Source organism: Trichechus manatus, unplaced genomic scaffold (genome assembly GCF_000243295.1).
Source record: "Trichechus manatus latirostris isolate Lorelei unplaced genomic scaffold, TriManLat1.0 scaffold00097, whole genome shotgun sequence".
Taxonomy (NCBI): Eukaryota; Metazoa; Chordata; class Mammalia; order Sirenia; family Trichechidae; genus Trichechus; species Trichechus manatus.
In genome coordinates, this window is record NW_004444033.1 from 8,863,274 (window position 1) to 8,935,362 (window position 72,089).

The 72,089-nt window shown below is 43.3% G+C and overlaps 1 protein-coding gene across 2 annotated transcripts; it reads right to left on the reverse strand.

Annotated features, from left to right (window-relative positions):
* Positions 1–21,179: 21,179 nt before the first annotated feature.
* SLC35B4 (solute carrier family 35 member B4) lies at positions 21,180–54,376 on the reverse strand. Of its 2 annotated transcripts, XM_004382688.2 has the most exons (10): positions 54,004–54,376; positions 43,637–43,750; positions 39,573–39,675; positions 38,338–38,387; positions 35,876–35,957; positions 35,596–35,656; positions 33,971–34,080; positions 31,988–32,063; positions 28,161–28,236; positions 21,180–26,926 (listed from the first exon to the last, which is right to left on the reverse strand). In XM_004382688.2, the coding sequence occupies exons 1-10, from the start codon at positions 54,078–54,080 to the stop codon at positions 26,680–26,682; spliced, it is 996 nt and encodes a 331-aa protein (XP_004382745.1). In that variant the 5' UTR covers positions 54,081–54,376; the 3' UTR covers positions 21,180–26,679. The 2 variants fall into 2 exon arrangements, with proteins under 2 accessions (XP_004382745.1, XP_023592899.1); XM_023737131.1 differs by lacking the exon at positions 43,637–43,750 and having other exon boundaries at positions 54,004–54,248.
* Between the last annotated feature and the right edge of the window lie 17,713 nt (positions 54,377–72,089).

The following is a 72,089-nucleotide window of genomic DNA, read 5'->3' on the forward strand; positions in this document are numbered from 1 at the left end:
AGCAACTGTTTTTTTGTTGTTGTTTGTGGCTCACGAAGAGAACCAAAGTTGACTCAAAAAGAGGGTTGACATGTCTTGAGCGGTCAGCATGACGGGATGCAGCACCAGTGCAGGCGTGGCCCCCGGAGAAGGCGAGGCCCAGGCTTCCTAACTAGTGCAGGATCCTGATCCAAACGATGCAGCCATTTGCTAGGAGTCCCCTTGCTGCCTTGATGCTCCGCAACCCCGTGGAAGTCGGATACAAGCCCAGAGAAAAAGCAAGAGAGAAGAAACTCTGAATTGACTGAGAATAAGATGAACTCTCTTGCACTTTGGATTTGAGCGTAACATAAAAGTTTGTGGTCTGAGATCTTTGTACTCACTGCACATGCGTTGTCTAGCTTGATCAGCACAAGAACCCTTCCAGGCAGCCAGGGTTACCGATGGTAGTGCTGTGGTTCAGATGGGAAAGAATTTAAACTTCAGACACTTTTTGCTTTATAGACTTTGACATTCTGTTATGCAGCTCAGAAGGGTTTAGGACTGTTATGTATTAGTAATGGGATACACCGGGTTTAATGTAAAAAGTGGGGTTTTATGTCTCAGTTAATGATTTTTGCCTTGACCTCTACTTCATATGATTATAATATGGCTACATTAGCTTGCTTTTTGTTTGTGTGATATTTAGTCTTGATGTTTCTTTAGCTATGTCTTTCTCCCTACCCCCCACCCCGCCCCACTCTAGATATTGGTGGCTCTCCCCACCCTTTCCAGTTCTTAGCACCTCCAGCTTCTTTTTACTGAAACCACAGAACAGCTTTCTCTTAGATCGTTAATTCACACTGAAGTATAAATGACTGCTAATAGGCATGTGTTTATGTACCACCAACTTTTCTATCATCAGCATGCAATCCAGGAAGGAAGAAGGGAAGGAGGAAGCAAGAGTGGGAGGGAGGGAGGAAGGAAGAGGGAGAGGAAGGGAGGTGGGAGGTACAGGGGAAGAGGAAGGGAGGGAGGAAGGAAGGATGCTTAGTTCCACAGTTTTAAGATTCGTGGTGTCCATAAGATAAAGCCAAGCCAAGCCACCCAGAAGCAGCACAGCTTTTCTTGATTCTGAGACTTCAGAGACGTTTCTTTCCCAGTTCTCCCAAAGGGGGCGCTATTTGAATGTGTGGTCCACATTCTGAATACTGTTGTTTTGTTGCTGTTGCTAGTTGCCCTTGAGTTGACTCTGACACATGGCGACCCCATGTATTACAGAGTAGAACTGCTCCATAGGGTTTTCAGGGCTGTGACATTTTGGAAGCAGATCGCCAGGCCTGTCTTCCAAGATGCCTCTGGGTGGATTTGAACTGCCAACCTTTCAGCTAGTAGTCACGTACTTTACAGTTGGTGCCACTCAGGGAGTCCCTGAATACTATATTGACATTAGATATAGTCTTGAGTTTGACACAGCCATTTCTTATTATGTTCTTTAATGCACACTATATAATGGAAAAATCACAATTCAAGAAGAAAAAAAAAAAAGGAATTATTTGAGAGGCCCTGTCTAAATATGTAGGTTGGTGATATACCATAGTGGTTAACTGAGTGAGCCTGCTGTCATAATTCCTGAGTTTAAATCCTGGTTCCACCCTTTGCTAGGAGTCTGATTTAGGCAATTTACTTACTCAACTTCTTCGATTTTTGGAGATATTGTTTCACAGAACTGGGCGGGGAGGAGGGTGGGAATGTAACGAACCAAATTGAACAACAGCAGGCAGTTCCCCAACCCCAGTTGGGTCTTGGAAGGGAATTAATAATCAAGTGGTGGAAAATCGAAGGAAAAAAAAAAAAATATATTCTCTCGATTCTAAGAGACATATGTCTCACATTTTAATATCTCTGAAAGGTGCCCTGGTGGTGGAATGGTTAAGCACTTGACTGTTAACAGAAAAGCTGATAGTTCAAACCCACCCAGCACCTCCATGGCTCCACAGGAGAATGACCTAGCCATCTGGTTAACCTGTTCTGAGTTGATTCTGACTCCTAGCGCCCCTTTAGGACAGAGTAGAACTGACCCACAGGGTTTCCAATGCTGTAATCTTTATGGAAGCAGATTGCCACACACATCTTTCTCCTGTGGAGAGCCCAGTGGATTTGAACTGCTGACCTTTCAGTTAGCAGCCGAGCCGTTAACCACTGCACCACCAGGGCTCCTTCCATAAAGATTACAGCTTAGAAAATCCTATGGGCTGTTCTACTCTGTCACACGGAGTTACTGTCAGTTGGAATCGGCTCAACGGCACCTAACAGCAACAACAACAAAATCAGGGCACATTTTAAAGTTGATTGTTTCTTCTTTCTTGATGGAATATAAAATGATGGTGTATATTACAATTTGCAACATCTTAGATTCATGAAAAGATTGTAGTGATAATTACTGTAAGACACCAGCTGCTACTCAGGAGCCACTAAGGCCCGTTTGTGGCCGTAGCGTGGACCCTCGGAAGGTCTGGCAGTCTCAGAGGGCCATGGCTATTCAGTTAAGGTCCTGTCCGACGAGGGAAAGGCATTCCGCAGAAGCAGGTTCTCCCATTTAAAACAGAAGCCCTGTTTGGGCTAAGCCTCCCGTCAACCACCTTCTCTAGGTCCTCATCGCGAGAGAAAGGAGCAAAGAACCGCATACACCAGGAAACGCCTTGTGTCAACAAGGAACGGGCAAACCACAAATACACATGCTCTTGTCAGTTATGGTCCAGTCAGCTCTGACTCTTGGTGACCTGTATACAACAGAACAAAACGTTTCCCAATCTTGCATCATCTTCACGATCGTTGGTATCTTCGAGTCCCTTGTCATGGCCACTGTGTATTTTGAGTGCCTTCCAACATAGGGGGCTCATCTTCCAGCAGTATATCGAACAATAGTCTGTTGTGATCCCCAGGGTTTTCATTAGCTAATTTTCTGAAGTAGCTCGCCAGGCCTTTCTTCCTAGTCTTAGTCTGGAAGCTCCACTGAAATCTGCCCACCATGGGTGACCCTACTGATATTTGAAATACCAGTGGCATAGTTTCCAGAATCACAGCAACATGCAAGCTACCACAGCATGACAAACTGACAGATGGGTGGCGGATAAATAAGCTTACAAATGGCATTTTAGAAAAAGGTGGAGACCAAGCTGCCACCTTCCCAGGGTCCCTCCGCGGCCACTCCCTATGATAGTGGATTTTCCACCAAGTCAGCCCTGACTGTTGAGAAACCACTCCCTCTGATCTTTTCCTCCTGTCTGATGGCACGTTGGCAAGGCTGGCCCGAAATCCAACAAGAAGGATATCCGTGCACACAGGAACCCATGTAAGCATGAGAGGGGCCCGCTGTGACAAATGGCACCACCCCAGTCCCGCGGAGTCTACACCCCTTCGGGGAAATTCACACTCCATTTTCCCCAGAATTGTGCATGTAAAGCGTTTGTCAAGTGATAAAGGCTCGATGCACATTTGTTGTTGTTACGTGCCCTTGAGTCACCTCTGACTCCTGATGACCCCGTGTGTTACAGAACAAACAGTGCCTGGGCCTGGGCCATCTTCATGATCTTTGGTATGTCTGAGCCCGCTGTCGAGGCCACTTTGTCATTCAGGGCTCAGTGCATACTAGCGCTTCTTATTTTTATAAGTATTTTTGGCAAGTTGAGTTTAGAAGATACGAAGGCTGTCTTAGGGGAAACCAGAAAGGCTGCTGCGTTTCATGGGATGTGAGCGTGGTGGAGGAGGGGAAGACGTAACCCCCCACTGCGGGTCTAGCGCTCAGGTGTGCTGGTTTGCCTGACGCTGTCCCAGTCATGCCTGTTGTCCCAATGCCCCCTTTTCCTTCTCAATAGTCTGCTGGTGTAGGTAATAATTGAGCCCATTCCCCTCGGCATGGGTCATGTGGGGTCACTCATTCCATTGCTTCTATTCATACAAAGTGAGAAGTAATATAACAGGAAGGATAAAAAAAAAATGAAAGCGTGAGATAATTAAGAGCTTAAGAGCAAGAACTTCAAAACCAATCAAGAATAAATAAAAGCTCAAATTACAAATAATACCCAGTGTCAAAAGTTTCCATATTGGACTTGTTACATGAAAGATGTTTGTGAAGTTAATAAAGAACTATTTTAAACTAAAAGTTCAAAATAAATACCTTAAAGTGTTACATTTAAAACATGCAATAGTAAATAGTCAAAGACAAAACAAAGAACCCAAATATTAAAGAGATACATTGTAAAAGAGGATTCGAATACAAATAGAAAACAAAATAATGAAAATAAAGCCAGAAAAACTCACTAAAGTAATCCATTTAGCTGTATAAAATGCTCACATACTTCTGAAAACCCCATGGAGCACAGTTCTACTCTGACACCCATGGGGTTGCCGTAAGTCAGATCGACTAAATGGCAACGGGTAAATTGGTACTGGTTTCCCCCAAACCACAGCAAACCCCTTATACCAAGACTTCTTATAATGGTGTTGGGAGACACGCGTCCTTGTCTCTTAGATTTCCTAATGCATAAGCATGTGTATTTTATTGTTTTCATACTATTTTGAAAAGTGGCCATGTGTGAAAATGCTTCACTGAAGTGTTTGATGAATGTAGACATCCCAGTCCCAAACTCTTCTTGATACTGCACAGGGCATTGTTTACACAGATGATGGAACCAACATACAAAGAGCAGCTCCTCAGTATAATAATCACCCCAGTCCAAGACACAATCTAGGGTTTCATCGTTTTAAAAAAAAGCATATGCAGCAAATTTTGTTGAACAAGAACTATGAAAAATGAGAGGATTTGATCCACTAATTGTAATGTCTCGATCAACTTCAAAGCAGTTCAGCTAAGGTCACCTACTACTTGCTTGCATTTAAAGAAGGAGAAACATCTGCAGTTTTATATTTTCTCTTATTTATTAACATTCAAAACGCTCCAAGTTTTTTATTAACCCTGGCAATTGTTGGCATGAGAGATTAGTTTAGCAATTCGATGAGGTGGGTTCCACAGCATGCTAAATTAGAATCCCTGACACTTTTAAAGACCCGAATCTAATTTTCGCCCTAGTTTAGAAGCTTCTCTCGAAAATTCTGTTATCCTAACACATGCTTCTAATTCTCTAACTTCTCTAAGAAACAGTACTCCCCACCAACTGTAAAGTCAAAAATATTCTGAATTGCCACTGCGGAATGTTTAAATTTTATATTTACTGGATCACTGAGCTTAGATACAGAGAGCCAATCTATTTCCCCGGAAATTGCAGTACTTGTAAATTGGAGCACAATTCTTGCTCTAACTATGAATTCTGCAAAATAAAGATTTTGCTTTGGTCTCTAAGTTTACATGAATAATAACTACATTTGCTTGTTCTTGGGGTATGTCTTTAAAAACCCAGTCAGTCTATGATTCAGAAAGCCAGATGAACAAAGGAAAGAAAAACAGCAAAGGCAAAGCAACTTGCAGGCGACAGGCTGGTTGTTTCCATTGCACCGGCATTAATAAACTGACCTTCATATAGGAGATTAAGCTATGGATGAGAGTATCTGCACTTCCTGTCACCTCTGTCCTGGATGCTTTCCCCAGATAGCCAGTAGGGTCATTCCCTCACTTTTCCCACCCCCACTCCACCCAACGCTCTTTATCCCGTTTTCCTGCTTCCTTTTTATTCAGAGCACTTTTCACTAGCTAACGTTTAAAAACAAATTATTTATCTTGTTTATTGTGTGTTTCCCTTAATAAATGTAAGTCCCAGGAGGGCAGAGAGAGCCACAATTGTGAATCTTCAGTGTGCTATTACCCTGTATTTTTTAATATATGTATACAGAGAGAGAGATGATGGATGGATAGATGATGGATGGATGGACGGATGGACGGATGGATGGATAGCTATAGATAGAGATGGTTTGATGTTGCCAATTTCTGAGCTTTACGAGAATGTTACCATTCTGTTTGTTTTCTTCTAAGTCTTGCTTTTTATATTCAGCATTACGTTTTTGAGATTTATCTTTGTTGATGGATAAAGCTACAGTTCATTCATTATTTTTCCATTTTCCATTCTCTTGTCAAGGGCTATTTTGGTTGTTTACAGTGTTTTACAAGCAGGCAGGACTGTTATGAACAATTATGTATATGCCCAATCGTGCACATGTGTAAGGGTTTCTCTATGGTTCTAGTCAAGAGTGGAATTTCTGGTTGCAGGATGGGCATGCTTTCAGCTTTAAAAGATAATATCAAATTGTTTTCCAAGATGGCTGTGCCAGTGCATACTCTACAGCCGTGATTGAAAAGGTTCCATTGATAGAATCTTTGCCAACACTTCATGTTTTCTGATTTTTTATTTTGGTCAGACTGGTGAATGTAACATGATGTATCGCTCTGGGTTAAGGATGCCTTTTCCCCAGTTATTAATGAGGTTGAGCATCTGTCATGTTTAGTGACCATGGCTGTTTTTTACTCTGAAATGTCATTCATGTCTTTTTTGCCTATTCTTCTATCGGGGTGTGTCTGAGGCTGGGTTCTCTAGAGAAGCAAAACCAGAGAAAAGTGTGTGTGTGTGTGTGCATGTATATATATACATATATATATATATATAGAGAGAGAGAGATTTATCTCAAGGAAATGGCTCATGCAATTGCAGAGGCTGGAAAGTCCCAAGTCAGTAGGTCAGGTATCATGCTGGAGGCTTCTCCTGACTTATGTACCTACAAGGTCTAATGAACCAAAGATTGGCAGGTCAGACAGCAGGCTGCTGGCTCGTGGCCTGCAGAGGCTAACAAATCTCAAGATCAGCAGGCAATACTGCAGGCTGCTGGCTGAAATCCCAAGAACCAGAGGTTAGATGATGACAAGCTGGATGCAGGATCCAGAGAAAGGAAGCAAGCTTTGCCAGAATGTGCACATATATATACATAGGATGCAGGCCACACCCCCAAGGAAACTCCCCTTGCAACTGACTGGCTGATAACATGAGGTCACATCATGGAGGGTGACTACATCATTACATAGCTGCCTAACTACATCATTACATAACTGCCAAACCACTGAGAATCATGGCCCAGCCAAGCTGACACATAACCTTAACCATCACAGGTTGATTGTCTTTTTCTTGATTTTAGGAGTTCTTTATAAATGTTCGATATTAATCCTTCATCATATGTGTTACAAATATGTTCTCCCAGTTAGTGGCTCAATTTTTCTCCTTTTGTTTTCCCTTCTTTCCTCTGTCCCATTTCCCCTCCCTCCCCCTTTCTTTTTTCCCTTCTTTCCTCGTTAACTTTTCCCTACAGTCTCTATCAGTCTGGAACAAAAGCGGACCCACCCACGTCAGCTCAACCCACTACATTACATGGACATCTCCAATAGATTCTCTCTTTCTCTTAAATCTTCCCATTTCTAACGTTGCTGGCACTTTTTCCTGGATAACTTTTTGTAAAAATAAATGGAAAGCCCCTTTTAAATGTGAATTGTTCCTTTTTATTTTTAAATTGTGGATTGTAAAATAATTATTTTCTATTTCCCCCTTTGAGGACCATTTGGAGTTAAACCAATTTCTTATATTCCTCCATAACTTTAATTAACTGAACACAATGCATAATTTATGGGTAATTTGACATCTGCTATAATGCTTAGCAAATTTTGATACCATTTGTTTGTAAGAATTGGCATAAATGGCATTCTGAGAATCAAAGCTTTCTTTTTATTGTTTTTTTTTTTTTCTCCTCTTCCCCTAAGATCTTAACTCTGTATGAAATTTAACCTTAAATTTACAAAGGTTCTTGTTCTCAGGTTAGAGCTAAGCTCTCTCTCAGTGGATTATAACTTATGCAAGGACAGGGACCTTGTTGATTTGGCTTATCCATGAATTCCTTAGCACCATAGCTGGTACAGAGTAGTTGCTCAATAAATACTTGCCTAATGAATTATGAGGAACCCCGGTGGTCCAGTCATTAAAGTGCTTGGCTGCTAACCGAAGGGTTGGCAGTTCAAACCCACCAGCCGCTCCACGGGAGAAAGATGTGGCAGTCTGCTTCCATAAAGATTTACAGCCTTGGAAACCCTATGGGGGCAGTTCTACTCTGTCCCATAGGATCGCTATGTATCAGAATCGACTTGACGGCAATGGGTTTGGTTTTTTGGTTTTTAATGAATTATGTAAACTATAGAGCCACAAGGAGCCCTGGTGGTGCAGTAGTTAAGAGCTTGGCTGGTAACCAAAAGGTCAGCAGTTTGAATCCACCAGTAGTTCTACTCTGGGGCAGTTCTACTCTGTCTATAGGGTCACTATGAGTTGGAATTGACTCAATGGCAGCAGGTATAGAGCCACAAAAATTCAGCCATATATCTTTAAGAATCTTAAAATTTTCACATCCTATGGCTCAGAAGTCTACTTCTAGGAATGTATCCTAAGAAGGAAATCTAATCAATGCAGATTTATATACAAGGATGTTATGGGACCATTTTTTATAGTAAAAATAAGTTTGGAAACAAATTCAATGTTCAACAATAATGAATTTGTTTAAACAATTATGGAACACGCATATGACAGAATGTTGTGAAATCATTAAAACTCGCATTTTCCAAAAATATAAGAGATGCATACAAAACAGTGTTAAGTGAATAAAAGACAACAAAGAACTGTACATTTAGTATGATCCTAATTTGGCATACGTTATGTAGACATAGAAAAAACTGGAAAGAAATATGCCGGTATTTTTCATTAGTTGTCTCTGGGTGGTGGAATCACCGACACACATTATTATCACATCAGATTGCAAGCTCCTTGGAATTATTAGTACCAGTTGCAGTTGCCATCAAACTGATTCTGACTCATGGCCACCCCATATGTGCAGAGAACTGTGCTCCATAGGGCTTTCAGTGGTTAATTTTTCAGAAGTAGATTGCCAGGCTTTTCTTCTAAGGTGCCTCTAGGTGAGCTAGAACCTCCAACCTTTCCAACAGCAGCTGAGCGTGTTAACTGTTGACACCACCCAGGGACTCCTTGAAATTAGTATCCAAGTTTTGCCAGTTTAGCACCAAAACCAAAGCCAAACCTGTTGTCATCGAGTTGAGTATCTGACTCATAGCGACCCTACAGGACAGAGTAGAACCACCCCATAGAGTTTCCAAGGAACGACTGGTGGATTCGAACTACCGACCTTTAGGTAAGCAGCTGAACGCTTAACCACTGTGCCACCAGTGTTTGTGAACTGTGGTACTCAACAACTAATTAGAGTAACACATTTAAAAAATGGTAAGAATTCTTGATCCCTCATAGCCCATTACCAATGGCTCGTCATTGATCGTGTATTCTAAAACCTCATTTATCACCGTTTATTCCCGCCTGCAGAACAGGTGGTAGGATGCCACTGCCAGCCACACCCACCGAGGGCTTTCTGGGTGTTAGAATGTAAGTGGCAGATAGCACACTTTCACCAGCGCATTGGCAGGCCTGCAGCCACTCATGATTCAGAGCGTGTGTGGCATCTACGTCTTACCAAAACCCACTGCTACGGAGTCAATTCCAACTCACAGTGACCTTACTGCTCTGAGCTCCGGGAAACGACCTCGGCATGCAGCATCCAAATCGAGTGCACGCACTGTTTGCTTGATTTGAAACAGGCTTATTTTCACTCACTCCTCGTGGGAGATTGTCAAGAACAACACAGTAAGCATACTGAACTCTGCAATACTGTCTTGCATAAATCATCTACCTTGGTTACATTTTGGTAGTCAAGGGTGATTTCAGGATTCGGGGCATCTGCTTTGGTGCAGTGGTTAAGCACTAGGCTGTTAACTGAAAGGTCAGCAGTTAGAACCCACCAGCCGCTCCATGGGAGAAAGATGTGGCAGTCTGCGTCCATAAAGACTACAGCCTTGGAAACATTATGTGGCAGTTCTACTTTGTCCTATAGGGTCGCTACGAGTTGGAATCGAATCGATGGCACTCGGTGGGTTTTCATTAAGAAATATTCTAACTTTGCCGTATGACCAGTTGATGGCCAAGCTCTGATCCTGCACAGATGTGTGTGACTCAGCAGTGGTTACTGGCGCCTAATCTTCGTGCATCCCTGGGTGGTGCAAATGGTTAAGCATTCGGCTACCAACTGAAAGGTTGGCAGTTCAAGTCAACCCAGAGGTGCTTCGAAAGAAAGTCCTGGCAATCCTCTTCTGAAAGATCAGTCATTGAAAACCCTATGGAGCACAGCTCTACTCTGACACATATAGGGTCGCCATGAGTCAGAATAGACTTCAGGCAACTGGTAACCTTCATGCCTTCCTGGGATATTCAGTTCTCCTGGCAGGAAGGGCCCTGGAAGAAGTGGTGAGGAGGTATTTGGGGAAGTAAGAAATGTATTCCAGATTCCTTGTAGAGGAGGTTGGAAAGAGGTATGATAGCTCTCAAATAAGACCTTCAAAGATGAGCTGAAATTCCTGTGGCCACCAGGGAGGAGAAACTCTCTTTCAGAGTCTAGAGTCTGAAAACAGGCTTAGATACAGCAGTAGCAAGGGTGAGGCAAGAGGTCCCCGCAAACCGCGCTGGGAAGAAGGACACCCTCCCCGTGGTGGTGGTGGGGTGAGGAGTCCTTCTGGAAGCTAGGAGAATCATGCTGGTGGAGAGGAGCCTCCAGACCAATTCCCTCCTCCCTGGGCTGGAGAAACAAGGCCCACAATTTTACACAGCATTTCTTCCAGCAGTAATCTGCCTCTGCCTTGCTATTCTTTTTCTTCATTAGAAGCCCTTTTCTTGGCTTTAATTCTCCCATTCCAAGAATGTTACCAGTTGCTGTCGAGTCCATTTTGACTCGTGGCGACCCCATGTGTGTCAGAGTAGAACTGTGCTCCATGGGGTTTTCAATGGCTGATCTTCTCAGAAGTAGCTCACCCGGCCTTTCTTCTGAGGTGCCTCTGGGTGGATTCAAACTTCCAATCTTTCAGTTAGCAGCTGAGCTTGTTAACCGTTTGCACCACCCAGGGACTCCTCCAAGAAGGTAGCCAGGTCCTTCATGCTCCCTCGCCTGAGGTAAGCCAGGGTTTGGACCAGGGAGATGCTAAGGGTGGGACATCCAGGGGATGCCAAGGCAACGGTCCTGGAACCAGGCAGGCACTGGAGCTATAGGTCACCAGGCTCCAAGGACCCCAATAATCACGAATGAACAGAATTTCAGGTGTTCCTTTTCTAAATACCATACAGCCTTCTGGATTTTTTATACCCTAGAGAGGCGCGGGTGCCCTGGCAAAGACTGGGCTTGCGTGCCCCACCAGCCTACTTCCAACACAATGGGGGCTGGGCTTGGGACTTGTTAAATTTCTTTATATCAGTTATATGTGACATCCTTTCACACTCCAGTTTGCGGACTAAAATTCATACCTTTTACACTCACACCCTCGGGGGGGGGGGCGGGGACTGTGGTTCTTGCACACTGAGAACAAAGCTGGGCTTCACCCAAGACGTTAGGGGAAAAATCCCAAGTCATATCAACAAATATCTGACCCCCATAAGGCAAGAAACTTGTCTTCCAGCACATGGCAGCCAAGTGTCCGTTTCAGCATTGTGAAATCACTTCTGTGGCTCCTAAATGCCGGCCATGGTTGTATATTCTACTGAGTGTGCCTCTCTTTACATAATTAACACCCCTCCACTCCATCATGGTTAACAGATGAGGACAAAGCTCTCTAAGGAGCCTATCTGAATTCATCCCACGTCTCCTACTGCAAGACATGAGCTTCTGTGCTAAATTTAGACATGCCCTGGAAGGGGGGTTTACACAGGGCCTTTATGGAGGAATTTACTGGCAAGCTTGGTGCGTGTTATTATCAACTGCTGCATCCGATGTGATTATAAGATTAAGAAAGGAGTGCATTGCTAATCTTGTCAGTCCAACTGCTTTCTTGCTGGATAACATTTGTGTTAGTACACTTTGGATGATGAAAGATTGTAATTGGCTGTTGACGCTGATTGAAGGAAGGAGACGCGGCTTTAAAAAAAAAAAAAAAAGAATGAATTAGCTCAGAGAGGGAGGTAACACCATTGAAATCCACAGTTCTCACAGCTGCAAAACAGACGTGAACTGTCAAAGAGCGTTTTCATCTCTTTCTTCCCCACCTGTTTTTCTCTTTTGGATGACATCTTTTCCTAGATTTAACACATTTAAAGTGGGCCCACCAAAGAGAGAGAGTTGGGGGTGGGGGGGAGGTGGGGAGCCTTCAAAAGAAAAAGGAAAAGAAATGTAGCTTTCAGGATTCACACCAGAAAAGCCGAAAAGGTGTTTCCTTTGCATGGATTTAAGCAATGTTTAAGGAAGACGCCATAGGCAGACAGATTAAGAGCCAGGCGAAATCTCTCTGTGTCACTGCAAGGTGTTCCAAGCTAGAACCAACACCTGAGACCCGGCTTCTGTGTGGCGGCCAGAACAAAAGATGTAGTTAAGTCGCCACATCCTGGTTTGCCCGTTTCATTCTCAACATAGGCCTGTTGTTGCTGATGTTGTTGGGGTGGCTCCGATTCATGGCGACCTTACGTATAACGGAATGAAACGTTGCCTGGTTCTGTACCATCTTCATGATCATTGGTTTGAGCCCACTGTTGTGGCCACTGCGTCAATCCATCTCATTGAGGGTTTCCCTCAGTTTTGCGGACCCTCTGCTTTACCAAGGAGTCCCTGGGTGGTGCAAACAGTTAAGTGTGTGGCTGCTAATGGAAAGGCTGGTGGTTCGAACCCACCCAGAGGTGCCTTGGAAGAAAGTCCTGCTGATCTGCTTCTGAAAGGTCACAACCTTGAAAACCCTATGGAGTGCAGTTCTACTTGCGAGATGTGGGTTTGCCCTGAGTCGGAATCAACTCAAAGGCAACTGGTCTGGTCTGATCTACGTTACCAAACATGACAGGCCTATTGTAAGATCAGTTAAAACTGATGATTATTTCCAGCAGCCCTCACTCTCAAAGTGTTCCTCTCTGGGCGATGTGTTATACAGTCACACTGGAGACAGTGCATGATGGCCTCAAGGCAGATAGTGTTGCTAAGGCTGGGAGTGTGAGGGGTGGGTGGGATGTCATATGGGGAGTCTTACCAGGGGCACCCAGCATTATGGGGCCCCCACCTTGACTCCTGCAAATGGAGGTGTAGTAGGGGAGGGGGAAGGTGGTCTCTAGTTAACAACCTGAGTTACTTCGAGGACAGTACATATGGAAAGCCTTATGATGCTCCCTGAAGGGGTGAGAAGGAGGGCTGAAGAAGCAACAAGTGTGTATGGGAGGGAGCATTGGTTAACATTGTACGCTAAAATATTATTCGGCTACATCTCCAACCCTCCATTCAACATTAATTTCACAACTGCAGGCTTACTCCTTGAGTCTGAGAAGCTCCTATCCCTTAATGACAATAATAATGATCACAGCAGCTAACATTTACTGAGCATGGCATCCCAGGCATTGCTCTAGCTTCTCTACATGTATGGTTTTGTTCATCTTTATAAGAACCCTATGAGGCAGACAGTATTACTAGCCCCATTTTATAGATGTGGAGGTACACAGAGGTTAAATGATTTACTTAAGGTCATACAGTAGTAAGTGCTAGAGCCAGAATTTGAAACCAGAGAATATGACCCTAGAGACCAAGCCCTGAACAGCGACGCCCCTTGAGTGTCCCATTAAGAATGCAACTCAATAAATATTTGCTGGGTAAAAACACAGCCACCACAGTAACAAGGTCACACCCAAACCATTATGAGTTAGCATTTTAGCGCCATTGAACAGAAATGAAACCTAGCACTGGGCGTGGATGTGAAGGCTGGGGTGGAGGGATGAGGCTGTGGTGGACGCAAGGAGAAGAAATGAGAAGTTGTCTGGTGAGAGGAAACGGAGGGGCCTTAGGACAAAGATCTCCCTCCAGCCTCTAATCAGACAAACATTTTCGAATACTCCATTTCCCTCTTACAAAAACTCTTGCCCGTCCATCTAGCTATCGTGTCCTCTTGATCTCCTTGCAACAGTTGTCCATGAAACTCCTAGTCACCTTCTTCATGATTACAGACTTTAGTCCCGGCTCAGAGTCTTTCTCTCTTTTTCAACTCCTGCCATCAGCTGCTGACATCAATGTCTATGTGAATAATCCATCTAATATCTTGGCCTCCATGTTTCTCTTTCTCCTTGTCTCCATTCACCTTTAGTCTTCATTTGAGAACTAGCTCCTGGCTTATTACAGACCTTGGTAGAGCATAAATGCCTCACCATGAGATACCAAATGACTCATGCAACCTGAGATGTCCACCATGAATTGGGTATAATCTGACCCACTGTCTTAGTCATCTGTGCTGCTATAACAGAAATACCACAAATGGATGGCTTTAACAAAAATAAACTTATTCTCTCACAGTCTAGTAGGCTACAAGTCCAAATTCAGGGCGTCAGCTCCAGGGAAATGCTTTCTCTCTGTCAGCTCTAGAGGAAAGTCTCTGTGATGCATCAGTCTTCCCTTGGTCTGGAAGTATCTTAGCACAGGAACCTCAGGTCCAAAGGATGTGCTCTACTCCCAGTGCTGCTTTCTTGGTGGTATGAGGTCCTCATGTCTCTCTGCTCACTTGTCTCTTTTATATCTCAAAAGAGATTGGCTTAAGACACTATCTAATCTTATAGACCTCATCAATATAACTGCTGCTAATCCATCGTATTACCTCATAGTGATAGCATTTACAATACACAGGGAAATCACATCAGATGATAAAATGGTAGACAATCATACAATACTGGGAATCATGACCTAGCCAAGCTGATATTTTGGGGGGACACAATTCAATCCATGACACCCACCAAGACTTAAGGTTCTGCATGTGCACCAGAACTTCATCAAGTGGAAGTTTACGTACAAGATCAGGCTTGTCAGGTCCTGAAGGCAACAAGGTAAATGAACAGTTGACTTGAACTCCCATGGTATTTCTCTTTCTTCCTCAATCCAAACCAGTGGCCTCATGAGGAACTTCCTATGACCAGTTGACTAAGAAAGAAGAAAAATCTGGGCCTGATTTACAGACAGTTCATCTGAATATGCTGGAATCATCTGGAAGTGGGCTGTTGCAGAATTATAGTCTCCTCGGGGGTGCCCTGAAGGACAGTGGGGAAGAGAAATCCTCCCAGTGGGCAGAATGTCAAGCAGTTTATCTGGTCCAGAGGGATGAATTTACACTAATTTATAGGAAGTGATTAATTATTTGGCTGGATGTCAGGGACTTGGAAGGAACATGGTTGGAGGATTAGTGATCAAGGGGTCTAGAGAAGTGATAAGTGGATAGACCTCTGAGAATGGGCACAGGGCGTGATGACAGTTGGTTCCATATGAAAGTACATCAAAGAGCACCCCTGCATAGGAGGCTCCCTTTGATCAGATTAACAAGATGACTTATATTTAGACTCTTGTTACCTGTGAAAAATAAACTATTTGGTTAATCTCCTGTAATTGAGTTTTACCCAGAGCTTACTCAATGGGCCCATGAAGTACATGGCCCTAGTGGCAGGGATGGAGTTAGGTGCAGTTTTCAAAACATAAACTTCTCCTTGCCAAGGCTGATTTGGCTCTCACTATTACTGAGTGTTCAACCTGCCAGCAGCGACACCCACATTCAGCCCCCAATATGGCACCATCACGGGGGGTGGGCAGCCAGTCATCTAGTGGCAGGTTAATTACATTTCACCTCTTCCATTAGAGAGAGAACAGTAATGTGTTCACATAAGACACTTACTCTACATATGGATCTGTCTTCCCAGCTTGCCAGTGCCATTGATGGATTTATTAGATGCCTTACTTACCATCTTTTATCCTACACAGTATTGCTGTCGACCAATAAACTCCTTTTACAGAAAAGAAGTGATGCAATAGACTTGTGTCCTTGGGAGTCACGTTCTTGCCGCTTATCCCAATGCCCAACACAGCTAGCCTAATAGAATGGTGAAATGGCCATTGAAGATTCAGTTATGACACCAGCTTGGCCAACTCCTTGTGGGTTCGGATGCTACCATACAGATGCCGTATACAGCTGACCCAGCAACCAATATTACCTTTCACCCATAAATTGAAAACATAGGCCTGGGAAGTAGGAGATGAAATTGAGGTGGCTTCTCGCACTATTACCCCTAATAACCCACTTGCAAAACTTTTGTTTCTTGTTCGCACAACTTTGAGTGCAGCTGGTCAAGAAATTTTAGTTCCCAAGGGATGCAACAAATGTTCAGGTGAGGAGGAAGTTGAGACTGTCACCTAGCCATGTTGGTCATCATGCTACTGGAACTATAGGCAAAGAAGAGGATTACTGTGCTTGCTGGGGAATTGGTCCTGATTATCAAGAGAAAACAGGGTTCCTGCTACAACTTGGGGATAAGGAATGTTTGAAACTCAAGGCATTCCATGGAGAGCTTTCTTAGTACTTACATGTCCAGAGGCAAAGTTAATGGAAGACACCACCACCAGCATAGGCAGGGTCACCCTCTCAGGAATGAGACCCTTAACCATCTGAAGAGCTGGCTGGAGGCAAAGGGAACATGGGATGGGGAGTGGACTAAGAAAGTCAATAAATACCAACCATGGCACAGTGGTTAAGAGTTTGGCTGCTAACCAAAAGGTCAGCAGTTCAAATCCATCCTTGAAATCCCTGGAAACCTATGGGGCAGTTCTACTCTGTCCTATAGGGTCACTATAAGTCGGAATTGACTTGACGGCACAGGTTTGGTTTGGTTTGGATTATGCTTCATGAACGAGTGCTAAAATGAGAACCCTAACAAGTATGCGTACTTTACCCCTTGTGTTGTTATGAATGTATATTAACGTTAGCAAATTAGTTTTATTATCAGCAACCAATTTTCCCCCTTCCATTTTGTATAAAATATGTTGATGATTGTGGTTAACATTTTAAGTCTTTAGGTTACAGGCTATAAAGGGCAATTGTGACTGACCTGGAAATGGATATGGTAACTTAAGGGACTTTGGGTCTCTGCTTTTTGGGGAAAGAACGAGAGCCTGTTCATTTGTATGAGGACAGTCACACCATGTCAGGCAAAAGCCTGCCTTTGTTACTATCCTTGTTTGTCTCGAAGTCGAATATTATTGTTTAATAGCCGAAGGGGTGGACTGTGCTGGATTTCCTCTTGACAGTTCAGCGCTATTTTCCCCATCTAAGCTCTCTCCTGTACCACAGCAGTTGGGAGTCTTGGAATCTAGGTTTCCCCTAATCTTTACCAGCAGGGCTCTGGGATAGATTCCTCTAATGCCAGGCACTCATGTGAGATCTGGAAGGCAGAAGTGAAGCAGAAGCTATATAATTGTTCCCCTGGCAACAGTGGGCAGACATACGGGTTTTTGTAGATGAGTCATTTTACAGTAGCATCTACCCATTTTCCTTGACAACTTCCTTGAGTCCCTGAACCAGCCCCAAACTGCCTAACCCCTTTGGGAAATAAACTCTCAGGTTAAGTCACTGTAGTTGGACTTTCTAGTACATGCAGTTCAGCATAAGCCTGGTAGAATGCCTGTAAAAGGGATGACACTCAGTTACAGTTTTCATTTTCAAACAAAATTAAATATGCAAACACATCTGCAGAGACAAAGGTTTTCTAGGACTAAAATCTGAGCAATAACAGAATATTCTTGTTTGAAAGAGGGATATTAAGCAATCCGGTGGGTAATGGATAATGCATTAAACTCCATTTGTGCCAAAGACACTGAATCATTGATATGAAAGCTCTTGTAATGATCCTTGTATAATGGCTGAAGGTTTATCATCAAAGTATAATTCAGGGATGGCATTTATGCAGGTAAATGAGATAACATGATTCAAGTACTTCGCTTTCAGTGATAGAACATTGTAAGAATGGTTAACACGTGCATCGAACATTCAGTAAATTACAGCTACTTAAGCAAATTGTTGATAAAGGCTTTGTGATTTCATTACCTACTGTCTTAGGCTGGGTTCTCTAGAGAAGCAAAACCAGTAAAGTGTATAAATATATATATAGAGAGAGATTGTATCAAGGAAACAGCTCAAGTGATTGTAGAGGCTAGAACGTCCCAAGTCCGTGGATCAGGGTAGAGGTCTCTCCCAAGTCACACAGCTGCAGAAGCTGGCAAGCCCAAGATCGGAAGGTTGGAGAGCAGGGCTCCCACTCACAGGCTGTGCAGATCGACGAATCCCAGGTTCGGCAGATAAGCTGACAGCTCAAGTCCCAAGAACGGGAGATGAGACGACAAGAAGCAGCCGCAGGATCCAGAGAGAGCAAAAAGCCAGAACGTCTGCTTATATACAGATGCGGGCCACACGCCCAAGGAGACTCCCTTTCATCTGATTGGCTACTCACAGTATATTCAATCATGGGAGTGATTACATTAAAACATGGAGAATCATGGCCCAGCCAAGTTGACACACAATCTCAACCATCACACCTACGTTTCTGTAGTGCATCTTTGATATTGTTGATTAACCTGAAAGCCATGTGTTTCAGATACCAGGAATACTGGGCACATTTCTGATGTGCACGTTTAAATAACCACGACCGTTTCAGAGTCTTTTTTGTGCTACTAACTTCCTGGGTATTTCTTGCTTGTTCTGCAGAACAGATCATAAGCTCTTAGAGAGGGAAGGAAGAGAATAGGACATGAATGCAAAGGCAAGCACTGACGTGGTAAGAAAACAGATTCAATGCTTATTGATGACATTTAACATATAGAGATCTCCACCAGAAAGGGAGACGTAGGGCGAGGGAAGATTGTCTAATCTCTTACTGAGATTTTTGAGGTAGCATAATGCAATGGTTAAGAAAGCACAGACTCCTCAGTCTTCTTGGGTTCAAATCCCAGCTCCAACACTTATGGTAACCGAGGCAAGTTAGTTAGACCCTCTGTGCCTCAGTTTCCTTATCTGGAAAAGGAGGATAATTTTCTTACTTCAATCATTTGTCATGATAATTAGGAAAATTAAGATAAGTAGAGCAAAGTAAATCTTCACTTACATGGTAAACCTATGTTTACTATTACTACTTGTTGCTGTTAGCTGCTGTCGAGTTGGCCCCTGACTCATGGCGACCCCATACGCAACAGAATGAAATGCTGCCCAGTCCTGCACCATCCCCATGACTGGTTGAGGAACAGACCATTAAGATCCATGGGGTTTTCATTGGTTGATTTTTGGAAGTAGATCACCAGGCCTTTCTTCCTAGTCCATCTTACTCTGGAAGCTCTGCTGAAACCTGTTCAGCATCATAGCAACACGCAAGCCTCCTCTAACAGAGGGGTGGTGGCTGCGCATGAGGTGCTTTGGCAATCTACTTCATTGCCGGAATGAAACCCATTATTTTAACAATGTTGAAGATTCTCAAAAATTGCTACAGACGTATGATCTTCATGAAAGGAATGCCTTCATGCAGTAAGCTGCATTCAAAACTATAATAGGAAATAATAAAACCCAATAATCGTGATCATAAGCTCACTTAGCTTTAAATCACATTTGTGATCACCATGAAGCCTCAGGTAATAATGGAACCATATGCTACATCCTTGAGGTGCTGAAGAAACAAGCAAACATTGAAATAATTTTAATGCTGGAGCAATTTTAAAAAAGAAGTTAATTTCCAGATAAAGAACATCGCTGAAAAGCTTTGACTATTAACAAATCTCTACACAGCCAGATGAGCTCCTGTTTTTTTCTTTTAAAGAGTATTGCTGATGTAAAAAACAAACAAACAAACCCGGTTCTGTCGAGTCGATTCCGACTCAGAGCAATCCTATAGGACAAAGTATAACCGCCCCATAGGGCTTCCAAGGCTGTAATCTTTACGGAAGCAGACTGCCACCTTTCTCCCACGGAGAGGCTGGTGGGTTCGAACCTCTGGCCTTTCAGTTAGCAGCCGAGCGCTTTAACCACTGCACCCGTGGGGCACCTGTTGTTGACAGGCACACACATTTAATTCACTGGTTTCCGATAGCTGCTTGAACGCTGATCCTAAGACACAGACAAAGGGATCAGCCTTTCCTGACATTCACCTCCGTGCCTGGGGCCCTTGTTACCGAGGGCATCCCGGCAGGGACACCCCGCTGCTATCTGCACTTGTCTCTCACTGCTGGCATGAGAAACACCGGGGAACATGGACAACGTTGCTCCACTGATGTGATTATACAGTCTGCCCGAACTAAACCATGGCTTATTCTTCCCCGGAGTCCTTTAATTTTCCAGGCTTGTGGTTTCAAATCCTGTGAATGTAAACATTCAGAGTTCCACACGCCCTGCGCCTGCAAGGAGCTAACCAGAGGGTGAGGGGGCTTTGGAAGGAGCCGGCACCACCCCTGCTCGCAGTGACAGGCTCGGGACTGTTCAAGAACATCAAGCCCTGTCCTTTTGACAAAATTGTGATGTGACTTTTAAATAGATTTTCATGATGCTTTCAGTGCAAAATCTCTCATTTTTTTTTTTTAGTGTTCTGTACCCGGGTGATGCAAGCAGTTAAAGCGCTCTGCTGATAACTGGAAGGTTGGAGGTTCAAGTTCACCCAGAGGCACCTCAGAAGAAAGGCCTGGCGATCTAATTCTGAAAAATCTGCCACTGAAAATCCTATGGAGCACAGTTCTGCTCTGACACACGTAAGGCCACCATGAGTCAGAATCGACTCTATGGCAAGTAGACCCGACGGCTCCATAAACTTCGGTAACATGACTGCCAACAGACTGGGTCTCCTAAACCGCTCTGAGTTGCTTCCTGTTTCCATTTACTTAAAAGCAACAAGTGCAGAAGACAAAGAAAGGGGGCAGGCCGCTGCAGCACTACAAGTCCATGCATTTCTGTTAAGGCGAAGAGGTTCTGAAAGACTTCCTGCAGAAACTTACCGCCATGAAGCTATACCATCTCCCCAGACCGGCAGACCCTGTCAATTTCTGAAGCAGAAACAGACCCGGAGCCTGGAGCCTGAGAAGCGGTTTCTGACTGATCCGGCTGCCAGGCTGCTTATACTCGTCTGCGGAAAATACACCACCACCATGTGGTGGATCCTGGCGAGCTTCAGAAACGGCACTCAAGCCCTCGAAAGGCAATGGTGAGTGGAAACACCTGCAAGAAATGCATCCCTTTATTCAGAAACAAGGATTGTACAATTCAAGATCAAAACCAGATGTCTGATGAGTTGTTTCAGAAGGTAAAAACTTGCTCTTCATAAGAAATAATGGTTAAAAAAAAAAAAAAGACTCATTCAGCTTGTTTGGCAAAACACTTTATTCATAAAAACTTCCACTCCGCCTTCACTCTGCTCCAATGCCTCAGAAGGCTGGAAGTTGACGCTGTATATCTGCACAGCTCAAAATCTGAATACCCACTAACGTCTTCGAGCTGTGTTACAATTCTCCACCACTCTCCGCCCCTGCCACCCCTAATCTTTGTGCTTAAAACTAAATACTGACTGAAGAGCTCAGAGGCTGGATAAATCAAACCCCTGCTGTCCTTCCCCACCCCTGCTCCACATAATGGCAGCAAATCCTGCTTGCAAAATTAGCCTTTTTGAAGAGGACGCCATTCTCTGGAATGAAAGCGACTGGCACCAAAATGACTTGTGCTATCAAGTGACCCACGGCCGTGTTTATTGCACTGGGAAAAATTGTTGCTTCCCTCTGTGGTTCCAAGTCTTCTTTACATCTCAAGAAACAGAAAGAATTCAGCGTGCCCGGAAATTCTTGTAACTCTTTTTCTAAGGAAGTATGGGTTTTATTTCTTCTAAGTGAAGGCTTATTTTCTCACCTCTCTCTGGTTCCCTTGCAGCTTGCCTCACCTGATCAAAAATGAGGACTTTGGGTAGGATGGTTAGCAGTTTAAGTAGGTAAAGCTCAGGGGAGATGTCTCAGTGTGACCCCGAGAACAGACAAATGGACAATGAGCTCCACACATCAGCCAACGCAAACCCGCTCTGCTGGTCTTGGAGATGTGAGGTGGGGCTGGCCACCCGATACAGCCTACTGCAAAACCTTCTCAGGATCTTCAGTGCTGCCCCAGTCGGCATCTCCAAGCACTTCCTTCCTGGGCATCAATGATGCCAGGTGCTAAATATATAACAGGGCTTCAAACCCGGTTCATTTCTGTTCGAACTCCTGCTCAGAATTTGCATTTCTAACAAGTTCCCAGGTGATGCTAATGATTCCACCCGATATACTGAATCAGAATCTGCATTTTAACAAGATCCCCAGGTGATTCTTATGTATAATAAATTTTGAGAACCACTGCTCTACTTGTGGTTCTTGGAATTGGTCCCTAACCAGCAGCATTAGCATCGCCTGGGAACCTGTTGGAATTGCAAATTCTCATCAAGGGTTCAAACAGAAAAGAACACTGATATATAACGCTCTTCCCTCCTCCTATCAGGCAATCCAGTGAGCACAAGCTGGGGGCAGGCTGCATACTGACAACAGCTCGTGGGGCGTCCTCAGTGCTCCTCCACTCCTCCCCTTGCCTGGAATCTTTGGAAGTTTCCTCTTCACTGCCTTGCCAACCAGCTCGTGAAGAGTGGGGGTAGGTACCAGAAAGCATTAGAAGGTTTCTCAGAAACTTGAGGGAATAAGAGATCTTGGCAAGCATTCATTTAACACAAGTCAGACACTGTGCCTGGGGCCAGCAACACAGAAATGAGTCTAAGACACGATCCCTGGCCTCTTCCTTCCCTGGAAACTGCTGGAAAGAGAGAACACACTACAAAGCCAGGAGAGCCAGTCTCCTGCCCTCACTCAGTTCACACTGAACATATTCTAATGCTTACGACTAGTTCTTTTACTTACAAATACCACTGATACTTTCAAAGGTCGTACCAATCAACAATAATAATGAATGGATTATATCTATATTGACGGTTCTACCTCAGAATGGACTGCAACCAGGTAAGACTCAACCCCATTTTTCAGGAGAAAGCTATTGAGTCCAAAATGCTTTGGTTATCTCATGAGGGCAGAATTCCTCATGGGTCTATTTATTCCAAGCCCAAGAGAAACAAACTACAGCAAATGTAGGGTCTGAGTTTCCGATCACTACGCTGCGGGTCTTCACGATGCGGATTTGTGCACCTGCTCAGTTCTTTGCTACATTCTCTAACATGCCAACTGGTCCCCTGACGAACGTGCCCCCCAGTCCAGTGCTGAGGCACTGGTTTGAATTCTTCCTGACCTAATGTCTTCCCCCTGCCTTCTCCATAGGCACCTGGCACTGTGGGGTGAAGCAGCTCGAGGGCCGGGTAGAAAGAAAGAGCAAAATGAGAAAACTGTTTCCCAGACACTGAAGCCAACGGTGGTGAAGGTTCTCACCCCCGCTGTGAGTTAGAGCGCGCGCGCACACACACACAGACACACAGTTTACCTTAACCCTTCATGTTCAGACTCATCCTCGCATTCAACACTCTGCTATACGCCCTCACCCTTACAGATGCACACCCCTAGTATCAGTGCTCATAGGGATGTAGGACTAACACACGCTGCACACAGATAGAAATCCACAAAAACCACCTGAAGGCCCGAGAGAGAGGGGCTTAGCCGTGAGGTTCTACGTCTTGCTCAGCAATGAACAGAAGCTGCAATGAAGAAACTGGGGCTGGGGGTTAAGAAGGGAAAGAAAATAGGGCAGAAGAGAGGAAAGGTGCTCGGGAAATGGCTACAGGATATTTATTAGAATTCTCAAAAAACTATCGCGTCGTCTTCCAGAAGAACAGAAGACGTTGTGGGTGGCACAGGCCAACTCCGTGGTCCCGGGCTTTCGTCACTTAGAGCACTGACCACACTGGAGTCCTGCAGTGTTTCGTTTTGGCGAGCAGGCAGGAAGACGGGGAAAAACTACCTGGACCGAGTCTAAACACTTCAAAGTGGGACATAAACTTATCAAGTATATATGTACATAATGGTTGTTTTAGTTGGATGCAAAAGAAAATAAAGGATAAAAATTGTCTTACTAATTAAAAAATGAAAAAAGCATTGAAAACATGACAATAGAATTTTGGTAGAGGATAAGTAGACATTACATTAGTATCATTTGAATAGCCACTGTCATTTACTTTAACCTTGTCTATTGTCTTATCAAGCTGTTAGGTGGCCACACACACACACACACACACACACACACACACATCTTCTGGTTGGTGTCATCCGCTATTTGATCAATGCTCTAAGGGTAGAGTCTTGGACGCCACACCCTTTTGTAAACAGACTATATCCTCTATCTCTGAAGCACAAGATTACCTGGTCTTGACCCAGAGAAAGATGAGAGGCATTTAAGGCATTTCTCATTCCGTTTAGTAAAGTCTGACTCTCTACAAAATAGTTTATTTGCCCTTTTAAAAAGAATTGGGAAAAAATTTCCACTTGGATTGCAAAATTAGTGAACAAAGGTGAACACATGGTTAAAAAAAAAAAAAAAAAGAAGACTGGCAAACAAAGTATTGACTAAATGTTGGTTAGACCTAGTTCCTGCTATCCAACTACTAAAGAGGAACATCAGTCCACAGGGCATCTCAGCATCCTGCTGCCCACGACTTGTTTCGTGTGTGAGCATGTGAATCTATTACCTGTCCCCTTCACTAACGGGACTGGCAGAGGTATTCAGACTGAGAGAAACAGACACTCTCCAAAATAAGACTCTGAAATGGAACGGACCCAGTTAAATGGTACTTGTGTACATTGGTACTGCTTTCGATGATGAAAAGTGGCAACATTCCCACCAGCATGAAAGAGTTGATACCATGCTAGGTAAGGCAGTAACGATGGACGGTTACCCAGAGACGCCAGCTAGGTGGCACTCAAGCAGTCCCTAGGGACAGGTCCTTCTATTAAGTGGATAAGAAAAGGAGCTTTCATTGTCTTTGTTTTTAAGAGGATCTTTAACACTTGGTATTTATGGCGCTGTCAATCTGATGAACTCCACGTATTTTAAACAAAGTGCTTTTTGGTTCCACGATAGACTCAGCCTGCTTTGGAGTAGACCCTTATAGGCACGCAGCAGTTGTCGACATCCAGAACAACAGACCAGCCTGAACCCTGCGGCTTAGGTGGAGAAACAGTATCCGTACTTTATAGAAAAACTGGGGCGCCTTAAGGGACTTGACCAAGGCCACCCAGAGGTGCCAGGACACATCTGCACCACTGCTGCCAGACCCGTCTACAGCTCTGCTACAGATGGTGGGCCGCACACCACTCATGGAGGGAGCCCAGGGACCTGGGGCCACACCTTGCCTGGAGAACACTATCTGCACCCAGCAGGAAGCAAAAGGCCTTTTCCATATGCAGCGAGAGAAGGGGACAGTAAGCTCCCCTGGCTACACTACTTGTGTGAGGTTAATGAAGTCAGGGGCAAAGAGAAGAAAGAGGGAATCAACACTGAGTCTGCGCTCTTCTCTCCTCCAGATGCTCACACACACCCCCGCCACGGGAGCACACGCAGACCCACGGCGCCCCTCCTTCCAAACCAGCCTTTAAAATGATTGCTACAAGATGCATGTTTCTCCATACAATAAATGCACACAAACCCTCCCAGATGCCCACCAAGGACATCAAGACACTTCACAGGAAAAGAGAAAAAGGAACAATTCTAGTTGTGATTTGACCTGACATATACGCCACACCCCCCTCAAGTATCCATACTAGATATACAGCACGCATATACATGTCCGCCATGTATGTAACACACACACATTCACTGATTCGCCTGACTGGTTGGGATTCTATCAGAGCTGTCAGGCTGCGCTGAATCTCCCCCATTAAGAAGCCTTTCAAAGCCTCTGCCCACCCATGGAGACGCAGCCCAGGAGTGATGCTGTGCCTCTAGGGGGCGCCGTGGCTGTCTGGTGCCGCCAGGGTCAGCTTTCCTGGGCCAGAGTGGCGGTGTCACCTCAACTGCAGGCTCAAGGGCTTCATACGAAAGACAGAGGGAAAGAATGAGTCTCTCTTTTTCAAATTCACACACACAACCCTTCTTTCTTATTAACACTGTGCCATAAGATATGCTGCAGATTTGTTCTAAGTTTAGAAAGCAGTAGATGTGAAAGCGTCTGACTTTTTATAGAAAAAAAAAAAAAAAGCAAATGTGGGAGAGACAGTTCCCATGGTCCTGCTCCAGTGTCACGGGGCCCGGCTCACAGGCCCGCTGCGCCTTTCCCAGCTGGAGGAAGTCCGGCCCCAATGCTCCTGGTGCCATCACAGTTCACTTGGCCACCAGCTGTTCCTGACAGTGACAGCTGGAGCATGTCAGGGTGAGGAGTGCTGCTGAGGATGGAAGGATGGCGGAAGACAGAAGGAACAAGGCCGCAGAAGAAGAATAACTGCTATGGCGTAGCGTCATCAGACAGCAACGGAAGGGTTGATCTTGTCCGAGGCCAAAGATGTAAATCGAGTACCTCTGAGGACTCAGAAGTCAACAGGCAAGTGTAGTCCTGAATATTTTGGTAAACAAAACAAAAAGAACAAATAAACAGGCTGTGCAATTGTACAGAACTATTCTTTTTCTATTTCAGGGTAGAGGGGTTTCTATCACGAGTCTACAATGTCGGTCTGTAGAGCTGTGAGAACTCTGAGAAGGCTCCTCCTTCCAAGGACTCTCCGGTACACGTTTGGTTCAACGCTGGGGTCGTTCAGCACTGATGACAGTGACACGGTGGCTGGACCTTCGCCAGCCCCCTCTCACTGGAACGCTTATCTGCATGCTCCAGGCAGACGTCAGTTCTCCTTGTCCTCCTTGGGAGGTGGGCTTTTTGTGGCTCCTAGGTGGTTCCACACCTCTGTATACATTAGGGTCCCAGTGAAGACAAACAAAGTGCCCAGCCAGTGCCACAGAGTGAACGGGTTCTGGAAGTACAAGATGGAGAAGATGAGGCTCACAAACTTGCGCAGCGTCACAACGAGCGTGACGGTGAGGGAGGTGCATTCTGTGGTCAGGATGAACACGCCCCGGATGCACACGTACCTGGAGGAGGGAGTTAAGGTAGTTTTCTGAAGACTGTACTCGAGAGATCAGTTGGGAGAACATTCTGGCATGGTGGCTTAAATGTTCATATTCAGAGAATCTGAGGGCTGGCTAGGGCTCCTCTGGACTCTTCCCTGGTAGAACACCCTACAGAACTCCTGTGCTGCCATTCCAGTGGTGGACCTCAATTAGAAACTGCCTTAAAACCTCCCATTGTCCGTGTTCTGGATTTTCCCCACAGTTTACAATGAAGGTTGTCTCCAGCAACATGACAGAGGGTGACACTCTCAGTAAAGGTGAAAACACACCACCTTCATTTGTTCTTGTCCCCAGTGCTTCCACCTCCTCCTCCAAAGAGGAACTCTGTATGGCAAATCTATGAGGTGACTATAGAAGAATAAGGCTAATCTCAATCCATTTCATTATTTTAAAGATTCAATGATTTCTATGATAAACTAAAGGTAGTTCAAAATAGCCATTTAAAAAAAATTAACTTTTGATTAATTTGAAATATCTTTCAGAATTTTGCGGCAGCTTGTGATAACCTGAAATATCCTAGAATACCAGAAACACCCAGGTAGAAATCACAGATTGTTCATGTCATATACTAATTCTTAAGGAGCCCTGATGGTGCAGTAGTTAAGTGCTTAGCTGCTAACTGAAAGGTCAGCAGTGTGAACCCACCAGTCGCTCCTTGGGAGAAAGATGTGGCAGTCTGCTTCTGAAAAGATCACAGCCTTGAAACCCCTGTGGGGCAGCTCTACTCTGTCCTGTAGGGTTGCTATGAGTTGGAATTGACTTGACAGCAATGAGCTATACTAATTTTAACTATTCATGGGACTTCTAAATTCCCACAAGCATTCCTTTGGGGACACTTACTCCCCTCCATGGGACCTGCTGCTCCATCAGCATCTCTTTTGCCCCCAGCAAAGGAGCTCACTGAATAGCTATCTCTGTCACCTACTTAAAAAACAAACAAAAACCAAACCCGCTGTCATCAAGTTGATTCCGACTCATAGCAACCCTCTAGGACAGAGTAGAACTTCGCCACAGGGCTTCCAAGGAGCAGCTGGTGGACTCAAACTCCCGACCTTTTGGTTAGCAACCGAGCTTACTGCAGAACAAATCAAGGCAAAATCAAAACTCATGTCACTGCACTGCTAGAAGCAAAGAATAAACATTTCCTGTCAAAACAAGACAAGGAGACAATATGGCGGAGGGGTCCAAAGGATACTGAGTGATGACATTCATGAGGAGGTAGAACCACATGATGGGCACCGTCACACCGATGACTGGAACTTGATATAATTCTGCAAACGGTAGAAGAGAGTACAGTCATATTCCTCTCAGACAGCTAAACCTCTCATCTTTGTGAACAAGATAACACAGACTGACCAGAACAGGGGCGGCAACATTATTTCCTTACAGAGCATTACATGTGGATTTGGACCATACATCATTTTGCTTGCCTTGGTTCCAGGGTACATCAGTCTCAAAAGTCATGAGGTGGTTTTTTAAGACAAATAATAATTTATTTTAACTTTTAAATAAATGGTTTAACTGAACAGGGCTCCACTTTACAAAGACAGATGGTGAAGCACAGTGAAGTTCCAGATGGCATGGTCTTAACTGACCATCGACACAAAAGGGAAGACATTTAGAAATATGTACAGTCCTACTAGTAATCAAGGAATTTCAAACTTTAACGAAGATTGTATCATTTCATACCTATTAGCAATTTAAAAATGTATAAATAATGTCCTAATTCTGGCAAGGTGGAAGTGGACTGGCTGGCAGTTGGTGGTAGTGGAATTTGGTGTCTTTCTTTTACAAATCAACTTCCCAATACTTATTAAAAACCAAAACCAAACCTGTTGCCATCGAGTCAATTCCAACTCATAGCAACCCTATAGGACAGAGCAGAACTGCCTCACAGGGCTTCCAAGGAGCGGCCGGTGGATTTGAACTGCCAGCCGGTTCGGTTAGCAGCCGGACACTTAACCGCTGTGCCACCAGGGCTCCTAATACTTATTATGGGCCATGAAAGTGTTCATATCCATTCTTAGGAGTTAATCCTAGAGAATTCAAAAGAAGGAAAAAGTTCTGCGCTCTTTGCAGAAAAGACTTTGAATCAATCTAAATGCCCAATGATGGGGCAAGGGCTACTTAAGCGAAGGTACTTTAAATGAGGTGTTATAATTTGATAAAAAGAGAAATCATAACGATTATATAGTCACATGAAGAAACTCAGAATGAAAGACAATATAAAATTACATCTACACAAGGATTACACCTACGTACAGATATTTACAAGTAGACAATGCCCGGAAGGACACTGTTAAAGATGAAATTAGTTGATGAGAAGGACAATGAAACTGTACCTTTTTTCCCCATCAGATACCTTGTTACATTACTTTTATATAATGAGACTTGCGCAGTAAATATTTGAGAGGAAATAAAATACCCAAGATCAAAGAGAATAAGGGCCTAGCCATCCTCAAAGGGCCAGTTTTCTTTGTACTGCTGAACTGCTTTTGGGGTTTGAATTACACAGCATAATTTAAGAAATTCTGATTAAAGTGAAGCTGAGATCTGATTAGTCAAAGCACATTAATTTTCTTTTGCAAAATGGTAAAAATCCATATGTATGATTAAAAACAATTTGTTATCACTGTGTTCTGGGCTCGTGAGCAACCCCAGAAATCTGGTACTCTTGTCTTCAATACATTTAGCAAGTACTGAAAAGAAGAGGAAGTTAACAGATGTGATTATTGTTTAATAATTTCAGAGATCCACCATATAAATCCGCTGAGGAAAGAGATAATCCATATGACTTAAAATATTTAGATGGGTATTTAGTTGTCTTGGAAAATTTAAGGGATATCAGATTCATCTGAGACACTTAATCTTAAGACAAGCAAGAGAAAGAAAATGTATAATTGAGGATGATCCTGAAGAAGTTGAAGGCAGACTCTAAAATATTTTTTCATAATAAATACCCAGCACTGCGACTTTTAGAACACCCATTCTAGTAACTAAATCAGTTCCAAGGAACTTGATAAAATTTTTATTTCAACAGCTCTTAGCTATGAGAGGAATCTCAGAGACCTTAAAACAGCATAGGTCAAAAATCAGAAATAATTCTAGATGTAATTCAGAGCGTTACAGAGTTTCTTGCACTCCACCATCATCACAAATGCTTTTTTGCCTGAATGGGAGAGGCAACATTACAAATTCAAGCAGAACAGCTGAGCATCACCACTCCCTTCAAAGAGCAAGCAAATATTCACCAGACACCTACTATAGTTCAAAACAAACTCACTACTGTAGAATCAAATTTATATTAAAAATAGGTATTTTACTTTTATTTCAACAGGCCTTTTCTCATCCATGATCTTAAAAATTGCTGACCCAAAATTAATCCACTAGGGTTTTTTTTTTCTCTCTCACTCAAAGTGGCTAATAGACTTTTACTTCCTGTTCCAAAGAGCAGACCATATCAAAACCACTGAACTGTGATTAAATTTCTAGAAGTCCCAGGACTGCAGGTGGGTAGAGGGACAAATCTTCCTGAAGTTACCTTTTTTTTTTTCCATTTATTATCATTATTTTTAACTGTACTTTAGATGAAGGTTTACAGAACAAATGGTTTCTCATTAAACAGTACACATTGTTTTAAGACATTGGTTAACAAACCTCATGACATGTCAACACTCTCCCTTCTTGGCCTTGGGTTCCCTATTACCAGCTTTCCTGTCCCCTCCTGCCTTCTAGTCCTTGTCTCTGGGCTGGTGTGCCCCTTTAGTCTCGTTTTGTTTTATGGGGCTGTCTAATCTTTGGCTGAAGGGTGAACCTCGGGAGGGACTTCATTACTGAGCTGAAAGGGTGTCTGGGGGCCATATTCTCAAGGTTTCTCCAGTCTCTGTCAGGCCAGTAAGTCTGGTCTTTTTATGTGAGTTAGAATTTTGTTCTACATTTCTTAAGTTACCTTTTTAACATTAACTCAGTAGCCATTAAGTCCTTCATCACCATGGAAACCTGTGTTCTTTAAGCAAAAGTCATTTAAGGCTCTGTGAATCCTCCATTCTCTGGAGGAGGTCTCCTCTTGCACGAGGGAACGTTTTCTCCAATGTGCAAATTGTTTGTTAAACACAGAGCAATCAAATGTGGCGTTATTCTTTTGAATAAATGTCTACATTAATTTCAAATGGCTACAATGTAAGTTAGGTATTACTTAGGTATATGCAATGTAAAGCCTTGATTTAAAAATGGTTATTCCTCGTGTGTCCATTTGTCTGTACAGCATTCTATGTCTATTAGTAGATAATCCCATCATATCAGTAACTGCTTGCAGGTTAACTGACAATAGACAGCTAATTTATTAAATAGTCACGTTAGCAAGTAATCCAAAAACCAAACCCATTGCCATTGAGTCGATTCTGACTCATAGCGACCCTACAGGACAGAGTAGAACTATCCCACAGGGTTTCTAAGGAACAGCTGGTGGATTTGAACTGCCGAACTTTTGGTTAGCAGCCGAGCTCTTAACCACTGTGCCACCAGGGCTCCTAGTAAGTAATACCTAACTTACATGGCAGACATTTGAAATTAAAGTCGGCATTTGCTGCCCATCTACCCGGTAACGAATGTGATCTGGGCACAGGAGCCACTGGTGGCAGAGAAGGACGAAGGGAGCAGAGAGCTGGCCTGCTGCCCTACTCCCCCACCTCTCATCTCTGCAGTGTGTTATTCTGTTTGTTTGTGTTTTCCAAACATCAAACATTCCGCGTTCAAATGCAAACACCCAAATTACAAAGCCAAAGAGAAAATGTGAAGATACTCTCTTCCTTTCATTGCAAATAACGGAGAAGTGCCTGTAACAGCTTTTGCTCCTGCAACTGCTGATCAATAGCAGTACATTCCTGAAAGGTGGATGGGGACAGTTTCAAGGACAGATGATTTGGATAAGATCCTGAAAAAAGTAGTGGTCAAGTCAGGAAGAAAGCTGAGACCTGGCCTCAGAAACTGTCAGGTCATTCTCCCGCGTAACCCCAAACTCACCAGATTTACTGAATAGAACTGCGTGCTCATAAATATCAGAAGCCAAGAAGAGGAAACCCGGAAGTGGAAGGGCATGCTGGGGGAAGAAATATTTTACAGAAATTTAAACACAAAACCATTATAAATAGATTAGTTTTACAGTGTTTGACAGTTTTACCAGTAATTTGACAAGCAATATAAAGTAAGAAAAGCGAGTTAGACTTATTACGTGAAACGTAGCCAGTGCTTCTGACCACTTGGCACTGCATGTCATGCTAAAAAAAAAAAAAAAAGTTGCCAGCGAGTCAAATTCGAATCATGGCAACCCCGTGTGTTTCAGAGTAAAACTGCGCTCCATAGGGTCTTTGGAAATTCTGGTGGCATAGTGGTTAAGAGCTACCGCTGCTAACGAATCCACCAGGTGCTCCTTGGAAACCGTATGGGGCAGTTCTACTCTGTCCTATAGGGTCGCTATGAGTCGGAATCAACTCGATGGCAAAGGGTTTTATAGGGTTTTCATGGCTGGGACCTTTCAAAAGCAGATTCCCAGGCCTTTCTTCTGAGCCTCTGGGAGGGGGCGAACTGCCAATCTCTCAGTTTGCGCCACCCAGGGCTACTAAGCCCAAAATTACAGTTCTCGCCCTTAGGGAGTCTGATGGCCCTCACAGACAAAGCAAAAATCAGAGCTAGCATTCTTTCCTCAATAAAAGGGAGTGGGGCGATTTAAATACATAGTCCTCCTGCCCAAGAGGACATGCTACGCTTTACTATTTTTGAAAAATGCTAAGCAAACATAGGATTCAAAAATTATGAAGTGTGCAAAAGGCAGACTTAAAGGAGTTTAGCAAACTAGAGGGAAAAGGGATTTGAGGACAAAGATGAGGTCAGGGAAAAAGAAATGAAGACGAGAATGAAGAGGCTGAAGAGGAAGAAGAAACAAGCAAACAGAGACAAACGCATTGAACGACAACCTCCACCACCCCCAACAATAATGATAAATTACAGCTAATTTACTGGGCGGCTACTATGTGCCAGGCCCTGTTCTCAAAGAGAGAGGTGAACCACCAAGAATGCTCCTGTTGTTGAAATCCCCAGCAGCATACTCTGGCTCCAATTAACTGTCTCCAATTGCTTGTTTGCAACTTCAGTACAAAGGGCTGGCAGCACAGTCATCCCTGGGGCAGCCGTGCCTGGAGGCAACTACCTCACCCCGACCTTGAGGGGCTGTGCTTGGGGCATTATGGTGACAGGAAAGAGGGAGGAGGGAAGGAAGGTCACAGGAGGAGGCTCTGGATCCACAGTTTAAACCCAAGAGGCTCAGACACATAGAATTAGCTCATTAAACCTGCTATCAATGAAAACAGCCCATCTGGGAGAATTTCTCCTCTCACCCCACCTTCCCACACTCCACCCCTCAAATGCCTGCCTGCTCAAACCTCCCCTGCATGGTGCTTTGGAACTCCTTTTCCCTTGCCAGGTGTCCATGTTTGTTTTAACCCGATTTCATCTATGGGAACTTTGGAGGTGAAGGTACCTTGTCCCTTGGGGTTGCCCCTGGTTAACAGACATGTTTTATTCACACTGACTGATCATGGTCATCTCGTGCAGGGAACTGTCTGGTGGCTCAGAATGCAGATTAACCAACCAGTTGCCATTGAGTTGATTCCTACTCCTGGTGACCCTGTGTGTGTCAGAGTAGACCTACTCCACAGAGTTTTCAGTGACTGATTTTTCAGATTTTCAGAACTAAATTATCAGGCCTTCTAAGGCACCTCTGAGTGGACCTGAATCTCCAACCTTTCAGTCAGCTGCTGAGCGCATTCACTGTGTGCGCCACGCAGCAACATTAGCACACTCTTAAAAGTACTTCAGTGCACGCTCCCGATGCAGTCTGCAGATAATAAACTGATCCTTCGACTACACAGCAGGATGGCATATTTCATTTGAAATAACACATTGCAATTTAGTAATCCTCATCTTCCCCAGGTTCAAAAAGTTGCTTACGTTATAAAACAAAGCCTCCTTTGAGTGTTTCCCAAATTGTTTATACAGAGTCTCTTGGAATATACCCATCCTTGCAGACATCAGAAGGGCAAATGTCAGTGCTCCAATACCTGGAAAACAAGCAGCTGGTTACACGGCGCCTACATTTGCCCATTTCCACAAGTTTTCCTAAAGAACATTAACTTTTCGAAATTATACAAAGATTGCAAACCAACTATTTGTAGAATATTTTAAAAAGAAATAAAAACCAATCACAACATTACATCCAGTCCTTTATAGTTCTCTCTCTGTAAATACATTTACACGTATATTTTTTTACACTAAGAAAGGATCAGATTGCACATGTAATTCTTTATCTTGCTTTTTCCACTATCTTTTTCCTGGACTTTTCCTTCATGTCATTAAATTTTTTTCCAAAGTGATGGTTTTGTGGCTGCATAATATTCTATCATGTGAATGTACTATGCTTAAATTTCCTACAATATGAGAATGGTTAGATTATTTCCAACAATTTCATTATTAAAATCAGTGCATATCCTTGTGCATGCATCTTTAAACAAACTGTTGATTATCTCCTTAGGATAAACTCTCATAAATGGAATTACTGAGTCAAAGGTTGTGAACATTTAAAAAACTCAATACACATTTTTTTTTTTCCAGAAAGGGCGTATCAATTTCTACGCCCAATAGTTCGTATGAGAACGGTTGTCTGATTGCAACCTCAGCAAACAATAAGAATTATCATTTATTATCTTGCCAATATGATAGGCCAAAAATAAAAAGGTAGTGCATTTTTGTTTCAATCTGCATTTCTAGTGAAGCTGAACATAAAATTATTGAGCATTCGTTTTTCCCTTATAAATTGTATGCTCATATCCTTTTTTGGGTAAAGTATTTTTCTAATAGCTCATAAAGAGCTCTTTTTATGTTAAGAATAGCAACCTAAAAAGATAAAGTGTCCAACCCAAGAAGCAAGGAGAACATAGTTCTTTTGTTCCTATTTCTCCTCCACTTTCTAAGTCTCAACCTGTTATTGCCATCACTGACAGCACCTGGAGAGTTCACCTCTGGTATCACACAGTGTGAGAACAAAGCTCTACAGTAGTGGTCTAATTAATTCCTCAAAGAGATACTTGTGTTTTAAAAAATTCCCCAGGAGACTGTGAGGAGCAGCCAGGCTTGGGAACACTGCCATACGGAACAGCAAACTTAAGAAGAAAATAAACCCAAGATTTGGAAATAGGCCCCTTGGAAATTTGAAAGGCCACTGCTCTCATGTGCTCTTCTTTTGCAGAAGCTCCTACTCATTGGACAGATGATAAAGAAATGGATGGTGCTCCAAACACTGCTCCCCAAGCGGGATGGGCAAGTAGGCTCAGACACTCCTGTCTCCACCAATGGCAACTAAGAAAACATGGACCCATGTTAGAGAAGAGGCTGTCTTGAGCACAGACAATTTCTTGAACACCTCAGAGTGTTCAGAGACCCGCACTCCCAGGAGGCTCTCTCTTCCGCGGTATAATGTGTTTAGCCAAAGCTTCTTGCCAAGAAATACGCCCCTTAGGAGAAAAGTCAGCAAACAGAACTGCAGAGGCAATTAGCTTCAGGGTAATTACTGTACTTGCCTAGTAACCACCATGCAAACGCCTGGAATCCATCATTCTCACTCATGCTGGGCTGGGAAGTCTAAGAAATAAGGAAAAACACCAGGTACAGAGATCAGAGCGACAAGCAGGTACTCAGATATGAGGGAAACATGTATGCTACCCACTTCCCTCCACTCGTCTCTATCAGAAAGAGATCCAAGTCCTTGCATTATGAAAGCATTCACATTTATTTTGTTACTAAGTGCCTGGGCCCCAACAGCAAGGAGTGGGTAGAAATGATGTGGGAAATGATTCTTACCACCTGCTTCGCTGACATGAAAGTGCAAATAAATATCCCCACAGACACCAAGGCAATGGAGGTGTATTTGAATACGCTGTATCTGCAAAAATAAGAAGAAAACATCTCAGGGAAGCACAGATACGAATGTCTGCATGATATTTATAGTCAGATATGGCATGAGAGTACAAATTACTAAAATATGACGGTCTGAATCACTCCCCACCAGAGTCTATGGAAGTATGTCGAGATACTGATTTATTTCTACACAACACACATCCCTGGTGTAGTTCAAAAATAGTTTCCAGTAGTTTGTTGGCCAATACATAGTTTGTTTCACCAAAAAACAAAAATAGAAATAGATGAGACATGACATTCCATTTTGCTCTCAAGTGTCCAAATCAGAGCCTGACTCAGACCTTAAGTGGAATCTACTGTTTTCCTGTCTTTAGGGGGCCCGGCCCTGAATCTTAGGATACACCCCATGTAAGAGGAAGAACAGGGCATCAGATATAAGTAGCAGGATTCAATACTCAGAAGAAGGATTCAATTGTCCATTTTCAAGGGAGAGGATTTTTTTTTATAGTCTCAGAATGAAATGACTTCAGCGTTGTTTTTAAAGGTTGGTGTAGTTGGATAAAATGGAATATTCCACCTAGAGAACTATCAGCAGTCACTAACAGTGGCATTTCGCATTAACTAAAGCAGCATCATTAGCATCCCTCTCAGACTCTTGGTGATAAAGCAAAGGGCCTCAGGCAAGAATGAAAAGAAACTTACAGGATGAAACCATTCAAGGTTTTCTACTCAAATACTTTGCACAGACCTGGGCACAGCACCTCCTAAGAGGCCAACAGAACCAGCTAAGAAGCAAAAAAAGTGAAGTAGAAGGCCTACGAGGACCAGGATAGTGGGGGAAGAGGGTGGGGTGAGGAAGCGGGCATTATTGAGGGCAGATCTACAAACAGAGAACTCTTCAGTCTGCAAAGACAATGAGGAAGAGGTTAACTCAGGCCAAAAACATAAGGAAGGACACAGTGAAGGTAAACATCGACTTGGTCCTCGATTCCTGGAATAATGAGCGCACTATGAATGAACTCCGGGGGCTTCCAGCCGAGATAAAGAGATAATAAGTTACTCATTCACTACATTAGATAGTTAACTTACAGAAATTCTTGCTCTATGGGTGATTCATACTGAAAAGAGTCAAACAGGCTTTGGTAGATCAAGATAAGAAACCCAAAACGAGTTCTTAAGGGAAACAGATGCTTGAGAAAGGCCCTGCACATTTGGGGTAAATACCAGGAGAACACAAGCCCTTCTAGGACATGTTCCTTTGTACCCCTGTTATGGGGCCAAAATCAAAGGTCAGAAGGACCAGAGATACGTCCCAAGGTGGTGATACGGTAATTTCAATGCTACCAAGAAGCACAATGGTCATTTCAAACGGAACAAATGTGAGTATGATATATGCATGCTTGAATGCAGAGAACCTAGAAGACAGACATCAACGACAATGGTATTTATCTGGGGAATACATAAGCCTCAGGAGACACAGGGTCCATGATAAGGAACCTAATAGGACAGGACAATTGTCCTTTGTATGATACAGCCATCATTACTTAAAAATCTAGGCTTTCACAGGCTGAAATGACAGGCCGCTTTCTAAACTAGTACAGAGTTCCAGTACCAGGGCTGGATCTGGAATACACTGAGAAATTTCCCCAGACTCTGTGTGTAAAGCCCTTTTCCTTGGGAGTGAGGGTGAGGCTCAGAATGAAGGTGGAAGACATAGACTTTGAAAAAGCATCCCAGGCACTTCTGGTATTTCCCACCTACCCCGAGAAAGCCACTGGTGACAGAATCACGAACGTTTCTGAAACTTCCCATCCCATCTCCTTGGCCATTTAGGCCTTTTCGGAATTTCCTTTCTAATAGGTATGAGTATCCCTTAGTTCATTACTTTGCACTGATGAACACCTTCTATGACACCACTGCCTGACAGAACTTCTGTGCTGTTGGAAATGTTCTATATCTGGGCTCTTCAATACAGTGGCCACTAGCCACGTGTGGTAGCTAAGCATTTAAAATGTGACTAGTGAGGCTGAGAAACTAAATAGTCTGTTTAATTTTAAGTAATTTAAATGTGAACAGTCGCATGAGGCTGGTGGCTATGATACTGGACAGTGCAATTGTAGATCAATTGGCTTCGTAGGTGAGCATGGTGCTAACGATTCAATGACGACAGGAGCTAGTCAGCTCTATGCCAAAAGAACACTGCTCCAAAGCCACAGGTGAGGTCTCTTAACTTGGTCAACTGCCTCATAAATATGCATGACTGGTCACAGCGAGAACTAAGAAAACAGGTAGATGGCCAAGAACAAATGGATCCCCACCATGGGAGAAGGAAACCAGATGCCTAGCTATGGATGTTGGCTCAGCATAGCACTCCTATGCATAAGATAGGAAAGTGCATTATTTACCTTTTCTTCAAAATGATAATTCCCAGAATCATGCTGGCAATCAGAGAACCCTGCAGAGGAGAGAACAGGAACAGAGAGTTAGCACATCAGGGAAAGACAGTCACGTAATTCAAGATAAACTGGAACACGGACAAGGCGGGGAGAGGAAATAGTTGGAAAGAAGGAGGTTATGATGAATAATTAGTAAAGTTCTGTTGTTCTTAAGATAGGAAAAAGTATAGACCACAAAAACCTATCAGGTAAACTAATAAAACCTTTTACAGACGACAATGAAAATAAAAGTGGTCAATTCTCAATAATTGGTCCTGGTTGAAGCCAGGGCTGGCAGGAATAAACTATATCACAGACTCATTTTTTGTCAACTTTTCCATCTATCGAATTTGTAAGTGCTTTTGGTAAGTGGTGCTCCTGCCCCCGACAGCTTCAGGGAAAGGAGTCATGTGAGGCTCTATCTATTCCCTGGAAGGCATCCATCAGCAGGTATTTATTGAAAGTCTACTATGTGCTCAGTACTTTGAAGGCCATCTTAGTCATTATAATTGGCCTTGGAAATTCTCTTTGGGACGAGCACGTTCAATCTCACAAGAATCTCAGACACGGTATAATGTTATAACTCCAATTATCATCTATTTTGCATTCTTCTGCAATCTGAACCATATTCCGCTTGAACTCTTTCCTGCCCTTCAGGGAACACGGTTGTTATTTATATACGTACTACACACAGAGCCCCTCACCACGCACGAGACAGAGAAGACCACTACTGCTTTGGGAGAAAGCCCACCCTCGGCAAGAGTTTTCCCTTATTTAATTATTTCAAGTCTCTGCTTAAATAAAATCATGAAAGCAATGTACCTGTTCCATGTACTAGAAGCAAAGTGAATTTTATGGAAGAAACAAACAGTAAAGTGATATGAAGTTAAACGAGATTAATAGCCAGTTGAAATGTAAAAATCAACCAGATGAAGGAAATTAAAGGTAAAATCTAGTTCTGAGGGAAATTTTAACTTTCCTTTTAGGAATCACTCCTCAGCGCTGAGACAAATGAAACAAAAGCAAACCCCCACTTTCCCATCGCTCTCTTTTCGCCTTACTTCTCAGATGATAGCCGACCTCTCTGGCCACTCCCTCACGACACCGATTCTCATACCCTAGACTTCACCGCTCACAAGACCTTCTCAATCTACCTACTGAGCGATATTCTCAGGGGCCGTACGCGTGCGAATGGCAGCACTCACAGATCTGAAGATCATGTGCAGGGGCATGGCGATGTTGAGATTCAGGGCGTAGTTGTTAACCACGCTGACGGTGAAGAACATGGTGACCATCACGGCATAGTACCTGGAAAGCAAGGGGAAGACCCCATCACACAGAATCTACCACTTCAAGAGGATCAAGCCTAGAAGGAAATATATTCTTGGTTCAAAAAAGTATTTTGGTTGTTTTCACGGTATTAAAGGATTGTATCACTATTATCATGGGAAGTCCAATACTGTTGTTAGGTGCCGCTGAGACTCATAGCAACCCCATGTGACAGAGCAGGACACAGTGTTTTCTAGGCTTTACAAGAGCAGATCACCAGGTCCTTCTCCCACAAAGCCACTGAGTAGGTTTGAACCGCCAACCTTTTGGTGAGCAGCTGAGTGATTAACTGTTGTACTACTCCTTGAAGTACAATACTAAGAATATATAAAAGTACTTTACATAGCCAGACTTATATGGGAAATGTATGGATTATAGATTATGTTTAAAGAAACACTTTTATGATTTTTAAAGTATATACAGCAACTTAAAACTAGGCTTTAGAAGTGTTAGCTGACAGACATGCTAGGTTTTTTTAAAGCGAACAGATAATTTTTCTTCTTGGATCAATTTTTTGTATTTAATTTTCATCTACCTCTGAAATACCTGAAAATGATGAATTCTCTCAAATAGTTCCTCCATACTCTTGTTTATATAATTAATTTTCACTATTTCTAAAGAAAAATTTTGCCAAGTCGAGGGCTACTTGGAGCCGAGCAACTGTTAAAATTATCCCACACTCTGCATCAGTAGCATCTGAATCAATGAGGACATCACCTGACTTGTACAGATTTGTATTGAAAATCAAGGTTTTGAGGACGTTCACAGGTCTTCAAATGAAAACAAAAACTAAAAAAAAAAAAAAATCCAGTAATCCCAATAATTTACAAGGACAAAGGAATGAAGGCAAATGAACAATCAATGAACAAATTAATTAATTAAATAAGCTTACATTTTTCGGCCTCACTTTGATCTAGAAAACATTTAAGATGCCTTTCATACATATTTTGTGAAATTATATAAACCTGCCATGTTTTGTTGGTCAAAAAGGGGTAAATATCAGCAATTTCATATGATTCGACCTAATACATGCAATCAGAGAAAAGGTAACATTTAAAATTAAATAAAATAAAAGAATACAGGACAAAAGTAAGTAAGAGACATGATATTGGAAGTTTAAATTTTGACACAAATTCCTACGTATTTGCTTGTGGTGAGTCACAAATATTGTTTTAAGCTTTCTAGCTTCAAGACAAAAAAGGAGACGAGATTGTTTACATCATAACGTATTTTCAGCTCCTTAGAATGACAACTATTCCAGAAAGAAATGTCTCCCATCGGTGTCCATAAAGAGGTTTCTTTACAATGTCCTGTGCCATGTCCTCAACAGTATCCTCTCAACAAACAGACTAACAACTTTGACACACTCTTCCAAGTGACGTTCTTCAAAGTGGAGGAACACGAAAATATCCAAGAGCAGTTCAGGAATATGAGGGGCGGGGCACAGGATCCTACAGGCCAGGGCAGAAGCTATGTGATGGTCTGGGTCGATCACTTGACTTGTGTAGGTTTTGGAATACCTGGAATGATGTTTCCCAAAGTCTATTTCCTGAACTGCTAGTTCCCCGGAGATGCGTTATGGAAAAAGGGTAGAAAAAATGTGGGAAATGAAAGGTTTCAAGAGTAGTCCTTAGGAGACTGATGATGATAATCAGCAAATTAAAGGCCCTGAAAAGTTGTATCCAGCGTTTCCCTGAGATTTTAATCCTGGAACCCTTTTTAATATGTGCAATAGTCCCATACTCTTCAGGACATGCTGGTCTGTGTGCACAGATTCCCAACCTTTTCCACCTCTACACACCTGAAGAACATGACGGCAGTGGGTCTCCATCTACGTTCCATGACGGGACCTATTCTGTGTGCTGTTAGGCATGCAGCCGGAAGCCCTGATAGGCAGCCATTGCTGTTGTTAGTTGTCTGGAGCCTCTTCCGACTTATGGTGACCCCATGTGTGCAGAGTAGAACTATTCCATAGGGTTTTCAAGACTGTGACCTTTTGGAAGCAGATCACCAGGCTTGTCTTCCAAGGCGCCTCTGAATGGGTTCAAACCACCAACCATTTTGCTAGGACGTAAGCGCTTAACTGACTGTGCCACTCAGGGACTAATAGGCAGCCAAGCCAGGGCTAAATGAACACAGTCTGGGCAGTGTGAGTCTCTTTACAATGAATACAGAACACAGTATCATATATGTGCGAAATCGCTAGCAACAGCTAAGTAATACTATTGGTGCCGACTCCACAATGTTCCTTGCCAAACTGTCTCAGTCCTGTCTTGAAGAGATGCCATTTGGAGACAGAGTGCATCAAGGATAGAGTACCTCAGAAGAATCAATTCCAGTGTATCCTACATTGCTGCCCACACAGCACTGCCTCGAAATTGCTCATGAGGAAGAGTGACACAGGCAAGATCTGGATTCCAGCTTCACACACAGAAGATGAAACAGCCACCACAGACAGGACACACTTGGGGGTATGGCTGTTTAGGCAGGCTCACGGGGAGCCTCACCAGGCAGGGGGTGGAGCCTGGACTTCACTGTGAACATAATGGTACCCCCGAGAGCCTGTGAGCTGGAGGGGGCCTGAGAAAGCTGTCGGAAGTTAAAAGTGGAAGGATGAAGAGGCAGGAGGCAGGGAGGTCAGGAAGCTAGGGTACTATTATAAGTTATGGTACAAGTAATAAGGCCCCGAACTATGCCTGTGGCAGCAGAATGGGAAAGATAATGGGAGGAGGAAGGAAAGGGTCAGAGGAGTCCAAAAATACCACCATTCTTACTGTGACATAAATGCCAGTCTTCAGAAGCAGTTTTATTAAAAAAAAAAAAAAAATTTAGAATATTTAGCGTCCATGAGAAAACTTACAAGTACAATACTAATAACAAAATTCAGCTAGGTTTTCTACAGCCGGCTCCCACGAACGCTGTAAAAGAACACCAGCAACAATGAGCCTTCACTTGAGTACCTGGACACAGTTAACACCAGAATGTCGCCCTCAAAGAGATGAAGTGACAACATCCTACCAACTACTCCAAAATGCATGGACTACACTTTTATCTCAAGCCTCTCGCGGCAAGAATGCTGAGTTTTCAGCACGTTGTTTATTATAAGAACTGCCCCATGAGTAGAGTTATGCAAATCTGGACTAATGGACAGAGATCTGGAATCGACCAGCCTGCCTTGGCATGCCATGCAACTTTAAAAAGGAACGACAATCACACTCTCAAAACATCTCACAGCTTTCCCGGCATAAAGGATAGCATACAGATTATTACAGAATTTTTGTGGTAAAACTAGGCTTTTGGCTGATCATGGAGCCCTGGTGGCGCAGTGGTTAAGAGCTATAACGGCTGCTAACCAAAAGGTGGGCAGTTCAAATCTACCAGCTGCTCCTTGGAAATCCCATGGGGCAGTTCTACTCTGTCCTATGGGGTTGCTATGAGTCAGAATTGACTCGACAGCAGTGGGTTTGGTTTGGTTTTGGTTTACACTATACATGGAGCCGAGTGGCGCAGTGGTTAAGCACTCTGCTGCTAACCAAAAGGTTGGTGGTTTGAACCTACCAGCTACTCCATGGGAAAAAAGACCTGGTGATCTGCTCACATAAAGATTACAGCCTAGGAAACCCTATGGGGCAGTTCTACTCTGTCATCTAGGGTCACTGTAAGTCGGAATTGACTTGACGGCACACAAGAACACACTATACATACACACATATAGACAGAGAGTTGTCTCCGTTATAGGTAATTTAAGTGTCGTGGCAAGAACTTTATACTAAAAATGGGATCGCTGGAGTTTTATGACATATTAAATTCAGAAATAAATTCTTATTCTACTAATATCTCTGATACAAATTTTAAGAGAGAATGACTCACACTCCTTTTATACAGGCACCAGAAAAGCTCTTTTAAAAAACAAAAGTTAAAAGACTTCAACGTGCCATACCTTATTGGGATAGCCGGCCGCTTCCTTCCCAAATCCGCTTCAAAGAGAAAGCCTTCCACAGCAATAAATAAAAACTGTGCAAATGTCACGATATTCCCACATCCTGGATGCTTCCTGTATAAAACAGGAGATCGCAAAAAGGGAAAGAAAAAAAGGCACAAAAATGAGATATAGGGCACTGACGAGACGTGTTACATTGCTCTTTCCTGAGTAACAGGGTTGACTGCGATTGCCCACCGTTCTTCTTCCTCTAGACTTTCACATTCCATGGATCACAGACATTTAGCATTGCACCCACAGAGAAAAACCCTGACTGTCAAGCTTTCCCCATTTGAACATTTGCCTAGGTTTACCATGCCATGGGTAAGAATCCCTCCGACATACTCCTTCTGCAACTACAACACAACTCCCCCAGGAAGCTGTAGGAGATCAGTCGCACATTCTCACTGAAATCCTTATATAACCAAGAGGACTCTAGTCAAGATCCTGGAGTGTTTATATCTCCCCCCAACCAGGAAGCATGGAGACTGCTGTCAATCGAAGAAATGTACCCAGTGTAGAGACGGGGTGTCACTTTAGGTAGTGCCCAAGGGGGCAAAAATTGGTTCTTGTAGGTGCGGGGGGGGGGGAACCTTATTTCTTTTCTTTTATATAAGTTTAAAGCGCAGATACATATAAATAGGTATACAGTATATCTGTGGAATGGTGATTAGGAAAAAATGTCTAAAAAGACCATTGGGAGGACTATAATGAAAACAAGATTGAGAAACACTGCCACAGTCTTCTTTCCACGACACTTAACACAGTGTTTGACTATACAGGTGGTCACCAGGCTACTCACATCGGACTTACATACAACCAGTAGTTACCAACCAACCCCTATTATATTAACAATTCGAGGTACATACAATGGATCGTGTACTAACACACAGATGCTACTTTGCAACACACATCAAAACATTTACTATTATTATTACTGTATTATTATGTTAAAGATGTTTTAGTGTATCTGGTAGTATGTCTTTACTGTTTTTTAAACACAGAAAGGCACACTATATACTACATACTATATACTAAGACAGACATCTGGCTGATATTGGGTAAGTACCGTACCTAACTGGTCCAATTTACCTACAAATTTGACTTAAAGACAGACTTAGGAACGGAACTCGTTCGTAATCCGGAGACCATCTATAATAGGGAATTAAATCGAACCTCTTCAGCAATCTATGGAAGCGTTATAGAATCCTCTACAGGAACAAATTTATATGGTAGAAAAATTGCTGTTGACATCTCTCATGACGCAGTCTGTGAAAATTAGTTACTTAAAATGTTTATGGTTTTCTTGAACTTGTCCTCCACTGGGGTCTGCTCCATCATTGGAACAAGTACAGAGTGAGCAGCAAGTTGTCTTTGCCTTTCTAAAGCTGCCAGATTTCCATATTACTAATATTTATGCACCTTCATATTCTGTATTTTCACCTTGACCAAGGATATTTACCTGAAGCTTGTGATTAGAAGGATTTAACTGTATTGTTAAATATTAATATACACATTATATATTAAGATAATGCCATTTATTAAAAACTCCATTCTCTAATGGTGGTATTATTAAATAGCAAGGCGAAGGTATACAAATTCTTAAATACACCTATCACACATGAACACAGACAATCCCAGACGTGAGTCATTCTTGTGTAGGGCTATGCTTGCCATCTTTAGGAACACTGTTACTACCTTCTTAGCCCTACTGCCCCTGAAGGGAAGGAGCCCTGGTGGTGCAGTGGTTAAGTGCTCAGTTGCTAACCGAAAGGTTGGCGGTTCGAACCCACCAGCCACTCCACAGGAGAAAAGAGCTGGCGATCCGAACCCATAAAGATTTACAGACTTAGAAACCCTATGGGGCAGTTCTACTTTGTCCTATAGGGTCGCTATGAGTCAGAATTGGCTTGACTGCAACAAGTTTGTGTTTTTTTGGCCCGTGAAGCTTTCCTTGAAAACTATTGCTTTATATTCAATTCAATAATGTCTCTTTGAGCATTTATCATGGTCAAGCGACAGGGTAAATGCTGCAGGAATCCATAAAAGATCATGGGAGGCATTCACAGCACTCAAGGAGCAAATTAAAACCACTAGCCTAAGCAGAGGGAGCCCTGGTGGTGCAGCGGTTAAGTGCTCACCTGCTAACCAAAAGGTCAGTGGTTCGAACCCACCAGCTGCTCCTCAGGAGAAAGACGCAGCAGTCTGCTTCCATAACGGTTTAAAAAAAAAAAACCCGTTGCCGTCGAGTCGATTGTGACTCATAGCGACCCTGTAGGACAGAGTAGAACTGCCCCATGGTGTTCCCAAGGAGCAGCTGGTGGATTCCAACTGCTGACCTTTTGGTTAGCAGCCAAACACTTAACTACTGGCGCCGCCCCTATGGGGCAGTTCTACTCTGTCCTACAAGGTTGCTATGAATCGGAATCGACCCGATGGCAATGGGTTTTTGGTTTGGTTAGCCTAAGAAGAAGCGACAGGAAAAGGAACTTTAACTCCGGGTAGTTCCTAGCGCAGCCCTTTTCAGCTCCGGCTAGGCACCAGAATCACCTGCTCTTTAAATACCCACATCTTCGCCCTCCCAGTAGTGATTTAACTGGTCTGCACCTTTAAAAGCTTCCCACTTCCTTTTTATGTGCAACCGGGGTTGAGAACCACTAGCCCAGGTCTGGTGAAAGGGACAGGAGTTGTATGGTTGTGTGTTTAAGATCCACCGGCAGTTTCTAAGTGCTGCCTCGAGTTGAGAACCACTGTGTTCTACAGTGGTTAAAAGTACAGACTGACATGCAAGATCCAGGTTTATCGTATCCTATGTGACAGTGGAAGTTAATTATCCTAAGTCTAGTTTTCTAATCTGTGAAATGGGAATGGAATTAGTGCCTATCTCATTGGATTATTGTACAGTAAATGCGCCAATCCCTGAAAAACACTTAGCACACCACCTGCCAGAGAGAAAAAGGCAAAGAATAAGACAAAAAGGACGGCCAGTATTCAGGATCTTGTATACTGAAGTCCCACCACTCATCTGTCAGTCTGTTGTACTATGGTGGGGCTTGCGTACTGCTGTGATGCTGGAAGCTTTGCCACTGGTATTTCAAATACCAGCAGGATCACCCATGGTGGACAAGTTTCAGCAGAGCTTCCAGACTAAGACAGACTAGGTAGAAGGACCTGGCAGTGTATTTCTGAAAAAACTGGCCAGTGAAAACCTTATGAACAACAGCGGAACACTGTCTGATATAGTGCCGGAAGATGAGCCCCTGAGGTTGGAAGGCACTCGAAAGACAACTGGGGAAGAGTTGCTTCCACAAAGTAGAGTTGACCTTAATGACGTGGATGCAGTCAAGCTTTTGGAACCTTCGTTTGCTGATGTAGTACAACTCAAAATGAGAAGAAACAGCTGTGAACATCCATTAATAATCAAAACGTAGAGTGTCCGAAGTATGAATCTAGGAAAACTGGAAGTCATGAAAAATAAAATGGAATGCATAAACATTGATATCCTAGGCATTAGTGAGCTGAAATGGATTGGTATTGGCCGTTTTGAATAGGTCAACCATATGGTCTACTATGAGGGAATGACAGCCTGAAGAGGAACTGCATCGCATTCATTTTCAAAAAGAGCATTTCCAGATCTATCCTGAAGTACAATTGTCAGTAACAGGATAATATCCATACGCCTATAAGAAAAGACCCGTTAATACGACTATTATTCAACTTACGCACTAACCAGTAATGCCAAAGATGAAGAAATAGAAGATTTTTACAAACTTCTGCAGTCTGAAATTGATCAAACGTGCAATCAAGATATATTGATAATTACCGGTGATTAGAATGCAAACATTGGAAACAAAGAAGAAGGATCAGTATTTGGAAAATATGGCCTTGGTGACAGAAACAATGCCAGAGATTGCAAGACAGAATTTTGCAAGACCAACGACCTATTCATGGAAATACCTTTTTTCAACAACATTAATGATGACTATACACACGAACCTCACCAGATGGAATACACAGGAATCAAATCGACTACATCTATGGAAAGAGATGATGGAGAAGTTCAATATCATCAGTCAGAACAAGACCAGGAGCCAAATGTGGAAAAGACCATCAATTGTTCACATGCAAGTTCAAGATGAAGTTGAAGAAAATTAAAACAAGTCCACAAGAGTCAAAGTACAACCTTGAGAATATCCCACCTGAATTTAAAGACCATCTCAATAAGAGATTTGACCCACCGAACAGTAATAACCAAAGATCAGACGAGTTGTGGTATGACATCAAGGACATCATACATGAAGAAAGCAAAAGGTCATTAAAAAGAGAGGAAAGAAAGAAAAGACCAAAATGGATGTCAGAAGAGACCCTGAAACTTGCTTTTGAATGCAGAGCAGCTAAAGTGAATAGAAGAAATGATAAAGTAAAAAAGCTCAACAGAAGACTTCAAAGGCTGAAAGCAGGGAATACCAGAAAGATGTTTACTGGTGTTTTACTAACTCTGCAAGGCATTCGACTGTGATGATCATAACACATTATGGATAACACTGTGAAGAACAGAAATTCCAGAACACTTCATTGTGCTCACGCGGAACTGTAGATAGACCAAGAGACAATCATTCAAACAGAACGACGGGATACTGCATAGTGTAAAATCAGGAAAGGCATACGTCAGGGTTGTATCATTTCACCATAACTATTCAATCTGTATGCTGAGCAAATAACCCAAGAAGCTGGACTATATGAAGAAGAATACAGCATCAGGGATGGAGTAAGACTCATTAACACCCTGTAATACACAGATGACACAAACTTGCTTGCTGAAAACAAAGAGGACTTGAAGCACTTACTGATGAAGATAAAGACAACAGCCTTCAGTATGGATTACACCTCAACATAAAGAAAACAAAAATCTTCACAGCTGGACCAATAAGCAACATCATGATAAATGGAGAAAAGATTGAAGTCGTCAAGGATTTCATTTTACTTGGATCCACAATCAACACCCATGGAAGCAGCAGTCAAGAAATCAAAGGATGCACTGCCTCGGGCAAATCTGCTGCAAAAGATCTCTTTAAAGTGTTAAAAAGCGAAGATGTCACTTTAAGGACTAAGGTGAGCCTGACTCAAGCAATAGTATTTTCAATCACTTCATATGCATGCAAAAGCTGTACAGTGAATAAGGAAGACTGAGGAAGGATCGATGCCTTTGAAGTACGGTGTTGGTGAAGAATATTGAATAGACCATGGATTCCTACAAGAAAGAACAAATCTGTCTTGGAAGAAGTACAGCCAGAATGTTCCTTAGAAGCGAGGATAGCGAGACTTTGTCTCCTGTACTTTGGACATGTTATCAGGAGGGACTGGTCCCTAGAGAAGGACATCATGCTTGGAAAAGTAGAGGGTCGGTGAAAAAGAGGAAGACCCTCAAAGAGATGGATTAATACAGTGGCTGCAACAATGGGCTCAATCCTAGCAGGACCGGACAGTGTTTCGTTCTGTTGTACATACGGTCACTATGAGTCGGAACCAACTGGACGGCACCTAACAACCACAACCCACCTGAATTAAAGGAAGCCCCGGTGGCACCATGGTTAAGCATTCGGCTGCTAACTGAAAGGTTAGCCGTTAGACCTGGTGATCTGCTTCCACAAAGATTTCAGCCTAGAAAACCCTATGAAACAATTCTACTCTGTCCTATAGGGTCACTATGAGTGGGAATCCATTAGAGGGCCACAGTTTTTATTTTTTTATACCTGAATCGATACTGTTTGAAAACAGGATTTTCTTTGTTATGTTAATGAGGCCATATTAGCGTAGGGTGTGTCCTAAACCCAAACACCTGTGAAGCGGAAGGAGCAGCGCAGACACAGAGACGTGAAGCACAGACTCAGGGAAGACAGATGCCACTCAAAGATCACAAGGAACCGAGGAACAGAAGCTCCAAGAGACAAGCATTTTCCCCTCGGGCCAACAGAGACAGAGCCTTCCCCTAGAGCCGGTGCCTTGAATTCAGACTTCTAGCCTCCTAAACTGTGTTCTTTAAAGCCACCCACTTGTGGTATTTGTGTTACAGCAGCCCTAGGAACTAAGACCCTACCTAATGTATGCGCATAAGTCGATTTGTAAAAAATCAACTTACAAAGCTTTTTAAGAACCCACTGTTGTATAGCTACCAGTGAGATTTATTTTAAAGCACACAGCTTGAATAATTCACCCAAAACTTCAGAGGAAAACTCTGGGTCCTTTCCCCTAAATCTCTCCTTTTCTTGAATTTTGTTCCTTAGGAAATGCACTCACTGCAAACAGTTTCTCTTACTTTGAAATCTCTCTCTCTCTTTTATCTTTTCAAAAAATGTTATTGTGGTAAGATTTATATAACAAAGCATTTGCCATTTGGAAAATTTTTAAGTGTGCAATTCAGTGACATTGATTACATTCACCTTATTTTACAACCATCACCAAGCACCATCCATTTCCAAAAGCTTCTCATCACCCCAAACAGTAACTCAGTGCCCCTTAAGCAAAAACTCCCTTCCGCAAGCCCCTGGTAACCACTAATAAACTTTCATCTCTATGCATTTGTCTCTTCTAGAAATTTCATATAAGTGAGATTCTATAACATTTGCCCTTTGCATCAAACTTATTTTACTTAACATAATGTTTTCAAGGTTCATCCATGCTATAGCATTTCTCTTTATGGTTGAATGATATTCCACTGAATGGATATATGACATTTTGTTCATCCATTCATCTATTGAGACTTTGAATTCTCTTTGACAAGAATACAAATTTTTACATTTTTTTTAAAAAGCAATTTTGAATGGAAGGAGTTAGGCAGATAGCTTATGTCTTTTGTATTTTTTATTTTAGATTTAGCAAACTTTCTAACTTAATTCAACATCAGGCCTTTGACTGAAAACTAAGACAGGAAAAGAAAATGTTTCAGGTGGTTTTCCTAATGTAAGACACACAATACATTGCCTAGTTGGTTAGCCGATGTGTGTCTCGTTTCCCAGGGAATCCGAGAGCTCCCGAAGGCTGGGACGAAGGCGCTCGCTCAGCACTGCGCATCTGCTCTGCAGGCCACTCTTCGGATTTTATTATACGCTCCAATCATTGGGATGAAAATCAGAGAGGAAAACCTAAATTTGTTTTCCAACTTGGGGGAAATGGTTAAAAATGTTCTCTTCTTCCTGCCAGTCACTTAGCATTTCCATTTATATTTAGTGTTCCATTTGTCATCTGTTAGGGCACCGCTAGTCATCTAGTGCTGCGCTAACAGAAATACCACGAGTGGATGGTTTTAACAAAGAGAAATTTATTCTCTCACAGTCCAGTAGGCTACAAGTCTAAATTCAGGGCGTCAGCTCCAGGGGAACGCTTTCTCTCTCTGTCGGCTCTGGAGGAAAGTCCTTGTGATGCATCAGTCTTCCCTTGGTCTGGGAGCATCTCAGCGCAGGAACCTCAGGTCCAAAGGACGCGCTCTGCTCCCAGCACTGCTTTCTTGGTGGTGTGAGGTTCCCATGTGTGCCTGCTTGCTTCTCTCTTTTATATCTCGAAAGAGATTGGATTAAGACACTATCTAAACCTCATCAGTATAAAACCTCACCATAGTGAGAGTTTACAACACATAAGGAAATCACATATAACCTCATCATAGTGATAGAGTTTACAGCACAAGAGGAAATCACATCAGATTTACAAAATGGTACACAATCGTACAATACTGGGAATTATGACCCAGCCAAGTTGACAGATATTTTTGGGGGACATAACTGAATCCACGACAGGCACGTACTAGGAGCCCTGGTGGTGCAGTGGTTAAGTGCTCGGCTGCCAACTGCAAGATCAGTGGTTTGAGCCCACCAGCCGCTCTGCAGGAGAAGATGCGGCAGTCTGCTTCCGTAAAGAGTTACAGCCTTGGAAACCCTACGGGGCAGTTCTACTCTGTCCTATAGGGTCACCCGGAATTGACTCGACAGCAGTGGGTAAAGTGGGTAGGGGACAGACTGGTTCTAAGGAAGCCACATAAAAGGCACACTTCCTGCTCTATAAAACTTTATGAGCTTTCCACTGTGATGTCCAAGATAACAGAGTCACAAATTCCAAGAAGGCCGTATCTACAAAGAGCCTTGAAGATCATCTGGTCCAACTGGCTCTTATTTTATTGATCTGTGTAACATGAGAAGTGAGGACTTACCTAAGCAAATTAGAAAAAGGCTGCTATTCAGTGCAGTGTACCATTCATATTAATAAATGTACCTCCTCCCAAATTTATAAAAGCCCAATGCTGATGTAAAAGTCCAGAAAAATAAAGAGTGATGATTTATTTATAAATTATTCAAAGTGTTCTAAATAGATGCTCCTATAATGCACTTAGGTCCCTGGGTGGTGGAAATGGTTAAGCGCTCAATTAGTAACCAAAATGTTGGTGGTTCACATCCATCCAGAGGCACCTCGGAAGAAAGGCCTGGTGATCTGTTTCCAAAAGGTCATAACCTTGAAAATCCTATAGAATGCAGTTCTATTGTACAATATATGGGGTCATCATGAGTCAGAATCGACTCAAAGGCATTTGGTTTGGTTTATTTTTTTATATAATGCACATAAACGTTCTGTAAAGTTAGATTTATCCACAACTTTTCTGGAAGACCTCATAAAGCAAGGTATACCGATACGGTAACAAAAGTTATTAAGGAGGAGGGGAAGTGGCTATGACGATGCTTCCAGCTTTACTCATGCATCCCATTTAATCCTTCAAAACCCTGTGAGGTCGGGATAGTCATCACTCCTTTTATGGTTTCAGGAACAAACTCAAGGAGATCAAGCAATTTAACCACGGACTCCTAACTAGCAAAGAGGGGCTTCCGTTGCTAGCATATTCTGATGTTATACACAGTCTTTTGCAAGATTTAATCGAAACTCATGGCATATTCAACACATATATTACACTATTATTCTCTGACCTTCATTTCCACGGATGGCCTCATTAGATTGCCGTTTTATATTTTTTAAATCAATTTCCAACGTGACTTTCTTTTGAAATGTACCAGACTTACAGCCAGATACATTCTTTTTCCATTGCCCTACTGTTACCACCTACTCCTGAGAATGACAAATAACAGATCTTTATCAGCACCTTCTGCAGAGTAAAATCTCAAGCTCTGTAACAGCAAAAAGTAACCCCACACAGACTTTACCCTACATAAGTTAGTTGCTTCAGAATGACTTAATCAATGGTCACATGAAGATAAAATACATTTCTAGTAGTCACCATGTGAAGAACGGGATGACCAAAATCTATGGGCTACTCAACTTCAAAAATAACAGGCAGGTTGAAAAAGGTATTGGACTAGGAGGTTTGACTTCTTGGATTCCTGTTCTCTGCCACTTACAAGCAATACGGTCTTGAAAGGCCACGTAACTTCTTTGAGTCTCTGTTTCACTTTCAGTGAAACAGAGATTATAATTCTTGCCCTATCTTCTGCACAGGATTGTTCTGTCAGTGGAGATAATGCATGGATTCAGAAATATGGCACCGGATAGCATCACAGATATTACTTTACAGCAGGTGAAGTGACTCAAAAACATCAGAGAGTCAGTGACTAACAGAGCCAAGACTCTAATTCATAACTCTGAGCTTTTAGTCCTGGGCCTTTTCCACTCAACCTGTTGTCTTTTCTGTAATAGCCTGTAACCACTGAACTTTGCACATTCTTACCCAACACTCTTTGACTGCTCCCTCCGGAAAGCCAATCTAGCTTCCCTTTGGGAAAGTGTCATAGCCATTCTCAACGTATAAAGCAACACTTTATAACGCATGCTTTCCAAGCTAAAGACCATCTAATATTTTACAGCTGCAAATGCTGTCTCGGGTCACCTGGCCCGACATTCTACTTAAGTAAACATCCGCTCTGCTACATCACTGAGATGTATGTTTGGGCAAAGTACTCAAAGCCATCTCTAACGCCAATACTTTGTGGACCACTTTAATACAAATGAAACTTTGTTTGCAGCATATACAAAAATCACAGTGCGTTGTAAGTCAAAAAGCTTTGCTCAAGGCAATGATGTGGCATTAACAGGAATAGAGAGAACTGGAATTGCAAGGGAAGAGAGGAAGACTGGTTCGGAGGGGCAACCCTGGGCTCTGCCCCCAGCTCCCAGCTGACCTTGGGCCAGTCACGTGAAAACCTCTCAAGGCTCCGATCCCCCCGACTATGAAAGGGGGCCACACCGGCAACGTCCGGGGTGTTCCCCTCCCAGAGATGCTGAGAAGCTGCGAGCGGGACGGCGGGCGGTGCGCAGGGTTGCGGAGCACCACTCACCGGGCCAGGAGCTCCAGGAAGATCACGTTGCTGCAGCAGCCTGCGAACACCAAGCCCACTGCGAAGGCCGGGTGCATGGCCGGGGCCGGGCAGCGAGCGCGCCGAGGAAGCGCCCGCCTAGACCGCTACCCCAGGAAGCCGGGCTCCCGCCGCCGCGTCACGGAGCATCGCCGCCCACCCAGCGCGCTGCTCTCCGCGACACCCGCCGCGGCCTCCCCTTCCCCCGCGGCCGCCACCGACGCGGACAGCCGGCGAGCTGTAGTTCCCAGTAGGCGCCGGCCCCATTCATCCGAGGAGGCGTCCTAGGCCGGGCTGGACTACATCCCAGGATGCCTCGTGCCCTGACGTCAGGCTATGATGTGACCCGCCGCCGCCGGGCCCCTCCAAGGGAGAGGAGGGAAAGGCGAGGTACCCGTCATGCCTCGTGTCGGCCGTGGCCGCGAGGCTTGCTGGGAAATGAAGTTCCAACGCTGTCAATCTGTTCCTTGCAAGACACTAAGGACTCAGAGCGGAACTGGCTGTCCGTCACTTGCAAAACAAAGTCGCAGCTGGCAGCACTGCAGCGACAGACTTTTATATTATCTGTTGACGGTGTTCTAGTATCTGAAACAATTCTACTGAATTGAGTGAAGGTAGACATTCCTTTGAAATTACTTCTCTACCTCCTGAAAAAAAACAGTGGACTATTTCAGAAAGCTGTGGGGTTGAATCTTGGTTCAGCCACTTATCATCTCTACTACCTTAGGCAACTTCCCTGAGCTTCAATCTTATCCTAGGTAAAGATGGGAGGAATAATGCCTCCCTTGCCTGGTTGTTGTGAGGGTTAACAGATATGATTTGTGAAAAGCCTAACATAGTAAATTTATTACTTTGCATTATTATTGGCAAAGCACCTACTTGGTGCTGTTAGCAAATGTTAGCAACTCTAGGGTAAGGACTTTCTTTACTTCATTGTTGTATTTTGCCAGCATTGTGCCTGGCACAAAGTACTGAAAAACCAAACCCATTGCCGTCGAGTGGATTCTGACTCACAGCGACCCTGTATGTTTCCAAGGAGCACCTGGTGGATTTGGACTGCCGACCTTTTGGTTAGCAGCCGTAGCTCTTAACCACTATGCACCAGGGTTTCCTGGCACAAAGTAGGTGCTCATTAAATGTTGAATTTAACTGGTAGTACGCGCTCTATTGAGGAGCCCTGGTGGCTCAGTGGTTCAGAGCTTGGCTGCTAACCGAAAGACTGGCGGTTCTAAGCCACCAGCTGCTCCACGGGAGAAAGCTGTGGCAGTCTGCTTCCGTAAAGATTTACAACTTTGGAAACCCGATGTGGCAGTTCTGCCTTATCCTGTAGGGTCACTATGAGTCAGAGTCCACTCGAGAACAAAGGGTTTTTTTTTTAGGCACTCTATTCATGTTAGACTTGTTCCTGCTCAACTTCTTAAGGCAGTAATTCTCAAATTTAGGATGCATTAGAATTACCTGGGTATCTGTTAAAAATACAGGTTTCTAGACCCCATGCCCAGGGATTCTTATTCAGTTGGTCTGAGATGGGACCCCATAGTCTTCACTTTTAACAAGCACCCCGGAGGGTTCTGATGTGGACTCTAGGCCACAAATTGGGAAAAAAACCACTTTGCAGTATCGTGTGGATATTTGGGAGTCGCTGGGTGGTGCAAACAGTTAACGTGCTTGGCTGCTCACTAGAAGTTTGATGGTTTGAGCCCACCCAGAGGCGCCTCAGGAGAAAGGCCTGGTGACCTACTTCCAAAAAACAGCCATTGAAAGCCCTGTGGAACATTGGTCTACTCTGCACACACTGGATCACTGTGAATCGGAATTGACTCAGCTGCAGCTAACAGCAACGACAACAACAGAGGATTAACACTAAAAGGTTAAGAGAACAGTCGAGATTATAGGAATAGTACTACAGGGTGCAGCCATGACCCAGGACTGAGGCAGACTACCCAAGGAAAGAACAAATTTGGAAGACGGCCTTCTCCCCAGGAGTCTGAGATTGAGCCCTCATTGGAGAGGATGTGGCTGAAGCCTTCTGGATAGTAAAGAAGTTCAGGGAGGTGCCTCATGGTGAGGCTGGTAAGCAGCAAACCACTAGCTGGGGTGCTGATGAAATTTCCCAGGGGCTGCCTTCTGAGATGTCAGTGGAACTTGCTGGGAAGCTGGCTGGAGCTCTGGCATAACTTGCTGGATACCAACTGTGAAGGTGCTGCTGAACTCACTAGGGGTGAGGACCACAGGTTGTCCTGCATGCTGGTTGAATACTGCAGGTACAACTGCAGGTACAAGAAGAGAGGAAAGTACACCACAACTAAGAGAAGCCACCTTCTCGTACAGTGTTCCCGTAGCACCCTCCCTAACAACCTATGGTGTCCCTGCAGCGCCCTCCATGACAACGCTCAACATCGCGCCAGCTGGCAGAGGAAAAATGTTCACAGGGTCCAGCTCCAGCATCACATACGCGGCACTGAAAGATTGATTTGGAGCCGAAAGGCTACAAATTAACAACAGAAACATCCAGGATATATATTGTTAGGGCTCTTTTTTTTTTTTTTCTATTGTAATGAAAATATGCATAACAAAACACATGCCAACTCAACCATTTCTACATGTAGAATTCAGTGACTTTGATTATGTTCTTCAAATTGTGCGACTATTCTTGCTATGCTTTTCCAAATCATTCCATCACCATTCATTTGTAGGGATCATTTTAACTTCAACATTTTAATTCTTTTTATCATAAAACCAAAATTATGACATGTAGGCATGGCTTTACCTCCTAGACTGTTTCCTTCTTATTTCCCCTCAGTTCAAAATTCTAGCATCTCTGAATGAATAACAGCTCCTTAGACAGCAGCTGGGCTCTACGTGTTTAAACCTCAGCACCATCCTCTTACCTCATGTGCAAGGACCTACCATTTAGGGAACGTTCATCATCTTGGTCCCAGTATTGTCAGCAGGAAAAGCTTTCAAGGTTGTTTAAAAGCCATTTTTGCTTCGAGTTGCAGCCACTCAGACGTATTTTGAATCATTTATAAAATCCATTTGACCAAGTTGCTGGCAAAAAAATAAAGTCCTGTGACTTCTGTGGGAGTCCTTGATGGGTATCCTCACTCAGGGTGACAGTCTTACAGAGATCTGTGGCTTGATTTTTTGAAAACCTGTTTCCATGTGTATCACATGAGGGTGATTTTCTTATCTCTATTTCATATAAATCTTGAACTGCTCAGAGCTGTGCACAGGAAAGATGCACTATAGATATAATTGAGGTATATTTAGAAGGTAAAAATATTCATGCTGCTTGTTTCATAGGTCAGACTCAAGCAATGCCCCGGGGTATGGATAGATTTATGTAATCTAACTTCTTCAAGGACGTTATTCAAAGACAGGTTTTCTTTTTCAGATTACTATGGTTAAGAGTTTGGACTAGGAAGGAAACGTTCTAGACTAAAATGTTAGTGCCATAAAGGCAAGGACTGTCTTATTAGCCACAGGGTCATCGACATCTAGATGGCATGTGGCTCGTGGTGGAATCTCAGTAAGTAATTGTGGAAAGGAAGGAAGGAGGGAGAAAGAAGGAAGGGAAACCTTTAGAAAGCTTGCTCCTTTTTCCTTATTGTTGATGTCGTTAACTGCCACGGAGTAGGCTGCCTGACAACAGAATGAAGTGCTGCCTGGACCTGTGCCATCCCCATGATCGGTTGTGGATTTGGACCGTTGTGATCCATAGGCCTTTCATTGGCTGTTTTTTTTCAGAAGTAGATTGCCAGGCCTTTGTTTCTAGTCCATCTTAGTCTGGAAGCTCCACTGAAACCTACTCAGCATCATAGCAACATGCAAGCCTCTACTGACAGACGAGCGCTGGCTGTGCATGAGGTGCATTGGCTGGGAATCAAACCCAGGTCTCCCGTATGGATGGCAAGAATTCTACCACTTGAACCACCAATTTCTCAGCCCTTTTTTTTAGGGATTCTTATATACAAAGGGGCCCTGGTGGCGCAATGGTTAAGAGGTATGGCTGCTAACCACAAGGTTGGCAGTTCGAATCCACCATCTGCTCCTTGGAAACCCTCTGAGGCAGTCCTACTCTGTCCTATAGGGCCGCTATGAATCGACTCGATGGCAATGGGTTTGGTTTTGGGATTTAATATACAAAATAGACGAGGGGTTGAAAATGGCATTCGCTCTGGGAGACACTACTAAGTGAGAATCGCTGCCTGAAGAGCCGGACCTGTGGTTGTGGGTGAGCCCCTGAACGGCAGGAACCATGGCTTGTTTACCCTCGTGCCTCGGTTTTCCCCACTTGTTGCTGAGTGAATGCTTGTTAAATCGTATCACTGAGTTGAGGAGGCAAATGTCATTATGAGAACGGCACCTAACAACAACAACAAAGCCGACCTTTAGGAAAAGAACGACGCCAGAGAAGCATGTTTTCTACGTCGAGTGTAGCACGCCTCAGAGTTCTTTTTTTTTTCTTTAATTGTGCTTTAGGTGAACGTTTGCCGCTCAAGTTAATTTCTCAGACACAAATTTATGCACGTCTTGTTGTGTGACATTAATTGTAATCTCCGTAATATGACAGCACACTCCCCCTTTCTACCCTGAGTTTCTTGTGTCCATTCAACCAGTTCCTGTCCCTTCCTGCCTTTTCATCCTGCCTCCAGACAGAAGCCACCCATTCAGTCTCCCGTATCTGCTTGAACTAAGATGCACACTTAGAAGCACACTCAGAGTTCTTCACTGTGCTTCCAATCCCCCTTGTATAATTGATAATATTTTAAGGAAAACAAACAAACAAACATGGAATCATTTCATTTTCTTACCCTGGTTCTGTCACCTTCACTTTCTCCAACTCAGGTATGAAGTAAGTGTGAAGGTGTTACTAACCCATGTCCTGGGACTTAGGTTCTGATCTGTTGTTTCAGGTGGTGGCCATAGCACAGTGCATATGCTGACTGCTTCAGTTTATAAACTGGCTCTACACACAGCAGCTCATCTACCCCTCGCATCGATTATGTGATGTCGATACACCAGTTGCTGTCGAGTAAATTCCAACTCATGGTGCCCCCATGTGTGTTAAGAGTAGAACTGTGCTCCGTAGGGTTTTCACTGGCTGGTTTTTTGGAAGCAGACTGCCAGGCTTTTCTTGTTGAACGCATGTGGGGCCAGGCAGGTTAGACAAATGTGTGAAACAGTCTGGCAGCCAAGTCTAGAAGTGTTGTTGGGGAGGTGGAAAGCGTACGCTCTGTTTGAACGCATTCAAAGCTACCATTTTCAAAGCTTGGTGTACACCAGCCTTTGAGCCAGAGTCTTCCTGCAGGCTGCTGGTTTGTGACCTCTGATCCTGCCCTAGGTGACGGAGCCTGGAGAAGGACGAGGCAGCGTCTGAATGCCCCTCATTTGGCGCCTGGTCTATTGCTCACTTTCCTCCACCACCTTCCCAACACGTTCCCCTTGGGACTGATAATACTTTCGCTTCTTCTCAACTTAACATTGTTTCTAGATTTGTTTTTGTGTTTGTGATATATGCAAGTGGTACAAAACTCAAAAGGCACAAAGTACCCAGTGTGAAATAATTTTCCTTCCCTCCCCTGAGCCTCAGTCACCCATTACCTCTACTTGGAGGCAACCATTGTTGCCAGTGTTCCGTGCATTCTTCCATTTACTACAAAACATGTAGTCATTTTTGTTCACTCAAGTGCTATTTTTTGTTAACAATACATCTTGAAGAATGTTTCAGATTAGTGTTTACTCAGCAGCCTTATTCTTTTTGATGGCTGAATAGTATTCCATTTATGGATGTGCTGTCTTCTATTTAACTAGTCCCCTATCATTGGGTAATTGTTTCCCATTTTTTGCTCTAACAAATAGTGGTACATTGAAAATCAGTGGCACTTGTGTTTCAACAAACTAAACCAGTGGACAACTGACCATTACTTAGCCATGAAACGTGGTCAAGTAAACTGACGTACTCATGTTTTAGGTTCAAAATTGTGGCATAAATAGTACCAGGCTTTCAGAGGACACCCCTAGCCAGGGATGCTTTTTCTTAAACCTTCTGCCCATAACCAGATGGGAATCCCTGGATGATGCAGATAGTTAACATGCTCGTCTGCTAACTGAAAGATTGGATGTTCAAGTCCACCCAGAGGCACCTCAGAAGAAAGGCCTAGTGATCTACTTCCAAAAGATTACAGCCACTGAAAACTCTATGGAGCACAGTTCTACTCTGACACACACGGGGTCACCATGTGTTGGGGTTGGCTTCACGGCAAGTGGTAGTGGTATAACCAGATAGTTAAAAAAAAAAAAATGGAAAAGACATTAGTACTGTGTACAATACAAAATATTATGTACTATCTCTGATGCATTTCCTAAAAACTACATCGTAACAGTAATTCTCATAGATCCAATATCACTAGGCAATCAAACCATTCCAACTAAGGGAAATTTTCCACATAATGCATCAACTTTAGAATTGGAATTTGTCCTACTGAAATTATTTTGAATGGAAATCTTCCCTGCTTTATCAAATATAATCCTCTGAAGGTGAACCACCCTTATCTTGTATACTCAATGTCATGGCCCTGAGCATCCATTACTGCAGTGTGCTGATACTGAGGTACTGGGTATATCATGCCCTGAGTACCCCAATGCCACCAAAAATACTAGCAAAACAAACAAAAGAACCAAACTCATGGCCATCGAATTGATTTCAACTCATACAACCTCTAGGACAGAGTAGAACTGCCCCCACAGTTTTTCCAAGGCCATAATCTTTACAGAAGCAAACTGCCACATCTTTCTCCTGCTGAGCGCTAGGTGGATTCAAACCACAGACCTTTCAGTTAGCAGCTGAGCAAGCGCTCACCACTGCACCACCAGGGCTCCTTGAGAAATATTAAAGAGTCCCAGATTTCCTCCCGGAAACCTCCTATGGCTGAAGATTGATTGGTGTTCCTCCAGTGCCCCTAGCGTCCCGTTTTCACCCCTGTCTTATCACTTACCACACTGTCTTGAAACTGTATCTTTGCCTGTCTTCCCCCACCATATTGTAAGCTCTGTGAAGGCGAGGACGATGTTCTTGTCACTTTTGTGTACCCAGTTCCTAACAGTAGTGCTTTGCCTATAATAAACCAGACTACTCCAGGCCTTTCTTCTGAGGTGCCTCTGGGTGGACTTGAACCTCCAACCTTTTTGTTAGCAGCTGAGTGTGTTAACCATTTGCACCACCCAGAGGCTCCAGCCTACGACAGTCACCCCATAAATATTTGAGTGAATAAAAGAATGAAAGAGTGAATGAATAGATTCCCGTATTCTTTTTTTTTTTTTTTTTTTTTGAGTTCTTCTCTATGCTTTTTGTAGTTTTTATTTTTGTCTTCTTTTGCACCGTTGCTCTTTCTATATTCAGCATGATGGCTTTTGGCCACTGTCCCCTCCCATTCCTCTGTAGCCTGAGAAACCTGACTGACTGAGCATGTAAGATTGGGTTTAAAAACAAATTAGGAATGGTGGACTCTCCATGATTCAGGTTTATAGCTTGAGTGCATGATCTTTCTGACAGACGTTTTGGGAATTCAAAGACATATTTTGTTTCCCTCCTGGTTCTTGTGTTCTAAATCAGTCAGGCAACTGATTGCTGGGTAAAAGTATTATTGCTGTTTTCTAAGTCTACGGAAATTCATTAAGTGTCTAGATATGTGGCCCACCCAACACTAGGAAGTATGGGACTATCCATCACAGTGCTCAAACTGGGTAAGAGCTTTGTATGTATTTATTGATTGATAAAAGAAAGCACAGAGCCTGGTCCTGTCATCCTCAATAATAATCGCTGATGTATGGAAACCTTACTCAGCACCAGCCCTTCACTCAGAGATCTTGTTTAATCTTCACAAAAATTCAATGAAGTAGGCACTATCATTATCTCCATTTTATACAAGAGGAAGATAAGGCTGAGAGAGATTAAGAGAACTTTCCAAGGTGATTTTAAGTTCAGAGCTTGGCTAGTGCCCAGATCTGTCTGATTTTAGAGACTACAATCCTAACTGCTCTGCTCCGCTTACCCAAGAAGCTTTCAGCTCATCAGAGAAGCAAGACTGAAAATAGAGGAAACACTCTTTACTAGTTAAGCTAAACTATTGTTTGGTTTTAAGAAGACTTCAGGGGATATTTTTAGTTTAAGGTTTAAAGATTATCTCAGGGCAATAGTTTTAGGGGTTCATCCAGCCTCCATGGCTGTAGAAAGTCTAGAGTCCATGAGATTTTTGAAATTCTGTTCTACATTTTCCCCCTTTTGATGAGGATTCTTCTATAGACTCTTTAATCAAATGTTCACTCATGGTAGCCAGACACCATCCAGTTCTTCTGGTCTCATGGCAAATGAGGCAGTTGTTCACGGAGGCAATTAGCCACACTTTTCATTTCCTCCTCCTACTCCTGACTCTCCTTCTTCCTCTGTTCCTCAAGCAAATAGAGACCAATTTTTGTGCCTTGGATGGTCGCTTGCAAGCTTTAAACCAAAAATATCCCCTGAATTCTTCTTAAAACTGAAAAATAGTTTAGCTTAACTAGTACAGAATATTCTGCCCTGAGCATTATGCTCTTTTAAGATCTATATGGGATCAAATTGAAAATACCAACTCAAAAGATTAGATAGGAACCTTAGGAGGCAGTGAGTTTTTGTTAATGGGAGAGGAACACTCAGAAATGGAGGGTGAGAATGGTTGTGCAGCTCAAAGGATGAAATCAATGTCACTGAATCGTACATGTAGAAACTGTTGAATTTGGTGTATTTTTGCTGTGTATATTCTCAATGACAACAAAATAAAATAAATTATTAAAAAAATAGATGAAACAATGACAATGAAGCCTTCTTTTTTTTAGCATTATTACTATTTTTTATTGTACTTTAGATAAAGGTTTACAGAACAAATAGATTCTCTTTAAACAGTACACATATAGTTTTATGACAATGGTTACAACCCCACGTCATGTCAACACTGTCCCTTCTCAACCTTGGGTTCCCTATCACCAGCTTTCCTGTCCCCTTCTGTCTTCTAGTCCTTGTCTCTGGACTGTTGTGTCCCATTAGTCTAGTTTTGTTTTATGGGGCTGTCTAATCTTTGGCTGAACGGTGAACCTCGGGAGTGACTTCATTACTGAGCTAAAAGAGTGTCCGGGGGGCCATACTCTCAGGGTTTCTCCAGTCTCTGTCAGGCCAGTAAGTCTGGTCTTTTTTTGTGAGTTAGAATTTTGTTCTACATTGTTCTCCAGCTCTGTCCTGGACCCTCTATTGTGATCCCTGTCAGAGCAGTCAGTGGTGGTAGCCAGGCACCACCTAGCTGTACTGGACTCAGTCTGGTGAAGGCCATGGTAGCTGTGGTCCATTAGCCCTTTGGACTAATCTTTTCCTTGTATCTTATTTTCCAGTGAAAACTTCTTGAAACACTTTTGTGCCTGACCTGTCCCTAACTACCTCTCCTACACATCTGCCACTTCTCTTCCTCGTGCAATCTGCTCTCCAGCGACTGGGTTCCTTGCTGTGCCTGCAGCGTGCCAAGCACCTTCCTGACATAGGGCCTTTGTACATGTGATTTCCAGTGCCAGAAACACATTTCCCCCAGATATGTGCATGGCTTACTTCCTCAATTCCTTCAGTTCTGGGCTTAAATGTTACTTCCTCAGAGAGGCTTTTTCTGACCATCTTATCTAAAATAATAGCCTCTACCACTATCTTCATTTTACCTAACATGATATAATTATACTTTATCTATTTTTTCTTTTATTGTCTCTCTCTTCCACTAGAGTGTCACCTCCAGAAAGCCAAGGGCTTTTGTGTGTCCCCAGCACCTAGAACAGTACCTGACACACAGTAGCACTCAATGTATATCTGTGGAAATAAACGAATTACTTTATTACTTGTCAGTGTTCTTTAGAATGATTGACATATATTGAGTAGTAATTCTGTGCCAGGCATTTTGCCAAGTGTTTTACATTCTAGTATCTGTTTTCTACATATTTCGTATCTGTATTATTTTGTTGCTCTCTATGAGACAGGTATATTATTTTATTCTCCTTTAACAGTCACAGACAAGGAGAGTGAAGTTCAGAGAGGTGGAGTAACTTGCCCCTGGACAGTCAGTGGCTGAGCTGGGATGGGGGCCACATGGTTGATGTGAAGTCTGTGCTCTTTCCACCATGAATTGTGTCCTGGGACTTCATTCTTCCTGTGCCTATTTTTCTTGCAGAACTATAGTCTAGAACCTCAAAGCTTTTAGTACGAAGTAATTCCTCTTCCATTTTGCACTGATGGTATTTCAACAAGGTCTAACAAGATAAAGAGGAAATGGGAACAAGGGGCTTCTCAAGCTCAGGTGGAACACCCACAGCAGGGTCTCACAGGGGTCAGGACCTGGGACAGCTGCCTTCCCAGGACAGGAAATCTAATGTGATGTGGTCATTCAATCAGTTGAGGTCATGCTAGTGTAAGGTGAATCCTAAACCTAATCACTTGTCAGTTATAAAAAGACCAGAATAGACACAGAGACACATACACACAAAGGGGAAGACAAGACATGAGAGGACCCATCTACAAGCAAAGGAGCGCCAATGATTGCCGGCAGACATCAGAACTGGGACAGGGGCTTACGGAAGGAATTGACAGAGCCAAGACCCTGACTTGGACCTTTCACCTTCAGAACTGTGAGAAAATAAATTTCTATTCTTTAAAGCCACCTGTTTGTGCTATTTCTTCTATGACAGCACTAACTAACTAAGACACCCCCTCAGAGATTTGTGGTGAGAAATGAACAAGATGGTATGATGTAAGATGCTTCACACAGGGCCTGGCACATAGGCAATGCTCTAAAATGGTTAGCCATGGTGTGCGAAGCCCTTGCTAAGCGGTGGGAATGTAAAGACACATGAGACACAGCCCTTTGCCTCAGGAGCTTACAGATATAATGGGGGAGAGATAGATGACTTCACTGTTTAGATTTTCCCAATTCCAGTTTGGGACTAGAGTATAACCTGAACCCTCCCCACTTTCCCACCCTTCCGTCTTTTCAACCCCCAAGTCAGTTCCTTCTAGTCCCAGCCGGGCAGACTACAAACCCTCATTTTTGGGGTCACGGCCTTCATTGTCACCCCTGCCCTGTTTTTATCCTCCCAGATGCTGGAATCCCTGCTCCGTAAAGGTGATATGTGCTCTGTTGTGAGGATATGATTTCAAGTCCCCCAAATTCCATCACCCACGTGTCTGTCATTTTGTTGTACTGTGAGGGTTTGCTTGTTGCTGTGATGCTGGAAGCTATGCCACCAGTATTCAAATACCAGCAGGGTCACCCATGGTGGACAGGTTTCAGCTGAGCTTCAAGACTAAGACAGACTAGGAAGAAGGACATGGCAATCTACTTATGAAAGAAATTAGCCAGTGAACACCTATGAATAGCAGCAGAACATTGTCTGATATAGTGCCAGAAGACGAGCCCCTCAGGTTGGAAGGCACTCAAAAGACGAGTGGGGAAGAGCTGCCTCCACAAAGTAGAGTCGACCTTAATGATGTGGATGGAGTCAAGCTTTCAGGGCCTTCATCTGCTGATGTGGCACTATTCAAAATGAGAAGAAACACCTGCAAGCATCCATTAATAATCAGAACGTGGAATGGACGACGTATGAATCTAGGAAAATTGAAAACTGTTAAAAATGAAATAGAGCCATAAACATTAATATTTTAGGCATTAGTGACCTGAAAAGGACTAGTATTGGCCATTTTGAATTAGACAATCGTATGGTCTGCTATGCCATGAATGACAAATTGAAGAGGAATGGCATCGCATTCATCGTTAAAAAGAACATTTCAAGATCTACCCTGAAGTACGATGCTGTCAGTGATAGGATAATATCCATGTAAAAGGAAGACCAGTTAATTCAAATTTATGCACCAACCGCTAAGGCCAAAGATGAAGAACTTCATCATTTTTACTAGCTTCTGCAGTCTGAAATTGGTCAAAGATGCAATCAAGATGCATTGATAGTTACTGGTAATTGGAATCCCAAAGCTGGAGTCAAAGAAGAAGCATTGGTAATTGGAAAATACAGCCTTGGTGATAGAAATGACCTGGAGATTGCATGACAGAATTTTGCAAGACGAACATTGCAAATACCTTTTTTCAACAACATAAACGATGACTGTACACGTGGACCTCATCAGATGAAATACACAGGAATCAAATCCACTACATCTGTGAAAAGAGACAATAGAAAAGCTCAATATCATCGGTCAGAACAAGGCCAGAGGCCGACTGTGGAACAGACCATCAATTGCTCATATGCAAGTTCAAGCTGAAGTAAATTAGAACAAGTCGATGAGAGCCAAAGTACGAACTTGAGTATATCCCACCTGAATTTAGAGATCATCTCAACAATAGATATGATACCTTGAACCCTAATGACTGAAGACCAGATGAGTTGTGGAATGACATCAAGTACATCATACATGAAGAAAGCAGAAGGTCATTAAAAAGACAGGAAAGAAAGAAAAGACCAAAATGGATGTCAGAAGAGACTCTGAAACTTGCTCTTGAATGTTGAGTAGCTAAAGAGAAAGGAAGACCTGATGAAGTAAAAGAGCGAACAGAAGAAGATTTCAAAGGGTGGCTTGAGAAGACAAATGTGCAAAGACCTGGAGATAGAAACCAAAAGGGAAGAACAAGGTAAGCCTTTGTCAAGCTGAAAGAACTGAAGAAAACTTTCAAGCCTTGAGTTGCAATATTGAAGGATTCTAGGGGGAAAATACTAAATAATGCGGGAAGCATCAACATACAATGAAGGAAAACAAACAGTCACTGTACCAAAAAGAATTGGTCAACATTCAATCATTTCAGGAGGTAGCATATGATCAAGGACCAATGGTACTGAAGGAAGAGGTCCAAGCTACACTGAAAGCATTGGCGAAAAACAAGGCTCCAGGAATTGAGAGAATACCAACTGAGATGTTTCAACAAACAGATGCAGCGCTGGAAGTGCTTACTCGTCTATGCCAAGAAATTTGGAAGACAGCTACCTGGCCAACTGACTGGAAGAGATCCATATTTGTACCCATTCCAAAGAAAGGTGATGTCACAGAATGTGGAAATTATCGAACAATATTGTTGATCTCATATGCAAGTAAAATTTTGCTGATGATCATTCAAAAGTGGTTGCAGCAGCACATTGACAAGGAACTGCCAGAAATTCAAGCTGGATTCAGAAAAGGACATGAAACAACAGATATCATTGCTGATGTCAGATGGATCCTGGCTGAAAGCAGAGAATACTAGAAAGATGTTTACCTATGTTTTATTGACAATGAAAAGGTATTCGACTGTGTGGATCATAAATTATGGATAACATTGTGAAGACTGGGAATTCCAGAACACTTCATTGTGCTCATGAGGAATCTGCACTTAGACCAAGAGGCAGTCATTCAAACAGAGCAAAAGGATACTGCAAGGTTTAAAGTCAGGAAAGATGTGCATCAGGGTTGTATCCTTTCACCATACTTATTCAGTCTGTATGCTGAGCAAATAATTTGAGAAGCTGGACTATATGAAGAAGAACGAGGCATTTCAGAACTGGAGAAAGACTCGTTAACAACCTGCAATGTGCAGATGACACAGCCTTGCTTGCTGAAAGTGAAGAGGACTTGAAGCACTTAGTGTGGAAGGTCAAAGACTACAGCCTTCAGTATGGATTACACCTCAACATAAGGAAAACAAAAATCCTCACAACTGGACCAATAAGTAACATTATGATAAAAAGAGAAAAGATTGAAGTTGTCAAGGATTTCATTTTACTTGGATCCACGATCTACACCCATGGAAGCAGCAGTCAGGAAATCAAATGACTGCTGCAAAAGATCTCTTTAAAGTGTTAAAAAGCAAAGATGTCACTTTAAGGACTAAGGTGCGCCTGCCCCAAGTCATGGTGTTTTGAATCACTTCATATGCATGTGAAAGCTGGACGAGGAATACGGAAGACCAAAGAAGAATAGATGCCTTTGAATTATGGTGTTGGCAAAGAATATTGGATATATCATGGACTGCCAGAAGAACAAACAAATCTGTCTTTGAAGAAGCACAGGCAGAATGCTCATTAGAAGCGAGAACGGTGAGACTTTGTGTTACATACTTTGGACATGTTCTCAGGAGGGATCAATCCCTGGAGAGGGACATCATGCTTGGTAGATGAGAAGGCCGGTGAAAAAGAGGAAGACCTCGACCAGATGGATTGCACAGGGGCTGCAACAATGGACTCAGGCATAACAACAATTGTGAGGATGACACAGGACCGAGCAGTGTTTCGTTCTGTTGTACATAGGGTTGCTATGAGTTGGAACCAACTCCATGGCACCTAACAACAACAAATTCCATTGGGTCTAGTGGGAAGACACAGTTACTGTAGAATGTTCTTTATATCTGCCTCACTGACCTGGTGTATTGGTTTCCCAGGACTGCTGTAACAAAATACCAGGAACTGGGCGCTTATAAGAATAGAAATGCATTGTCTCACAGTTCCGGGGGCTGGGAATCTGAGCTCAGGGTGGTGGCCATGTCGGTTCCTTCTGAGACTCTGAGGGAGGATCTGTTCCATGCCTCTCTCCCAGCTGCTGATAGCTCCAGCTTTCTTGGCTTTCACTTGCATTGTTACATGGTGTTCTTCCTCTGTGTCCCTGTCTCTGCGTATCTCCTCCACCAAACCAAAAAACCAAACCCACTGCCGTCGAGTCAATTCCGACTCACAGTGACCCTACGGGACAGAGCAGAACTGCCCCATAAGGTTTCCAAGGCTGTACATCTTTTCGGAAGCTGACTGCCACATCTTTTCTCCCGCTCCTCTCCACTAGTCATGCAGAATTTAGGGCCCACCCTACTCCAGTATGACCTCATGTCAATCTACCTGATAACATCTCCAAAGATGCTGTTTCCAAACAGGGTCACATGTACGGGTGTAGGGGTTAGGACTTTAGCATATCTTTTTAGGGGAATACCATTCAGTCCATAACAACCTGAGATTCCACGATTCATCTGTGGTAGCATCTACTAGTTGACAACATCATGAAAAACATCATGTACTTATTGGCATTCCATAGGCGCCTTGGTGACCATACTAAGCCGATGCAAGGGTCTTACGTGTCATGAATTCGAATATCATTATTCAAATTACTCTGGTAGATGTGGGAGATAAAAGGAAATGTTTTATTTTGTGTTCATTAAGCACTAGAGGGGATGCTTCCCCTGGCTGCCAACTCATTTTGCCTGTTATGTTTAACGGGAGTTAAATTCCAACATCATATCAAGGCGAGAGATATCCCTCAAGTATTTGGAAACTCCTTCCTCCAAATTGCAGATCAAAGCTAGCTTATGAACTTCTATCCTATCTTGCTAATGGATGAGACTCACTGTATTCTTTGATTTTTTTTTTTCCTCCCAACACTAATTTCCCCTATGTATGGATGATTACAGATATTTTGAAAGCGGGAGAGATTGTGAGGTCTACCAGAAGCATCCACTATAATGGGTTTCCCTGCCCAGGAGAGAAACTAGCATTGAGCAAAAGTCTGTTCCGGGGCTCTGCTCATGTTCTTTCACTTATGCATCACAAAAACCCAATGATAAGCCTCTGTCTGATATATGAGGGAACTGAGACCTGGGTGGCTAAGTAATAAACCAAAAACCTAACCCGTTGCCATCGAGTCGATTTCGACTCACAGCAACCCTATGAAACCAAAAACCCATCGCAGTGGAGTTCATTCTGACTCATAGCGACCCTATAGGACAGAATAGAACTGCCCTATACAGCTTCCAAGGAGTAGCTGGTGGATTTGAACTGCCAACATTTTGGTTAGCAGCCAAGCTCTTAACCACTGAGCTGGAGGTGGTAAAACTGCCCAAATAATCTCACATAGCCAGTTCCTCGTTGAAGCTGGCATGAACTACAGGCATCATGAAACAAGCTGTAGTCTTTATGGAAGCAGACTGCCACATCTTTGTCCCATAGAGCAGCTGGTGGGTTCGAACCACCGACCTTTCCGTTAGCAGCCAGGTGCTTAACCACTGCGCCACCAGGGCTCCTTTGAGTGGTTAAGTAGCCAACCCAAAATCACACAGTTCATAGAGAACAGACAATAAGCCCAGGGCTGTCTAGTTTAAACACACTTCCTGAACCACTGTCCTGGGGTACCTCCCTGGGGTCTGTCAGGCACCTAAAACCAGTTGCCGTAAAGTCGACTCCGACTCACAGAGACCCCGTGCGTGTCAGAGTAGAACTGTGCTCCATTGGGTTTTCAATGGTTGTGACCTTTTGAAAGTAGATCACCAGGCCTTTCTTCCAAGGCTCCTCTGGGTGGACTCGAACCTCCAATCTTTCAGTTAGCAACCGAGCACATTAACGGTTTGTACCACCCAGGGATTCCATCAGATATCTACTCTATGATAAATATTATACACAGCGCTGGGGGTGGGCATACAAGAAGAGGGAAAACTGAGCTGACAAAATTGCCAGAGAGAAGTGACTGACTCCCGTGAACCAAACCAAGCCGTCTGGGGACGTGTCCTTCTTCCCTTCCACAAACCCGCTGAGGAGGAAATGAAGTGATCTAGCTAGAAAGGGTTCCTTTACATGACTTAGGGGAGGGAAGGGGTGCGTTGAAAGACCAGAGAGTGTGGACAAGGAAGAGCGAGAAGCTGCGCTGTGGCCTCATCAAGCCTGCAGTATGGGTGGTCCTGCCTTGTGTCCACCGCCTCACTGTAGTGGAGACGTCTAGAGACTTCCAGAAGGAGAGAAATCCCTGAAAGCTCAGCCCCAAGCAGGCTTTAGCAATATTCGAGGCAAAATGTCTTTGCTGCAGTGTAGAGCCTGTTGACACTGAAGAAGGAGGAGAAAATTAATTCCTGCCCTTGTTTCATCTCTGCTTTTGGACTCAACATGGAACACGGCTCAGCTCTGCAATCTTTTCTCCTAGGTCCCGTGTTCTGCGTCTGGGTAATATTTGTGCTGTGCTCCTCTGTGCTCTCTTTGGCTTGGCTCTGTTGGAGTGAGATGTGGGGCCTGGGAGAGAATGGAAATGGGTCTGCTAAGCAACACTTGCAGGGCCAGATGACTCTGTGGAGACCCTGCGTGGAAGACTGAGCTCAGCGCTGAGCACCTACTTACCACCAGGTACAGACAAGTGGGGCGGGGGCTAGGGGAAGGCAGCAAGGATGATGGAGGAGGACGACTTGATTTATGATGGAAGATTAAAAGAGCTGAATAGGTAGAGCCGGATTAAATGATGATTGGGGGAACTTGGAGATCGTTGACTTACGACTGAAGGTTGTAAACAGCAAAGCAAGAATGATTTTGGTTAGACTGAAGAAATATAACAGGAGTAATTAAAAGAAATATATAATAATAATGGACTGTAGTGTTATACCTATTCCCACCCTAGAAACCTCAAACCATTATATAGCTCAGCATAATACGCAGGCTACAGCGGGAAGTGTTTAGACCATAAAAGTGGCTTGTAATTTAGCTAAAGCCTTTGCAAAAAAAATAATATTTAGCGAGAAGGTAAGGGGTACTTGGTGTGTAACGTGTAGGGCCTTTGCTTTGTTTGGTTCCTGTTCCCTCACAGGCGTGGTGTAGGTGGAGAATAGTGGTGCTTTGGATAAATAAAACCACTTTCAAAGTTTTCTGCTGCCATTTTTAGGGCATGCACAATTAATCCCCATTTTATAGAAAAAAAGTAGAATGATCTTCACACTTGGAGAAATATGGGTTTCAGAAGACAGCTGAAGGCCGCCACAGGTCAGCTATTTACACAGTCTCAGGTGGCCAGCTCCTCATCGAAGTCAGTGTGAACTTCAGTGAGACCTCCTTGTCTTTCTTCTGCTCCTGTCCAAGCCCTGACATGGGGGGAGGGGGGTAGGTCAGGTCTCCCCGTCTACTACTACTCTTCTGTCAGTTTCTCATACTGTGGTGACTTGCGTGTTGCTGTGATGCTGGAAGCTGTGCCACTGGTATTTCAAATACCAGCAGGGTCAGCCATGGTGGAC

Bases quoted from the DNA above. Each gene is read 5' to 3' on its own strand.
- SLC35B4 (XM_004382688.2), bottom strand. From the start codon at position 54,080: ATGCACCCGGCCTTCGCAGTGGGCTTGGTGTTCGCAGGCTGCTGCAGC. The intron at 38,388-39,572 runs GTGAGTGCTGCC...TCTCCTCTGCAG, and splicing joins TGCACATGATCTTCAGATCT to GGTTCTCTGATTGCCAGCAT. The intron at 34,081-35,595 runs GCAAGTACAGTA...CTTGTTTTCCAG, and splicing joins GTTTGCATGGTGGTTACTAG to GTATTGGAGCACTGACATTT.